Genomic DNA, 72,089 nt, shown 5'->3' with positions numbered 1-72,089 from the left:
GAGTGATATTTGAAGTAAAAGTTGTGTTTGAATTTACATTTCACTTAGAAAAAGGATAGTGGAGAAATTCTTTTAACTAGAAAAACTTGTTCGATCAAACTTGAAAAACTTTTTTAATGTTTGAACTGAAAGATTAACACAATGTACAACCGAACAAGTTTTTACCCAAAAAAAAAGGCAAATAATATGTATGACCAAACGTCAGTCGAATATCATATAAATTGAGACGCAAGGTATAGTTCATCGATACAAAACAAAAAAAAAGTCAATCTCTTTTCTCGCTCAGATATCATTAATCGTTTCGTTGTAGATGTTTTACAACACTTGGTAAACGATTTAACTAGGTAAATCAATCATTTTCTGTCCATTTAGTACTTAAAATGCTCAGTAAATATTTTGAATAAATGATTATAGAACGACTACCCACTTGCAGAAAGTTTTATAGGAATAATAGAGTTTATCAATAATAAAATTAACAATCACAAATTACCATATATATAGATAAAACAGGTCAATCATGAGTAGATATAAAATTGTCTTACTGTCTAAGATAATTGAACCAAAATCTTTGTGACTTGCGATCTTAGTCTCATCATTTTAACAAGATATGTTGACAAATACTGTAGTAGTCTAAAAGATGCAACACGACATATGCTGTGTATATACTATTTACTTACATAGAGTAGTTGATATTTGACCAAGAAAAAAGACATGCAGTGATAGCTGCTGGTTTGAATTGCTGTTACTGTTATCCGTTGTATGGATTTTTAAATATAATATTTATTTTAGGGAAATTTACTTATCATAGCTACTTCTAAGATCTATTTATGAATAGTAACTACCTTTTATTTTATTTATTGTTCAAAATTAAAATATTTTTTTAAATTACACATCATAACTATATTTCCGTGTATTTCACTATATTTCAAAAAAATGAAATACACGCGTTTTAACTGAAAAATACGCTTAGTAAATAACAATTTTATAGCTATTTCTTGTTACAAGCTACTAAAAGGTAGCTATTTATATAAGTTTCCCTTTATTTTAACTGTTATTTAGATTTTATTGCATTATATTATTATTATCGTTAGTAGCAATAGAAAGATCTATTTTATGTAATAACCGAGATTTGGTGTGGTAAGATCATCAATTTATTTCTCTAACCCGTTATTTGTCAATCTTAATTAACTCTTTACTCTATTTTCCAATTTAACTCCATCCTAAATTCTGCCGTAGGCATCTCTGCCACATCTTTCTCGTTGTAGAAATTACATGTATTTCTTTTCCGAATTTCTTAGGCAATCGTGATGTACCTAGCCAATACTTCTTCTTTTCACTTTGTCCATTAATTACTTATCATGATTACTTGTTCATGATTTTTGTAACCAAGTGTTGAGAAATATAATATTTTCAACAATTAGAAATAATTTAGTAAACGCATATATTATATATTATACAATACAATACGCTATGATCAAATCAAACGATAAGAATTTTATTAAACCACAACAAACATTCAAGTTATTCAAAAAGTTTATTCACATAACAATGCAATGCAATACAAGTTATCCAAACATTATCTTTGTATCAATGGAAATCTTTTGGCACCTCAATGTCGACTCTATCATTTTTTGGTTATAGAGTGAAGCTATAGTTCAAGGTTCGATTTAACTCTCATCTGTTCAATTAGTCAAGCAGAATTTGGACCAAACTCTTTAGATTCAATTTGGCCCAAACTCGAAACTCAAAAGATGATCCTGACATATATTTGGTGAGAATCCACATTTGCAATTGAGAGGGGAAAAAATGTTTGTAAGACCAAGTGATCGAGAGATGGTCATGTGGAGGATGGTACTAAGTCATGTTAATAATAAATTTGTTCCTATGATTATATGATAAATATAACCCAGATATGATTCCATCCATGTGGTAGTGAAAATGAAAGAGCAAGGCTGCGCTAGGTCCTGATTTTGACATTATAATGCATGACCGATTATAGTTGGGACTTAGGCATAAGCTAATAATGGGTGTGTAGAAAACTTGAAGAATGATTTTCAAAATATGTTAGAGGTACAATTAACCCCTGCTCATTCTGCTACTGTACCCAAAGTGCATTAACGGATCATGATGACAAGTTAGTTTCATGAATGGTTCTGTCACGACCCGACTAGGGGCCGTGACGAGTACCCGATACTTGTACCGAGCACCCCTTATCTATCGTTTTACCTTTACTTCTCAGCGGGCCGTAGGAACTGTGCCATATATTTTTTTTTTCGTTACTGAACATTAACATTAGTAGCATCATCGTAAACATAGACTAGTAAACTTTGCTATCACGTTATACGGCGACGTGAACATTCCAAAATACAACACATCTAACTGTACATATCTGTCTACGAGCCTCTAGACATAGTACACATATACATAGAAAGGGGCCGAGTACTGTCGTGCCCGAGTATATACACAAAATAGTACCAAGGAACTGGGGCTCCGGAACAACTGGAGCGCTGTCAAATGCCGCTGGTAGAACTCCTAAGAATCAAACCCGCTTGTCTGCTGACCTGCGCGGCATGAAACGCAGCGTCCACAAGAAGGAACGTCAGTACGAATAGTGTACTGAGTATGTAAGGCTTCACCCTTCCTTCTATGGCATGTCTTAGACGTAATAAGTTGGATACGAGCCTCGGGGACAACTCCATTCTCCGGAATCCGCACCTAAAGTTTCCCCTTTCTCAACTGTCACTTTATTACACTAAAACAGTATACGTATTCGCACATAATGTTTAAAAAAAAGAATGGACAGAGATAATAAAAATCCCGAGAATATATTGTCCTAAGTTCTTTCTAATTCTGTCCACATGTAAATATGAAACATATGTAGTTTTTGATACAAATAACTCGAACATATATATAGAACGTGATTCAAAACAAATAAATTTACGGAGTAAATTCCCTAAAAGGTCACCCACATTTTGAGAATCGCCCACTAATATCACTTTTGTTTCTTTTAAGACTAGAATATCACCTAACTGTCACTATTTTCCTCAAAATATACTACACGCACAAAATCCTCCTTCTTTCCTAGCTGGCATGTCATGTCACATTGTAATTCTATCTTGTTAATAACAAATTTATTTAACTCATTTAACTCAATGCAACCCAAAACCATTTAATGCCATCTATGTAGGTATGACAATTGACAGGGTACTTGAAGGATGAAAATTTTGTATACTGGAGAATTTCATATTAGAAACATTGTGAGCTTGGACTATCGCAATAGACTTATATTGATAAGATGCTCAGTAGATTTGAAATGCAAAATTGTGCACCAGGAGATACACCTGTGGCAAAGGGTGATAAATTTAGTTTGCGCCAATGTCCAAAGTTGGACATAGAAAAGAAAGAGATGGACAAAATCCCATATGCATCAGCAGTGGGAAGTCTCATGTATGCACAAATTTGTACGGGTCCAGATGTAGCGTATACAGTGGTAATGTTGGGCAGATATTTAAGTAAGCCCGGAATGGATCGTTGGAAAGCAGTGAAACGGGTTATGAGGTAGCTTCAAAGAACTAAAGATTACATGCTCACTTATAGGAAGTCGGATCACTTTGAGATCGTGGGGTATTCCGATTCAGATTTTGCTGGATGTCTTAATAGTAAGAGATCTACATCAGGCTATGTTTTCATGTTAGCTGGAGGAGTTATTTCTTGGAAGAGTGTCAAACAAACACTAATAGCTTCTTCTACTATGGAAGATGAATTTATAACCTGCTATGAAGCATCAAATCAGGGAATATGGCTACGAAATTTTATCACCGGAATGTAGATAGTCAGTGGCGTAGAAAGACCATTGAAAATTTATGGTGATAATAAATCTGCTGAGTTATATTCAAAGAACAACCGGAGTTCGTCAAAGTCAATGCACATAGACATCAAATTTCTGGTTGTGAAGGAAAGAGTTCAGAGTCGTCTTATGTCAATAGAGAATATCAGTACAAACTCAATGATTGCAGATCCGCTCACTAAGAGTTTGCCACCTAAAGTATTTCATGAGCATGTTGCTCGTAAGGGTGTTGTTAGACTCTCTGATGAGACAGTTTAGTGGGAGTTTGTTATTTTATTTATGTTTTTGACATGTTGAAGTTTATTTTCTGTACAGATTAAAGTTTTATGAAATTTATGAATTTTATATGTTAATTGATAACTCTGAAAATAAAGATATTAACTTTTGACTGCGTATTGCATGAGGTATAAGAAAGTGATATTGGACTATTCAAGTCATAAAGTAGGACCATTTGAAAATAGACATGATTTAGATCATTTTACATGTAATTTCCGTGTTTGATCTATGTCATTGATTTTGCTAATATATTTGACCATTGATTAGTTACGAATATATGTTACAAAAATCACTTTGATCCTGTATTGGTATTATCGATGGACCAGATTGTTTTGAGATATTTCAATTAAGATAGCAATAGTTGTGCACACTAAAGTTTTTATCTATGTATGATTGTTCAGAAATATATGTGGTTCAAGTGGGAGATTGTTAGTAATTTTTTATTTATGGACTCACATATTAATATATTTTACATAGATATTCTATCACTAAAGAAGCCCATTTTATGATCTAATAAAGAATTATTATATGGGCCTATCTAGAAAATATTTGTTATTTCTTTTCATTTTTTTTTATGAAAATATATAAAAAGGTACCTTAAATCTGAAAAGACACTTTATTACCTTTTAAATAGAGATGATCCCTAAATCAGGAAAGACACTTTATTACCTTTTAAATAGAGATGGTCCTTAAATCAGGAAAGACACTACTTTTTCTTTTCTCTCCATCTATAGGAACATTAAAAAGTGCACTCTTCATTTCTTCAAGGCTTGGAAGATCTTTTCTCCTTCAATCAATTCTAGCAATGGAACAAGGTGCACTTCTATCATAAGCTCCTTCAATGGAGGTTCTAAAATCACGTATTTTATCTTCTTTCCTCACCTTCATTGTTGTCACTATTCTTAAACCCAATTTCTTGCTCTCTCTCTCTCTTGATAAAAAGAAAAAGAAAATCAAATTAGCTCATCAAAACACAATTAATCGGTTCTTTAGAAAGCTTGAAGATTTAAAATGAGTTACTTTATTTGATAAAAAAATTGAGAAATTAATGTTGGGGTTGTCTTCAGGTCTTAGTGGGAAATCGTTAAATAGAGTTATAACAAATTTGGAGGAATTTTTCTTGAAATTTTGGATTGAAATCGTGGTTGGAACAAGAACACACAAGAAGATGGTAAAGAGCACTAAAAACATGATTTCCAATATTTTCTTTTGTTAGTAAATGTTTTTTATTTTTTTGTGTTAATAATGTGTTAGAAAATAGATTTTTTCTTTTCTTTTTTGAAACAATAGTTTTCATTCAAAATTTTATATTAAATAGATTTTTCTTTTCTTTTTGAAATATTAGTCTTCATTCAAAATTTTATATTAAATAGTTTTTTCTTTTATTTTTTCTTATAGTTTACTTTAAAATGATTATTTTGCACTAAATGCCACATGTCCTCTTTTAATTAGTCATTATGCCACGTCACCCGCAAGTGTATTACACACACTTTTTAATTTTAGCTGATTGTCAAAAAAGTGTCTAATTGGAACAAATTCAATGGTGTCTGAGTGCTCAATAGGTACAAGGCTTAGTTGAGATGTTTAAGTGAAGGATCTTGCCAAGCACAAGGCCCCGATGGATTTGGCCTTTAAAAATTGAAGAACCCTTACAACTCATGCCTGGTGTATTCTATGACTCACATTAAACAACATATATTGTCGCATCAAATCAAAATATCAGTAGACTATGAGCCTGTTTGGATGGGCTCTTTTTAAGCTCATCCAAACAGCCTAGTTTTTTTTTTTTTTTTTTGGCTTATTTTAAGCACAAAATGACTTATAAGCTGGTCAGTCAAACATTCAAAAAAACTGAAAACAACTTATAAACTGTTTTCAGCAACTTATAAGCTAAGCCAAACAGGCTCTATATAAAACACGAGATACCAAGTTTGTGTCACATCGTGCCAAAATAGTAATGCTAAATGTCTAAATCCTACTTCCTCTCAACAATTTATCGACACATTTTTCTTTTTAGTTACCAAGAAAATGTCATTGTTCTATAATTAGAAACAGGTTAATTTAAAAAAAAAATTATAGTCACATAAATGTCTAGGGTTAATTTTAGATCACAAATTTTAAAAGTCTTATTTTTTAAGAAAAACATTATGCCTCGTCAAACGATGTCTTATTAATTGAGACAGGAGGAGTACAAAGCAAGACACCATAAACAATTCTATTTTGATTTCCAGCCCAATATTTAATATCCGTTTTGGGGTTGAATAAGTTGAAGTCTCGCTAAAAATCCACTTTGAGAATAAAATACGTCATACCAATGGTAACTTAATTTTTGAGGGTCAAATTCAAAACCTTAATTTATTTTAAAAAAAAAATGACGGGGTAAGTATCACCTCATCCCAACCTTTAATTATAGAACACTTGTAACTAAGAAACGGGCTTTTAGAGAGGGTGTGGAGAGAGCTAGAAAACTATAGAGAAGGAAGGGTATATTTTAAGTTTAATATTAAATGTAAATGCATCGACAATCCAGCATATCATGCTTGAAAATGTCAATTTCATGCTAGTATTAACTTGTTTGTAATTGTTAAACTAGTGGAACTATCTGCGCTTAAATTTTTTATTGTTAATTTTTAAAAAAAAAAATCCTTTGTTAGTCTTCAAGTTCACATATTTTCAAGTTTTAACCCTAATATATTATTAACACTTAATTTTAAATATTCTTCTATGATTTTTCATCACTTGAGAGTTTTTTAATCTTCTAAAACTACTTGTTTTTGTATTAGTTATGAAAGTGACGCAATATTTTTGTGTACCACAAAAAAAAAAAAATCTTAGTGTAAAGACAAAAAAAAAGAATTTCAAGAAAAATCGATCTCTTTTCATATGGTCAACAATTTAAAACATGGTTATTTCTTTTACATTTAATATATTTATATAATTAAGTACTTAATTGTATGAATCTCTTATCTAAATTTTTGTCTTACTTTTCCTTTTCTTTTTCTCTTTTTAAATCTCTTTGTCTTCAATTTTTTTTCCCCTTTCTTACTTCCCTACCTGTTCATTTTCATTAAAAGGAAATTGTCAAATCCCATTTTGCTTTCTTTTCTTTAACTTCCTAATAGTAAAGATAAGTGACCAAAAGATAATATTATCAAGTCTAAAAAAAATGGAAAATAGTGCATAAAATTATTGTTGACTGTGATGATGTATAGATATTAATACTCATTAATTACTCATATTCATTAGAAAATATGAAAAGAATTAAAGAGGAATATGAAAAGATCAAACCATTTACTTTGCAAATAAATCATTAGGGAATATTGATCATCAATTCTAATACAAGTTCTTTAAATCTTTATATTAATTCGGACCCGTTTTTCAATTATTTTTTCCAAATGCTTTTGGTCCTTTTAATTGTTATGCGCATTGTGAATTATGTTTGGTTGATGATTATCGAGTGTCGTGATGAAGATAAATCTTTTAAAATGAGCAATATAAAACTTAAATAAAATATTTAATTTGGTGGAAGACAACATGTATATGGAATCTTCCATCAAAAATCAATATTTTTTTATAAGCCTCCAAAGAAATTTACTAATTAGTGAAGCAGTCCAATAAACAAAATAAAGAGAATGCGAGAGATGCAAAGCTTAAATTCATACATAATTTAACGTGAGATTCGATATTTGTCACTAAAAAAAGGAAGATAAGAAATAAACAAGAAAGGAGCTTTTCTTTGCAACGCAAACATTATTTTTGTTTCTTCTTACCGTAGAAATATGAACAAACAGTCCGTTAGCTACTAATGTAACTTACAAGTCCAATATACATATTGTTTTCATTTGCTAGACAAAAGATTAAACAGACTAAATAAGTTCAAATTTTTTATTAATGACAACTATAATTATAGTAAAAAATTAAATCCATCCACACAAGTCAAAAAAATGTCCTATTCTGCGACTTCGTTGTTAATTTCATAGTAAATGCTAGACAAATCATCACTACTTGTTAAAAAGTCAGGTTTTACCTATATTTTCAAATCATTAAATACCATAGGTAGCTCTCAAAGTGACAAAGTATCAAATCCCTGAACAGATTTAATCGAAAAAATTATAACTTGTAGAAAGAAAATTCAACAAATAAGAGTAGGAAAAATTTATGAATTTAGCGAGTAAATATAATTACCTTAGAATAAATACATCCAATGTCGAACTAAATATCATTGAGTGTGCCACGCGGCTCCATGCAAATGACATAGCACATATTACCGGAAATTAGCAAATAATACTGAGTAAGAAATAACTATGGGACCTAAAAATGTAAACTTTTTGACAAAAATACCGGCATACCTTTTGTCCATGAAAGAGGTCCATTTGAATATGCTTGAAGATGACACATACATAAATTGAACAAACAAAATTTTCGCAATATATACACACACACGGTATTGTAACTATATATGCAAAGTAAAAAATAAAAATAAAAATCTTGGTGAACTTGAATTGAACTTTTAGACCCTATATCCCTTTACATGCCAAGATGATACATATGCTGTAGAATTTCACAATGCATAGTTGAAGCTATACCTTAAGAATCTATATATATAATAAAGCTAGATATAGACAAGATGATGTGACACCTCTCTATGGCCTACAATACAATTTATCTTTTTTCTCCTTTTTTTCTTGGACTTTTTATATCATTTTTTCAACTTTTCCTCTTTCTTATTCATATGTGCTATATTAATTACACATTACTCTTGCTTAATCATTTCAGAAAAAAATGAAAACTGTCACGCTTTATACGTTCTCTTAATTGCACCTTTCTTTCTTCTTTAACCGTTTCTAAAGTAAATGCTTACCGTTTTGTGCTAAATTATACTATGGAGATCCTTTATATAATACTTCTAGCTTATCAAAAGGTCCAACCCCGCTCCTACGTTTTTCTTTTTATTTACTAATTTCATGAGATGAGAAGCATGATATTGGTAAGTTTTATTAGCTTTTTTTATATGCTGCTATACGCTATTTTTAGGTTGTTTTGAAATTGGCTTTAATGGGGAGTTTGTTATGCCTTCAGTGCCTGATTATTCTTGAAGTTGGTCTTAATCAGGACTCCGTGATGACTTCAATGCCGAGTTATTCTTGATGTTTTGCTGCCAATTTTTTATTAAATATTCAGTTACGCATTGAATTTAAGGGTGGCAATATGTGCTTAATTGGTTGGATTATTTATTTTGGGTCTGTAAATATGTGAATTCTTTGCTACAAGATTGGTGATTTTACTGACAAGAAAATGTATTTAGTCTTTTACTGGCATGGAAAAAGTATTTCGGGTGACTTAAGTTTCATATCTCTATCCTTTTTTTTTTTTTTTTGCTAAGTATATATCTAATTGAAGATGGTGATATGTGGATGAATGGAAGATTTTTCTTGAACGTATGGAAAGCACCGTCGAGAAAGACCTAAGCCAAAAAAGGTCACATGATTTAGAAGAAAAACTTTATTTTTGGGCTTAGAAGAGGAGTAATCTAGCAAGAGCTAGAATTCAAGTTTTTCATTGGCAAATTAAAGAAGTATATATAAGATTATGTTCACATGGGTAAAATATTTCAGCAGATATTTTAATACGATGTGGTATCTCTTTTCTGATGTATAGATTACTAAAATATTAATGACATGTCAATTGAAGATTGGGAAGACAGGTTTTAACATCTTTTGTTGTCAAAAATAATATACTTTCTTTCAGTTGATAATTGTAACAGAGAGAGAGAAAAGTAAAAGAAAGGAAACGGAATTTAAAGGCAAAAAATTGTAGAAGCAAAATGGTAGGGTGGGGAAGAAAAGATTGGTAGAGAAAGAAAAGAAAGAGGAAGGAAAGAATAAGAGAAAAAGGTTAAATTACTGCTATTAAGAAGCACAGGTTGATGCTCCTTTTTCGTCGTCCGTCGTGGACACCCCTCATAAAAAAAATAAAAATTTGGCCCCTATATTAAACAGGCCTATAAAAAAAAATGTAAAAAAAAAATTGTGAGTCTCATATATATTAAACAACAACTAATATTAGGGGAAAAAAAGTTGACCCCATATTAAAAAAATCAAGCAATATTGAAAAAAAAAAGTGAATCTCATATTCAAAAAACAAACAATGTTAAAAAAAAATGTGGGCCCCATATTAAACATCATGCGTATTCGTAGCAAACACTAATATAATAAAATTTTAAATACGGAGCACAAACTACAATGTTATATTAATCGTGTTTTGAACATAGTATCCCATATTGACAAAATCAAGCAATATATAAAAAAAAATGCAGACTTTGTATTCTTAGCAAACACTAATATAATAAACTTTTAGATACGGAGCACAAATTACAATGTTATATCAATCGTGTTTTGAACATAGTATATATATATAAAAAAAAAATATTGGGCCCCATATTAAACACCATCCAGTATTAAAAAAAAAAAAAGTGGAACCCACCACATCCAAACTCACGGGAAAAAAAAAGTGAATCCCATATTAACAAAATCAAGTAATATTTAAAAAAAAAAGTGAATCTCATATTAAAAAAACAAACAATATTAAAAAAACAATTGTGGGCCCCATATTAAACACCGTGCGTATTCGTTGCAAATACTAATATAATAAAGTTTTAAATACGGAGCACAAACTACAATGTTATATTAATCGTGTTTTGAACATAATATCTCATATTGACAAAATCAAGCAATATATAAAAAAAAAATAAAAAAAAATCCCATATTAAAAAAATAAACAATGTCAAAAAAAAAACAAAGTGCAGACTTTGTATTCTTAGCAAACACTAATATAATAAAGTTTTAGATACGGAGCACAAATTATAATGTTATATCAATCGTGTTTTGAACATAGTATATATAAAAAAAAAAAATTGGGCCCCATATTAAACAGGCCCATTAAAAAAATTGTAAAAAAAAAATTGTGGGCCCCATATATATTAAACAACAACTAATATTTAAAAAAATGTGGGCCCCATATTAAACACCATCCAGTATTAAAAAAAAAAAAGTGGAACCCACCACATTCAAACTCACGGGAAAAAAAAGTGAACCTCATATTAACAAAATTAAGCAATATTAAAAAAAAAAATGTGGGCCCCATATTAAACACCGTGCGTATTCGTAGCAAACACTAATATAATAAAGTTTTAAATACGGAGCACAAACTACAATGTTATATTAATCGTGTTTTGAACATAATATCCCATATTGACAAAATCAAGCAATATATATAAAAAAAATGAATCCCAAATTGTGGGCCCCATATTAAACACCATCCAGTATTTAAAAAAAATTAAAAAAAAAAAGTATAACCCATCACATCCAAACTCACGGGAAAAAAAAAGTGGACCCATTATTAACAAAATCAAGCAATATTAAAAAAAAAAAAGTGAATCCCATATTTAAAAAACAAACAATGTTTAAAAAAATGTGGGCCCCATATTAAACACCATGTGTATTCGTAACAAACACTAATATAATAAAGTTTTAATAACGGAGCACAAACTACAATGTTATATTAATCGTGTTTTGAACATAATATCTCATATTGACAAAATCAAGTTGTTATGTTCACTAAAATAAATATACTTAAAATATTTATATTTTAAAATAAGATAGAATTTAATGCAAAAGACAATATGACAAGTAAAATGAGCTAAACCGAGAATATTTACCAAAAATTAAAAAATAGTATTTCTTCGTTTAAATAGAAAATCAATTTCTACTTTGTTTCGTTTTAAACATGTAAAATTAATTTAAGAATTTGAATTAGAATTATCCAAATCAAAATTTGATAAAAAATAATAAATATTTTACACCTTTAAATTAATCGAATTAAAATTGAAAGTATGCTTAAATATTGCTATTGTTTTATCTCAAAGAGAGGAAAATAGTTTCCTTTTAAACAAATCTTCTCTTTTAAAAAATATTAATAAATTTGCCTATTTTGTATTCGTAGCAAACATTAATATAATAAAATTTTAGATACGGAGCACAAACTACAATGTTATATTAATCATGTTTTAAACATAATATATACTCTCTCTCTCTCTCTCTCTCTCTCTCTCTCTCTCTATATATATATATATATATATATATATATATATATAATCATTATTCAAAGACAACTACATACACATAGATGCACTATAATCTAAAGTGTTGGGCCCGTGCCGTCTAGTAAAATATACAAAAGCAGGAAAAGATATTTTAATGAAGGAAATAATAATCTAAAAAATAAAAAAGAATTGACCTTATTTTGACGTTTTGAACAAGGAAAGTTTTGTAAAGATTTATTTATTTATTTATCTAACAAATTGGATACTTAAAAGGAGAAATGTTAGATACTTATAATAAACATACGAAGAAAAACTATAATTTAAAAGTTGTTGCATATCTGCTCATAATGTGTTGTTCCATTTTCTGTTTAATCCTAGAAGACTAACCCACTTCACTTGTGGTTTTTTTTTATTAGATAAGTATATAATATTAAATTATAATAAAATGAACTGAAACTTGAAATCTAATCTATTTAATTTGAAGATTAAAATATTCGTATATTAAAAATATATTATTTAGGTTCATAATTCCGCGCGAAGCGCGGATATATTCACTAGTTATATATAATAAGGCTTAAGTTCTTTGTCTTTTTAGCTCCTATCATTGATACATGATTAATACTACACATTAATTAAAATTAATTACAGGGAGGGGAAATAAAACACCCACGATTATGTATTCATTCCTTAGTGATTGAATGAATGAGAAGAGTTAAGTTTGGATTGTAACCTACTGGTCCATTTTATTAATAATAAATCTTGTTTCTTTTAATTATTAATTGGAATGAGTGAATACAAAATGCAAAAAAATCATAAAAAAGATAAATAGAAATGGTGGTCATAGCGAGGTGCCACGTTATTTTATTTATGCCTAGTTTTATAATATATATAGATAGATATAGATGTCATAAATTTGCTCGTATGTTTAAGGTGTCATTAGGATTATCTGATATGTTTTAAAAACAAGTAAAAAAAAAAGTTAGTTTTAGTTATTAGAAAACGTATTAATCACTTCTCATCAAAGTAAATAAGATAGGTTCTAGCTTTAAAAGAAGATCTCAGTATAAACACCAATAGATGCATTAGAGTAATTTACAAGAAAATATAATTGTCCTTTTCTATAAACGTTCACATAGAATTCTCTGAACTTGTTGTCCTCTCACGTCTGTCATTTTCAAGTAGACAATTGTACCATAAGTCCTGCTATAGATAGACATTTCTTAACTTTCTCTCAATGTGCTTTCTAAGGTTTTGGTTTACTGTTATGTTAAACTACTAATAAATGACATGCTTCTGATTTGTGCTCACATTCATTATATTACTACTAATAAATATAAAACATTTTATTTAATTCATGAAAAATTTATCTAAAAGAAGGGACTACTTTAGTCATCCTCATCTTAAATAGTTTATTGGATGATATATTTTTTAAAATTTATTACTAATTCTTGAACTGCTGAACACATGTACTGCCTATATCAAGTGATATATCATTTCAAGTTCTCTCGTTATTGCTGTGATTTATTTTTGCCCTAACTCTCTTTTAGTCTTTGTTGCCTATGGTATATATAATATATTCAAAATGAGCTTTGATTTCGATAGTTGTAAGTTTCAAGATACTCATTGTAGCGTTTTCGAATTTGATATATAGAAAAACCTATAGATTAAGACAAAACAAAATTAGAAAACTTATGCAAATGATGCTAAATTACTGTTTGGAAAAGAAATATATAGAATCAACCAATTTTACCTTCAGTTATGTTTGTGAAATAATTCAAGTGGAGTCAATTGTCAAGTGGACATTCATTCTGTTTATCTAATATATTTTCCAATCATTTAATTTAGACCATCAACCAACTAACCTTTTATTTATGTTATTAATAATGAGACCATAGAAAATAACATATCACTATAATTGGTATTTTTATGAAAAATGTGCGTTATGTGGTTTCACCATAGAGGTGAATTGATAAAAAAAAAAAAATCCTCAAGTAACATTGTCTTCGAGAGAGATGCTTGATGCTCTCCAAGTAATGCTAGATGAAGTGATATTTCATTATAAGCTAAAAGAATCCCTTAGGGTCATTTTGTCTTCCAGGTGTAAATATTTATATGTTACAACTTTAATGGGTAGCAGTTTAGCACAATATTTCATTACAACCATTTCATTAGGAAAATTATGTCACTTTGTTTGCTTTTTGTTATTCAAGAAAACTATTAATATTAGTAACTATGATACCTACCTAGATAAATCTTCTTTCACTTTAAGAAAGTTCATAACTATTAGAGATCAAAATAGAAAGTTTCACTTCGAGATACTAAAACAAAATGAAACGAAAAAGAAGTGAATAACATCAGTTGAAAATGGTAATTACCAGCCAAAAGCAACACTTAAATGAATCAGCAAAAATCAAAATAGGGTAAATAAAATTATTACATCCAACAAATTAAATAAGATGAGAAATAGAAGAAAATAAACTACATCCAAAGACAATTATTATCAGGAAAGAAAAATACATCTTTGAGTTACCCAAAAAGGATATTAGACTAGATAAAATTACATCAAAGTAATGATATTCTAGACCACAAAATTACGAAAAGATAAACGATGTGAAAAAAAAAAAAAAAAAAGAGCTTCCAAACCTGGCATAGAAAATAAAAAGCATATTATAACGATCTGTAATGATTACCTCTCCTCTATTTGGATACATCCTCTTCTCTTCTTTCAGGTCCTCCATGTTTTTCCGAGAAGGGAAGAGAAAAAACAAAACAATCTAGAATCGCAATAATATAATAACTGTACAGAATGAACTATAATAAAACATATCAAAACAATATTACAAATAAAGTAACAATGTAGGGAAAAAAAGAACAATTCCAGCAGAAAATAAATAATATCACTCCCTTAAATCACTGAAAGAACAAAAGAACATAGTATTACTTTATCCTATGCAAAATTTAACTGGATGAAAAAAATGGAAGCAGAAGATCACCACAACCTTCTTCTTTCCAATTTATATAGCAGACGTATTATTTTGCTTTATTGATTAAGAAAACTAAACGTTATCAATGAATTTATTAGGGGAAGCAATCGGCCAAAAAAAAAAAAAAGGGGGGGGGGGGGGGGGGGGGGCTAGCATTATTAGCCTAATTAGGCGAAGCAAATGGAAAAACGGCTGCCAATAGATTAATTATGGGAAAAACGGCAAGGTTAAACATTATTTATTAAACAAAAATATTATGGGCCTTAAATAGAGTAAATTGATTTAAAAGAATTAAAAAGGGAAAAAATGCAAACAAAAGGAGAAAAAAGATAAATAGGAATGGAGGTAATATAGAGGGGTCACATTACCTTGTTTATGCCTAGCTTTTTAATATATACATATATTAGGCTTAATGCATATGCAGCCCCCTGAACTTGTCCCTTTTTTCCATTTTGGCATCTCAACTAAATGTTGTTCCCAGTGAACCCTTGAACTCGTCCTCAAATGTGTCTATCAAACACAATCTGACTTACATAGTATTCTATCTTCAATGTAGCAACATGCTAATATATATTCCAGTTTAATTATGTCATCTTTTAGCTAAGATTAACAACAATTGAGAAGGAAAAAAAAATAAGCTCTTAATTAAGCTGGCAGTGGAAGAGCAGAACCAGCAGAAATCGACACATCCATGACCTAAAGAATAACTTACCACACGTCTGAAATATTACTTCACCTTCGATACCACTAAACCCGTCAACCGGTTCAAACCGGACCGGACCGGTAACCGGTTACGGAACCGGCCGGTTTCCGGTTAAAAAATCGGAACCGGTTCCGGTTTACCAGTTTGAAACCCCAAACCAGAACCGGTCCGGTTCAAACAGTCCAAAACCCTTTTTTGTTTTTGTTTTTTGTATTATATATATATATATTATAGTATTTATTAGTATATTGTAGGTATATTTACATATGTTATATAAGTTTATAAGTAAAGTTTAAATATTTACTGACTAACAGGCTAACAGCAAGTCAGCAATACAGAATATACGTGTATATATATATATATATTAAGTTATATGCTTAAGTTATAGTGTTATACTACATATATCTATATGTTTAAGTTATATATAACTTAATATATATCTATATGTTTAAGTTATATATAATATAAGTTATATATATATATATATATATATGTGTGTGTGTGTGTGTGCGTGTTTAAGTTATATGTATACTATATATTATAAGTATATTTTTAGTATATTTTAGTTATTTTTCAAGTATATAACTTTCTAGTTTTTAATTTAAGTAGATGTATATCATAAGTATATTCTTAGTATATTTTAGGTATATTCCTAACTTAATATAAGTAAAAATATGAACACAAGTAAATAGAAGAAAGCTCAATGAGCCATATATTTTATTCATTCTTGGATAACATTTATTTGCAAGTTGTAATTTTTTTTTTAAACTTGCAAATAATACATGAGTTGTAAAGAAATAGTAGAATAATAAATTCACCAATTCTGAATCATTTCGTTAATTTCCCTCATATCATATTCGGCCATAGAGATATCTTCAAAGTCTTCCATTTGGTCCGGTCCACTTGCTATCAAATCTTCAATTTCTTCCTCTTCGCCTTACTCCACTTCTAAGTTTTGGTTGCGCCACTCCGATCTAATCCAATCGCGAATGCACACTAGTACTTGCAAGCTAAAGCCGGATAATGAATGTCTATGATCTCCAATTTGCTGTCTTCTTTGGCTAAATGCGCTCTCCGAAGCCACGGTTGATACTTGAACCGTAAGGATATCTCGAGCCATTTTTGAGAGTATCGGATGACTTGCCTTGTACTTCTTCCACCATGCTAAGACGTCCAATTCATCCAGTTCCTTGATATCCACATTTGGCTGCATCAAATAAAAGTTATATTCATCAAAGTTTGCATTAGAAGAAGAAGTTGGATGTGAATGTAAAACTTTTAAATGCGACAAGCCCTTTTTGCTACTTTGAGAAGTAGTAGGGCGTGGAACAACGGGTGTAGCACGTTTTTCCAAATTAGAATAATGAGTAAAAACTTTTCTAAACTCGTCATCAATAGCGAGTTCGGCTTCAGCTAAAGATGGTTGAACTCCCTCTTCAATTTCTAAAAATGTATAAATTTGACCAACTAATGCTTTAGTATAAGACACTTTTAAACAAGGATTTAAAAGAGAACCCAAAATAAATAAAGTTGAGATGGGAAAAAAATACTTCTTAAATTTGATTATCATTTCAAAAATAGCCGCTTGATAACCGGGTTTATATTTATACTCTTGTAAAACTCTAGCTATTTCTGCTAAGTAGGCTAAAATTCCGGTTACCGTGGGATAGAATTGTCTAGAAAAAGCAAGAGTTGCATTATAAAAAAATTCTAAGAGTTCAACACATTCTTTAACATCTTCCCAATGCGTAAAATTTAACCAATCATCACTATTAATATTATATTTGTTGTGAACTTGTTGTATGGGAATCTTATACTCACATGCTTGTTGTAGCATAATGTACGTGTAGTTCCATCTAGTCTCAATTTCTACTTGAATTTTCCTAGGTCTAAGGTTATTTTCCACACAAGCATTCTTAAAATCTCTAAGTCTTCCCGTATTAGCATTACAAAAAAGAAACGCAATCGCATCTCTAACTTTTTGAATAGAATCGTCAAAACACACAAGACCATCTTTAACAATTAAATTTAAAATATGACAACTACATCTTACATGAAAAATATTTCTTAGCGGAGGGTTTATTTCTCTTTTTAAAAGACCAACCGCCTTTGTATTATTAGAAGCATTATCTAAAGCAATACAAAGTGTTTTTCTATAAATATTAAAAAATCTCATAATAGTAGACATTGAATCCGCTAAAAATTTTGCATCGTGACGACCTTTTCCGTCATCATATAAAAAAGCTATAATTCTTTTTTGCATAACTCAATTGTCATCAACCCAATAACATGTAATAGCAAAAAAATCTAACTTGTTAAGACTAAGACCCAAATCAGCGGTAAGAGAAACATTACAATTTAAAGAATTAAATACATGGTGCAAATAAAATCTATATTTTTTATACAAATCTACAACATCCGCTCTACAAGTACTTCTAGGAATACCCTCAAATAACGGATTATAACAACGTTGAATGTAAGTAACAAACCCCAAACCCGAGAGAAAGGAAAATGGTAAACAATCATAAGCTACCATTTTAGCTATTTCTACACGCTCTTTTTTCTTGTCATACTTAAAATTTCTACCAGTTCGTGGGTCTATCGTCATTTGAATACCCCCACATTTGAACCCGTTTGCTCTCCCCAAACATCCATATGTTTTTTTCTCATATGACCATTTAGTGTACCCGTTCCACCATCCTTACTAGTTCCTTGCCTAAAAGCAAATACTTGTCCACATAGGGTACATGTAACTGATTGGTTTTCCCTATCCTTAGTCATAAATTTTCAAATTTTAGCGGTTGGCTTACGAGTTCTAAGCGGTTTGTCTTGTGTATGTGATTGTGCAGGACATGTATCTCCTATGGGATTTTCGCAGGGTTGTGTTTCATCATCATCATCAATTTCATTAAAAGTGTCGGTAAAATGTTGTTGCATTGCCTCATGACCATACCACCAACATCAATACCTAAATTAGGTGTTTCTTCCACAAATGTTTCCTCATTAAGCCCACCCCTAACAATACCACTACTACTACCGGCACCACTTCTAAATCTCTTTGTCATTATTAAATAGAATTAATTTAAATCACAATCAAATAAATCACAAGAAAATAAATTTCAACAAATTAAATTGCTAGAATTAAATTGCGAAAAATAAAGATAGAGTTGGAACGAAGGTACCAAATTGCCGGATTAATTTTCAACAAAGTGAAGGCGGCTAGAATTGCAAATCCACCAAAGCTACTTCGGATTGTTGTAAAATCACCAACTCCACCAACAATATTATAATTGCAAAATTAATAATTGAAACTATAATAAGACTTTATAATATTTATTTGAGAGAAATTTAAAGTGGCTAATTATTGCAAAGTAACTATAATTGAGAGATTGAGATTTGAGAGAAAGAGAAGAGTGAATTGGTGTGGATTAAAATGAAAATGAAGAAGGGTTTATATAGGGGTGGGGAATGGGTTAAAGTGTTAAAAAAAAAGTTGGGGGGGGGGGGGGGGGAATGAATTTATGGTGGTTTGGCAACGGCCATTTTTGCAAATGGACCGTTGTTGTAACACCCCGTAAACTTGAACTAGGTGTGAATGTGTAAAACTCTAGTATTAACATGATATTATATCTATATGAAACCATTCTTGATGAATTCAGGTGGAAGATGGTCGTTTTGAAGTCAAACCAACTAGTGAAGTTCTTAAGGACTCTTAAATTCGCCTAAGTTTTGGTAGGTCTGTCTTCTGGGAGATTTTCATAAAAATGTGTTGCGAATTTGGAAAAACTTCCTTGATTAAAGTTGTATATATTTGAAATATATTTCCAACGGTAGGTCGCCCAGCCCAAACAAAGCTTCGTACAAAGATTTATGCCTATTTTACCAAACACTGTGCAGAACCGACACCTGCCGCTTGTGAGGGCGCGTGCGACGCGTGCGATGGCCCCGCGCTTCACGCCGATCGCACAAAAACCCCTTCTCTGACTAATGATCTGAGTATGGTCGTGCACTGCATGTGCGTCGCGCGACCATCGCATAACAGGGCCGGTTTCAGGTCAAAAAGTCGGGTTTACGCATTTTAAGTTATATTTAAGAGTTGGGGTTTATTTTCCCAACACCCCATTCACGAAAAATTACCCTAAAGTCAGGAAGAACAAGTCCCAAACCTCAAGAACCCTACAAGGTAAGTTTTATCATGATTCTAGGTTGAATTCAGATTCCTAATCCCTTTCTAACATCAAACCCATGATTCTTAACATGATTTTTGTGACCAAAACCTAGGGTTTGCAACATAATTCTTCCCAAAGTGATTCAAGCTAGGGTTTGGGTGTTCTTCATTAGAAAAGTGATTTGTTAAACCTTGTTTAACAAATTAAGGTATGTCTCTTTTGAACATACTCTTTCTATAGGTTTTTACGAACTTTTTGGTTGTGGTTTGTATGTCTCTTTTAAAAATCATATTTTGGCTATAAGGATGATTTGTATGTCTCCCTTTTAAAAATAAATAAAAACCTTATTTTGGATGTATGTCTCTTTTGAACATACTCTTTCTATCGGCTTTTACGAACTCTTTAGTTGTGATTTGTATGTCTCTATTTTAAAAACCTTATTATGGATAGATGTCTTTTTCTCGAAAATTCTTTATTGAATAAAAAGGGTGAACTTCTCATACAAAACCCTAATGTATGTCTCTTAAAAAATAAAATCTTTTTTGAATATAAAGGTAATTTGTATGTCTGTTTTAAAGAAAATCCTTTTGACTATGAAGGTGTTTCGTATGTCTATATTTCAAAATTCGTCTTTTCATGTATGTCTAGATTTTCCCAAAAATCTTCCTTGAAGTATGTCTATATTCCAAAAATCATCTTTTCAACTATGTCTACTTGTGAAGTACGCTTATATTGTGAAAGCATGAATTGTATTTGAGAATCCTTCCTTGATTGTTTGTATAAGTTATAACTCTTGTTTGGTGGAATTTATTCTGGAATTAAAGATGATTTCTTTTAGACAAGGTCATGCGTGTGTAGGGTCAAGCCCGCATCGAACCTTATACGAACTATACTACTTTGTGAAACTCGCTTTTCCCATTATTGGATGATTGAACTTAATCTTCTAAAGGTTGGACCTTAAACTTGTTTTGTTGTTGAATGGGTTTCTTGAACTTGAAATTGAATAAGAGATTTGAATAAGATTCTAAATCGGTTATGACTTGAAATGCCTCCATTTTGAGATGATGACTTGAGAAGTGAGATTTGGCTCTAAGCCATGATTGATGATTTGGTAATATGCCATGATTTGTATTTTGTTGGTGTTTGGGCCTGTATGGGCAAGTTGTGTTAATCCAGAGGACGATTAGCCGTTATGGATCCTAACGTATCGATACGAGTATTGCTGTGTCAGTCCAGAGGACGATTGACCTCCGTTGCTTCCTAGCGCGGAGTATCTATTGTTGTGCTAGTCCAGAGGACGATTAGCCTCCGTTGCTTCCTAGCGCGGAGTATCTATTGCTGTGCTAGTCCAGAGGACGATTAGCCTCCGTTGCTTCCTAGCCCGGAGTATCTATTGCCGTGCTAGTCCAGAGGACGATTAGCCTCCGTTGCTTCCTAGCCCGGAGTATCTATTGTTGTGCTAGTCCAGAGGACGATTAGCCTCCGTTGCTTCCTAGCCCGGAGTATCTATTGTTGTGCTAGTCCAGAGGACGATTAGCCTCCGTGGTTTCCTAAACCGGAGTATCGATTGATTGATTAGTTTGCCTATGAGTGGCTTGTTTCGTATCTTGTTGCCTGTGAGTGGCTTGTGGTGATATTGAATTCTTAAGTGAAATGCTTGGCATGGTAAATGGTAAGGATTTAAGTTAATATGTCTTTCGTTGTTGGATTTTTTGATGATTCCTTAATGTTGCTGATTCACTTTATTCCTGGGTTTGAACTGTTATTTTCATTGATATCATTTTATTGATTTTATTCACTATATCTTGTTTTGTTAATTATTGCCCCTTAGACCCTCACTGAATACCCAGTACTCAGGCATACCATTGTTATTTTTGATGGTATGTTAGGTATCATTGAGGAGCAGGTTCGTGCTACCCTCGGCACTTAGGAGAACTTGCTGCTGCTGCTGATTTGGTGAGCCCACATCATTATTCGTGGGACACTTCCTGTTTCATTTATTATTCTAGATTTCCGGGCTGCGTCCCGAAGTTAGATTATGGTTGTGTCTCTTAGAAGCTCCCTAGATAGCTGTCATAATTGTGGGTAGATTGTCAAAGTCTCGTACGACTTAATGGGTGTTTGCCACGTTTATGACTAATTACTTATAAAGACTTCCGCTGATTTAATTTATATGTTCCTGATTTGTTACATTTACTTTATAAACTGTTGGAGGCGAATGTTGAACCTGGCGGGTTCAAGTGTCATTATTGTATCGTTTAGGTTCTTCCGATGTTGTTCATGACGTCGGATGCCGGTCACGTCTAGGGTAGGTTTTGGGGCTTGACAGTTGTCAACGGTCCAATAACGGACAGCTGAGCCCAACAACGGCTATATTAAAAATAAAAATAAAATTTCACCGGTTTAACCGGTTCCGGTTTCAAAAAAATCGAAACCGGACCGGTAAGAAATAGACGGTTAACCGGTTCTACCGGTTTCGATTTTACCGGTCTGGTTACCAGTTTGAACCAGTTAAACCGGACCGGTTGACGGGCTTAGTTACCACAATTTAATTTTTGCTTCTAATAAAAATCAGATTTAGAGGGTTTGATAAACACACTTGAGGTCGAGTTCAGGGGTTTAATAGGAACAACACTTAGTTGAGGTGTCAAAAAGGAAAAAAAAGACAAGTTTAAGCGGCTGCATTTGCATTAAGCCTTAATATTATATAAAATACCAATCAATCAAGATTTTTTTTTTTTCAGTAATCAATCAAGAGTCAGCTGATGAAAACACCTGTTAAAGTTGCTTGGTGCCACATTTCCGTTGCCACTTTGAAGAAAGATTTTTGGAATAAACATATGAGTAAATCCAGATCTTTATTTCTGTCTTATTATTTTAATTTATAGTCATTTTATTTATTCATAAAAATATACCATATTTATTTAGAAATAATTTACTTTATATTTTTATTTTATTCTTAATAAAATGATCTATAATCACACAAATATTTATAATTTATGTTATACCATAATTTCAAAAGTATATAGGCGTTTGGACAATGATATTTGAAGTAAAAGTTGTGATTGAATTTATATTTCACTTGAAAAAAGGATAGTGGAGAAATTCTTTTTAACTAGAAAAACTTGTTCGATCAAACTTGAAAAACTTTTTTTAAAGTTTGAACTGAAGGATTAACACAATGTACAACCAAACAAGTTTTTGCCCAAAAAAAAAAAAAAAAACGAGGCAAATAATATGTATGGCCAAACGTCATTCGAATATTATATAAATTGAGACGCAAGGTATAGTTTATCGATACAAAAAAAAAAAAAAAAAAAAAAACTCTTTTCTCGCTCGGATATCAATAATCGTTTCGTTTCAGATGTTTTACAATACTTGGTAAATGATTTAACTAGGTAAGTCAATTATTTACTGTCCATGTAGTACTTAAAATGCTCAGTAAATATTTTGAATAAATGATTATACAACAACTACCCCTTATACAACAACTACCCCCTTGCAGAAAGTTTTATAGGAGTAATAGAGTTTATCAATCACAAATTACCATATATATAGATAAAACAGGTCAATCATGAGTAGATATAAAGTTGTCTTACTGTCTAGGATAATTGAACCAAAATCTTTGTGACCTGCGATCTTAGTCTCATCATTTTAACAAGATATGTTGGCAAATACTTTAGTAGTCTAAAAGATGCAACACGACATATGCTGTGTATATACTATTTACATAGAGTAGTTGATATTTGACCGAGAAAAAAGACATACAGCGATTGCTGTTACTGTCATCCATTGTATGGATTTTTAAATATAATATTTATTTTAACTGTTATTTAGATTTTTTTGCATTATATTATTATTATTATTATGAGATTTGATGTGGTAAGATCATCAATTTATTTCTCTAACCCGTTATTTGTCAATCTTAATTAACTCTTTACTCTATTTTCCAATTTAACTCCATCCTATATACATTCTTGCTTCTCATCTGCCGTAGACATCAACACATCTTTCTCGTTGTAGAAATTACATGTATTTCTTTTCCTAATTTCTTATGCAATCGTGATGTACTTAGCCAATACTTTTTTTTTTCTTTTTTCACTTTGTGCATTAATTACTTATCATGATTACTTGTTCACGATTTCCGTGACCAAGTGTTGAGAAACATAATATTTTAAACAACTAGAAATATTTTAGTAAACGTATTTATTATATATTATACAATACGATACGATCAAATCAAACTATAAGAATTTTATTAAACCACAACAAACATTCAATTTATTCAAAAAGTTTATTCACATAACAATGCAATGCAATACAAGTTATCCAAACATTATTACTGTCTCAATGGAAATCTTTTGGCACCTCAATGTCGACTCTATCATTTTTTGGTTATAGAGTGAAGCTATAGTTCAGGGTTCGATTTAGCTGTCATCTGTTCAATTAGTCAAGCTGAATTTGGGCTAAACTCGAAACTCAAAAGATGATCCTGACATATGTTCGGTGAGAATCCTCATTTGCAATTGAGTAGGAAAAAAATGTTTGTAAGACCAAGTGATAGAGAGATGGTCATGTGGAGGATGGTACTCAGTGACGGAGCCAGGATTTTCACTAGGGGGTTCAAAATATGAAAGAGTAAATGCATGAAGAAGCTAAAGGGGGTTCAACGCCTACTATATATATATATAAAATAATTTTAATCATGTATAAACAGTGTAATTTTCCACCGAAAGGAGTTTGGATGAACCCCTTGGCCCTTCCTCCTTCCGCCCCTGATGGTACTATGTCATGTTAATAAATTTTTTCCTATGATAAATATAACCCAGATATGATTCCATCCACGTGGTAGTGAAAATGAAAGAGCAAGGCTGCGCTAGGTCCTAATTTTGACGTTATAACGCATGACCGATTATAGTTAGGACTTAGGCATAAGCTAATAAGGGGTGTGTGCAGAAAACTAGTGAATGATTTTAAAAATATGTTGAGGTACAATTAACCCTGCTCATTCTGCTACTGTACCCAAATTGCATTAACGGATCATGATGACGAGTTAGTTTCATGAATGGCCACTCAGCTGTCACTTTATTACACTAAAATTACTGCATCAACTCAAACAAAATATAACTGTGATATTAGTATTATCTATGACACAACTAACAACCTGCAAAAAGACCATCTCAACCCCACTTCTGGGATTATCCCTCGAAGATTATTTTAGGTGTAAAACAAGATCCTTAAATGGGAAACTCATGCAATCAACCTCATTTTGGATATATCTCAGTTCCTTCTTTTGGTGGTGGTTGTCTTTGGAGATTCTCAGTCTACCCATTGTTAATGAGTATTACTATCCAAAAGCTAATAGTGTTGAATAGTAGATACTTTTAAACTTTAATACGATTAATTTAATGTTTTGTCAGTAACATGTTCCTTCATTTGCTAGTTTTGATAAGTGATGATTAGACTTGTAGTACGTCCTATGACTACTTTTATACTAAGTTGAATCATATAAAACATGTCGTCTAATTAAGTGAAAATTAATTGTGCGTCGGTCAAAAAGCTATAAAGCAAAGAGATCAGTGGCAAGCATTGATTTCGGTAAAGTTTACGGCGGATATGCCGTATAGGGGCAAAAGGAAAAAAGCAAAGATATTTTAATTTCCTCAAAAACAGAATGGATAACGGCTGCTTTCCTTTGATTCTTCTGTTGCTGATTGTGTAATGTTCCACTTACAAGGCAAACCAAATCAACATTACTGCCTTCTTTCTCAAATTTTGTGCCCTTCTGCTGAGGTAGTTTGGCTTATCCCTTCAATTATGTGACATAATTTGCTTTGGTACGGAGTTTTAAGTATTAAATAAAGACTTTCGAAAGTATGTAGTTAAACATGTCATAACATTATGGCTCTAAAAACTTCTAAAATGGAAGTTTAAGATTTGAGTATTTTCAAATATAAGATTATGTCATTCTTTAAGGAACAGATTAATAAGGAAATAACGTCACATAACCTAGAATGGAGAGAGTACTATAAATAGTACTATCCATGAGTAGTTCTTAACAGTTCATATTAATATGTAGCGAGCAGAACAATTGAAAGCTATTTACATGGATATTGTGCTTCAAGCTCATTCACCTGATATAGATTAAAATCTTGAAGTCATCATACATCAAGGATACCTTATATTTTGCACATATTGGTTTTCTTATTTTTCCATTCAATGCGATACTCGCTTTGCGGCCTAACTAATCTAGATTCGTGCCAAAAAGTTCACTTTGGGAGGTAAAGCGCCACTTACCAAAGGCGGCTCCATACCCAGGACTTAAACATAAAACCTATTGTTAAAGATAGAGGAATATTTACCACTCCACCATAGCTTTAATTTGATGGTCCATATTGTTTGAATATTGACATGGGGATCTCTTGATAATAAGTTAACTAGGGGATAAAGCTGACGGCAGTTACTTCCATCAGAGGGAAGTTAAAGATTCAAGACAAGGTATTTCCACCTAAGATAGTCGAGTAAAAAAGAAGACCTGAAAAGGGAATAATTCAGTTGCTTCCAATCAAGAACTATAGATCAAAAGGAGAATCTTGAAAAGGCATACATCTTACATACTCTTGAAGCAACCCATATACTACCATTATACATATAAATAAAGAAAATATTGATAAACAAACAAGTGTGACTAAAGAGGCAGAGGGGGTTTCCCGGCCATGGAAGAAATGGTGGTGGAAGCTCTCCTCTTTGGTGATAGACAAGCACAGCTCCTTGCTGCAAGACAACTTGCTCAATTTTCCACCAAGCAAAGGCACAACATCGCCCAAAAAGGCATAATTCCTCCATTGATTTTGATGCTGAGTACTAGTGATTATGAAGCCATTGAAGCTGCACTTTTTGCTCTGCTTAGTATAGCATTTCGCAGTGAAAGGTTGGCCCCATGCGCATACTTCATTCAAGCGTTTGTTTGGTATGACAGAAGTCATTTTCAAGAAAATTAGTTTTCGTGGATAACATTTTCCAATAAAAATGACTTTCATTATACCAAACATGCCATGAAATTATGTTCACAGTTTTTAACAAATACATGTGCATCTTGCAGGAACAAGATACTCATAGCAAAATCAGGGGCTATAGCAGTGTTACTAGATGTGCTTCAATGCGAAAACAGATTGTTAGTAGAGCTAGGAGTAGCATCTCTCTTGACCCTCTCTTCTTGTGCTTCAAATAAGCTGGCAATTGCTGCATCTGGGGCTATCTCACTTCTACTTGAATTGTTGAATTCACAGTCCAACAACAGCATGAGCTTGCAGGCTAATTTGGACATCTTGTCAACACTTCACAATCTTTCAACTTGCCATCAGGTCATCCCTTCCATTGTTTCATATGGTGGGGTAGCTACCTCGCTCGGGCTAATCAACCTCGCCCCAGAGTCGGTGACGGAAAAAGCTGTGGCGTTGTTAGAGAATCTTGTTTCGTCATCAAGAATTGCACTAGAGGAAGCTGCAGGAACAGTGGGAGCAATCCAGTGTTTGGTGGAGGCCATGGAGGAAGGTTAATTGCTTGACCATATCATTTAAAAAAATTTAATTGATTGTATCATGTCTCAACACGTCCCTTCACCTATAGGTCTGATTTTTTTTTTTTTTTTGTAAAGATATCAAACACATGAAAATATTTTATGAATTTTTAAGTGGCATTATTATTTGAACCTACGACCTCTTGTCTGCCCTGATACCATGTTCAATTGTGTGACCCAATCAACAGGTTCAAGACAATGTAAAGAACATGCAGTGGCTATTCTACTCCAAGTATGTGATAGCTGCAGAGACAGATACAGAGGGATGATCTTAAGGGAAGGGGCGATGGCAGCGCTGCTTCAGTTGAGCGTTGATGGGACAAAGAGAGCCAGAGACAATGCTAAAAGACTGGTTTTGCTTCTAAGAGACTGTTCAAATTGCAGCCAAACGACTAAACAGCCGAAGAATATTGTGTTGTTGGAACAGACTATGAGACAGATTGAGCAAGGAGTAGGAGAGACAGCAGGGATGTCAGTAGCTCTTTTGGAGGAAATGATTTCAAAACTTAGAACATGACATTGAACATGACATTTTCATGTGATTGATGTTCTAGTCGTGTTGATAGTTGCAGTAAAACTCATCTTCTTTCTGAGTTTTGGAAGGGGGGACCATGACCAATCTTGTATGATTATTATATCATAAAATTTGTACATAAACTTGGGCTTTAGATTAGTTTCTTAGCATGGTATGATTTTATCCGACACTAGGGAGAAATAATTATTTGGCCCTTTACAAACTTTTTTTAGTTTTATGGCTTTTTACAAGAAATTTTCATTTTTTAAAACATAAGAGATCTAAAAAAAACACATAAGAAATCTGAAAAAATCATTTTCTTCTATTCAAATTGTAAGAGGCCAAGAGATCTTACTTCCTCATACTATGACATAGGAAACTCCATTTCCTATCTTTTCAGCTCATTATTTTTCATTTCCTTTTCTTTTTAGCTAAAAAATGTTAGGTTTGGGCGAAAAGAGGAAAATAGGAGAAAAAGTAGAACAGAGAAGTGGGTTATTTTCCATACTTGGTAAGTGAGAACACCCCCTCCATAATTATTTCAAAACTTCTTAAAGGACAGAAATGAAGAGAAAAATATATTCTAGTTATACTGAATAACAAATACTCCGTAGTTAATTTAAAAAAAAAAAAAAAAAAAAAAAAAAACACACACACACACACACACATCTAGAGACTATTATTTGGAGAAACTAGGACTCTCGAGTGCCATGTAATCTCGAAACAGAGCTGTTATGCACTTGCATTTACAAATCCCCCAGATGACAATAATTCTCTTTCACAGGAGAAGGTAAACATTGCCCCATTACTAGCCTACGGCCAGCCCAACTGTTTCAAGCTGTAAAAGTTTGTTTTGAATATAAAATAATATTTTAATATCTGCAAATATTGAAGTTTAGTGTTGAAATATTAGTTTGAGGAGCATGTCAAATGACAAGTAATAGTCAAGTGAAATTCATGTCTAAAGCAACTTCAACTTCCACAAACTTTTCAACAAGTCATGCAACATCCCCAGAGCATATATGACATGCAAAAACCCACGCTGATCTTATTATTCATCTTTAACCAAAACCACCAGGAAGCAAGATCGGCACACCTGGAATTTAAACATCTTTGTAAAGTATAGACTAAACTTGCAGGTATCTATAGTAAGTAACAGCTGTGTAACTAAGTGGCCTTCTTAGGGTACTCACTTGAAGAGAACAAGAGGAGCTCATCTCCACAGTCGGACATGTTTTGTTACGTTTTGCTCCCTTATAAAAATTCACACCTAACACGTAGCAAATGTCATGGTTTAGAGTTACATCATTACTCTTTAAAACAGACGATGTCTGGAACCTCTGGATGCATACACTTTTGTGACGACATTTCAGTGTGACTTCTTGTAAAATCCATAAGCAACAGCAACAAAAGCCACTGCTCCTACCACGCCGATGGCTGTCAAAACTTCAGGCTTATCCCATTTTCTGAAGCAGCTTGGAAGTCTTCCATGCCCCTTCTTCTCTACCTCTTTTTCCTCAGGAGTTGCGTCTCTACAACAAGAAACTCCTGTAGCACCTTGACAACATCCCTGACTAGCAGTTTCTGCAGGCGCTTTTTCTTTTTGGTCCACAGTGGTTCCATTGGGAACTTGCTCATTCACCTTATCAGTTATCTCAGCACGAAGTCCCATTTGGCCCCTATAGTTAATCAGCTAATAGTGTATCACAACTGTACTCCCAATAATATGACAAAAAGAGCAAACATGTATAACTTCATAACTGCTAAACAAATTGCCTCCAACTGAAACTTAGAGAGATATCAAATTAGAAGTTTTAGAATGCCAGAAATTCACTATTCTGTAATTGGAAATACATCACGTTTCACACTCTATCACACAGCTAGCAGAAAAACTAATCTAACTTTTCTAAACCATATACAAACACATCCATGCCCGTCTTCAAAATGAATGCTGAGAATAGGCATCCATCAACAGCAAAAAAACAACCGAGAAAAGACAATATATCCAAATAACAAGAACAAAGATCCATACAACCATTAAAGCTTTATACAAGCAAAGCTCACGATCAACAGATCAAGCATGAAAAAACAAAATGGACTAAATTTTATTCTGATTACCTTTTATGCAAAATTTGGCAACAGGAGCAAACGAGGCAATTGTACAACCAAAAATTGTAATCACTTACAAAGTTTCTATTAGAGATGCCAAATATTGAGCTATTTTTGACTTTGGTGCAGATAACGCAATTGAGTTCGGCTAAGTTCAAGATTACGTGCCAGTGAGTGGTGACTGATTTTGTTAAGGAAACTGCAAAAACATAATCTGGAATAGGTAGGTCTTATATATGGTTTCAAAAAACATGATGAATCTGTGTATATGCATATGCATTTATGCATCCTTTATTTTAACAGGTGGTGTCTGAACAAACTTGTGTGCATATCTATTAATCGACAAGGTTGCTTGTGCAGCCTACGGGCGCATTTCATTCAACATACATGATATTAATAATGAGATAAATTTCCTAATAAGAGTAAGAGTGATAAAATTATTTCTTTTTCTTTTATAAGGATCATAACCATAGTATAAGAGGACACTACTATTGTTACCACGCCAACCAACACCTGAGAAAAGCATCCACTGCTCACTCAGAAAGAAAAATGGACTGAACCAAATTTGTCACATCTACAATTAATAGAAATTCAATTACATCTAAAAAAGTACCATGTTAACACATAGTCTATATTCTCTATTTCATGCTTTGAGGGTCGTTTGATTGGAGGGATTAGGAAAAATGATTCCAAGATTTGGTTTGAGGATTAAGAAAAGTAATCATTGTACAACCAATACCCCTAAATGTCTAAACCAGGTTACCCGAACGAGTTTGCATGTGTGAGATGATCGATGATTAAAAGTAATGTCCAGATCAGACTCTTTTGGCAAAAGCCCACTTGATTCCTGATCATAGTTACATCGAGAAACCCAAAGAAGAAGAGTAAAATCTACATCTTCTTAGCACTTTGCCATGTACGACATTGGCGAGTTGGCTAAACGAAGAAATTATAACAAATATAAGAACAACTCCCAAATCATGCAAATGAGAAACATAAGTAAAGCACACAGAATACAAACCTCCAAAGTCGTTCAATGACTTTTCCCTCTCCAATATGCTCGTCAAGCAAAAGAGGTACATCATTTGGGGTAACGTAGCCATACCTGTATTATGACAATGGACCACATATAAGATATCTGTAATACAGAGTCTAATGAGGAGCTTCTCTACTTTGATCCATTTAAAATGCCACATACTAATGAGCTGGTCAAGAAACTAATGAAAACTAAAAGAACACCTTTCTATAAGTATAAAATTAGGTCTTACCAATGCCCAGCAATTTTCCCATCTTTATCAGTACTGAATATTATCACATTACCAGAATACTTGTGGCCTCCAACATGTGAACAAGCTGTCACGTAAACTTCATTTTTCAAGTCCTTGGACTCAATCGCCTTTCCGAATTCTTCAATCAGAATTGGTCCACAGACACCACACCTTCGATCTCGATTATTGTGGGAACAGACAAATACATAAGAACCACTTAGTGGCTCCTGTGGTCCAGAAGTCCAAGCCTTGCCATTCACAAGCACATCCTCAACAAAAGCATCAACATCTGACTCCTTCAAATTCCTTGATTAAAAGAACCAGCAATAAAGTCAAGCTCAAAGGTAAGGTAATGATTGGAGATGCATACAATGGTTAGGTCAAATGCCTTGCAAAAAATTCAAGAGGTAACAAAAAAGTAACCCTTAGTCCCAACTTATTAGGAACTTTTTGCTATACGAGAATCAATTTGACTAACTTTTTGCAAATAAATTAAGTCAAACTATATTACTTAATTTATGTTAAGTTAAAAAAATATATTCAAAAACTATTCGGAAAATACTACACATTACAGTTCTCATATGAAAAATTATGTTCTTAAATATTGGCCAAAGTTCACTTGGCCTGAATCTCGGGATGCAGAAAGTACCAAAAATATTTTGATATAGAACAGTAAATTAGTGTGGTATTGACATTTTAATCATATAAGACTAATTGCTTCTGAAATAACATAAGGTTGTGAAGAAAAAGAATCAAGTCAGATTCACGATGTTTATTTTATCACTACTACACACAGAATACTGAAGCGGGAAGAGGTTTCTGCAAGCTTAATGTTTTTCGATAGGTAGTTTTCTGCAGCTTAATACAAAGGCATAAAACAAAACAAAAAAACAAAAAAAAAAAAAAAAAACCTATAGAAGAATGTTGAAATCTACCTGTATTTGATCATTTCAGGGAAAATCAAAACATCTCCATCTGATAGTCCAATGTCTTCGCGTACTTCGCAAATGGTCAAAACAGTCTACCACAAATAATCACCAAGCCAATAAACGCATTAAACTCAATAACACACTTGCAGTGCTATAATCATAAAACTAGTTACAGCATTCCAATAGATCATCGAAGTAGAATTCTTATATTATGTACTGAATTTTTCCAATACACGTTAGAAAAGCTAACAACACCAAGCCAATAAACGCATTAAACTCAATAACACACTTGCAGTGCTATAATCATAAAACTAGTTACAGCATTCTAATAGATCATCGAAGTAGAATTCTTATATTATGTACTGAATTTTTCCAATACACGTTAGAAAAGCTAACAACGTAAACCTACTAATTGCTTTCTAATTGACCAGCTAGAATCCTTGTATTTTGTTTAAGTTGGCATGATACATAGATAGACACCTTAACTTGGCCCCAACCGGTAACTAAACACTCCAACTTGAGAATGCACATCTAGACACCTCAACTTGTCCAGACTGTGTCTCGTGGACACCCGACGTTGATGTGGCACATAAATTTTGGACGTGCCTAGATGATCATTTTGTAAGTTGGAGTGTTCAACTAACTCAGTAGAGATAGTTGAGGTATCTAGATTATCATGTTGTTAGTTGGAGTGTCATCTGACAGTAGAGGCCAAATTTAGGTGTGTATCTATGTATTATGCCTATTAAGTTTTGAGCATTTCGTGTTTTAAATCCTACAAATATATAACACATATTTCATTATTTTATACACCTTTTCAAGAGCTCAAAAACGTGTATAGTTTCCGTAATAGACAAATTTTCACTAATGTTCTCTTTACTAGATCACAACATATCAAAACTACTCGAGTCAATGGTCAAAAACACACCTGAGCTATGGCTTTTTCATGAGTTTCCTACCTGAACAACCAGGCATGCGAATTCCCTACCTAAACTATCACCAACTATTTATCAAAACACACATCAACTATTAGTTGTTCCATTTTTCCTACCTAAATGGTTGAGGTAGGAAAAGGAAACAACTAATCGTTGAGATGTGTCTGGATAAATAGTTGGTGATAGTTCAGGTAGGAAACTCGCACACGTAATAGCTGATAGAGAGTTGGTAATAGTTCAGGTAGGAAACTCGCACACTTGATAGTTCAAGTAGGAAACTCACGAAGAAGTGCTAGTTCAGATGTGTGTTGACTATTATGTCAATCTACTACAGTTCACCGTTGTGTTTTTAACATCTCTGAACTACTATCCATACTAGGATCCAAAAGAAATAATGATAGGCTAATTTCTGAATAAGAAACTAAATCCAACAGAAACAAAGTTGTTAACTAATACAGTTGACTTAAGCAATAATCAGTCGAAAAAAACCACTAACCTTGAGTTTAATATCATCTTTGCGTGCTTTAAGCGTAGCAGCGAATAGTTTGGGAAATGGATCGGAATCGGAAGATTCAACATGAGAAGGCCATGTTTCATGTGATTTGTAGCAAAGGAACACGTGTCGATCGTAGACAGTAGCAGTACCAGAAAGCTTAAGTTCGTACATCTCTGGACGTTGAAATCCAAACTTAACGTCGTCAGAGACGATTTCTTCTGAGTTTCCGGCCATAGCTGTTTGTTAGGATTTTGCAAAGAGAGAAAGAGAGTAAAATGGGAACGTGGAGAGAATGAGCCAATTGGAGTATTAAATAGGAAATTTTTACGAGTAATGGCCAATGGGCTAATGATTTGGTCTTAGGTTAAAGCACTCAAAAGGGAACAATTTCTTTTTGGACTAATTGGACAAAAGGTAGCGGATTCGCTTGGAACTTTGCTGGGTCAGTGTCATTTGCACTTTTCCCCCATTTTGTGCTAGTTGATTTTTACCTTTGAAGATCAAACTTATCTACAGAGGGGAATAACTTACTCAATATAACACTCCCTCCGTCTCATAGTAAGTGTCATTTTAATCAAATTTTTTTATCCCATAATAATTGTCATCTTAGCAATTCAAGACATAAAATGGCTAATTTTTTTCAATTCTACTCTTGGATAATAAAGTAACATCTAAATGATGATTGAAAAAGTCACATAGCAACTTGGTATTATTGGATTCTCAGTCAAAAGGTTTACTTCTTATGCATGTTCTAATCAATTGGTAAAAGTAATTTGTTTTTATTATATAGGAGTAATTTGGTAAACTTCAAATTGCATTATTGATTGCTTCATATGCGTGGTTTTGGTTAAAGTGACACTTATTATAGGAAAGAGGGAGTATTCACAGACTATGTCAACATCCTTAAAGAATTTATGCTTTGCTAGGCACAAATTCGATTTTAAAGGAAAACTAAAGACCAATCTAATTGAAGGAATCGGGCAATTACTTGCTTATTTGTAATTTTTGTCCCTCATAATAGATGTTTTTTCTGTCCAATTTATATGACACTTTTCGCTTTTCCTGATTCAAAATATATGAACTTTAATCAATACTTTAAGATGTATTTTTTCACCCAATTGATATGAGAAATGCAACTTATATTAATTTTCATGTAATTTTCAAATATATAAATTTTAGTCTTAAAATATTCCTTCAGTTTAATCAATTCAGCTTTAAAGTTAAGTCAAAATGATTCTCGAAAAGCGAAAAGTATTACATAAATTAGGACGGAAGGAATAATTTTTTTCGCAGCATAACTTTATATTTTTTTATCATAATATTTCATTATTATGGTCCACGTGACTTTTGTTCTTGAAGAACAATGCCTGCTAGATATAAGTTTGATTGCTAAAGGACAAAAAATTAAGACCAGCCCATTTAAAGGGCAAAAATTAAAGACGTAACTCATTCGAAGGGGCAAAACTTGCAATTTCTTCAACTTCGCACATGACGTTAGTGGGCCGTGGAGGAGAAAATGAAAAGTCTACCTGTATTAAATTCCAGTTTTTCAGTTAACCGATTTATAGAAAAAAAAAAAGTTGAAATTAATAATTGAAATCTCAAAATATCAAAATTCTCCACAAAAAGAAAATATTTAAATTTCTAACCCGATCAAAAAATTGAAAATCGAAACTAGAAAAGATAAAAAGTTTTGTTCATAAAGTCCTGGGCCCTAGTCCCTTGAGAATAAAGAGCCAATCAGCAGGAATACAAATAAAAAATTAAGGTGCGTGTTGCGAGGCTAAATTCCAGCTTCTGAATGGCGGGTGTGAAATACCCCACTTTCTAAATCTGAATGGTGGGTGTGAGCGAAATAGGAGGACTATTTTCTCCTCTTGGGATTAGAAGTCCAGTTGTTAAACGGTAGTTCAGGGTTACACAACTCTCTACTTAATGGATAGTACATTTATTTTCACTTGTATAGGACACTTTAGGTGGAGGACAATTTGATATTCTGAAAACTCAGTATTTTAGTAGAAAGAATTCTAACTACTTATATTACAGGAAATTTACACGCTGTTCTTTCAATGGTGTTAATAGTAACAAACTTATACAACTTTGGTGGTGGTGATAGTTATGACGGTGGAGGTGGTTGATGTTGTAGTGACTAGGGGTGGTTGGCGGTGGCGATGGTTGGGTAGTGGTGGTTGCTATTGGAGTGGTGATGAAGAGTCTATCTTCCTAAAATCTTTGAACAACCTCTTAATAACATTAAACAGTTATTAAACGGTTAAGTCTTTAAAAAATGTACTTAATTGGTCTGAGTTAGGCTCAATGCCTAATTTGACAACTAAGTAGCATTTAAAAAAAAAAAAAAAAAAAAGGCCACCAGCAAAACTCGCCTTTATAAGCCGCATGCTTCACACGTTTCACTCCTTCAAGATTATCATACTTAGGCATTCACACCCAAAAGAAAAATAACTTCATGGATCAGACTCAAGAGAAGTAGGCAACAACTAGAAGTCATTTCGTCGAGTTGGATCAGCTTAAACATTGACAAATGAAGAAGATATGAGAAAATGTGGCCTTCAGTAATCCAATTCCTATGCATTTGCATTTCAGGACAGCATGCTGTATGCACTTTACATTTTCACATAAAAGGGACAATGAATTGATGTTCTTCCTATGGGATCTTCATATAAAGTGATATGGACTTAAACAGACAAGAAACGAGTTTACTCAGAAAAAATCAATCTCAAAATAATTATCATTTGGTTTCACATCAACACCTGGACCCGCTGTTGCTGGTGGTGCTCTAGGGACATCCTGTAGCACAAACGGCTTTGGTACATCTGGAGGACTAGCACATCGGATAAGTGCCCAATTCACGCTCTGAAAGAAAGGGTGCTGTTTTATTTCTGTAGCCCCCCGCCTATATGCAAGGCGATGCTGTGGCTCTTTCACAAGTAAACCTCTTATCAAGTCCCTTGCAGCAAAACTAACACTAGGCGATGAAGGAAATCTCAGGGGCTGGCCCACAACATTAAACAAGGTGGCTCTGTTGCCTGCTCCTTTAAAAGGTGTTTGCCCAAACAAGAGCTCATAGAGAAAGATCCCGAAAGTCCACCAGTCAACTGCACTACCATGTCCCTCGCCTTTAATGATTTCTGGAGCAAGGTACTCATGTGTCCCCACGAAAGACATGGATCGAGCATTTGTCGGTTCAGCCATGAGCTCTGGAAGGGGGCTCACTTGATTGTGCATCTCAGACTTCTGTTTCGCCTTCTTTCCTTTCTTGGGCTTTAGGAAACGCGGTGAAAAACATGCAGGCTGGATGATACAGGATGGCTCAATACAGGCAGGCTGGACACAGTATGATGAAGTCTTCGACTCTAAGGTTGAATTTGAGGATTTAACCATTGTTGGACTCACAGCACACCTCAAGGAGAGGTCAAAGTCGGACAGCATTATATGACCATCTTCTCGAACCAAAACATTCTCTGGTTTAAGGTCTCTATAAATGATTCCAAGCATGTGCAGGTATTCTAGAGCAAGGAGAATTTCTGCTACATAGAACCTATACTCCAAAACAGAAGATAACAAGTGCAAGTTAACATCACTGATCACGACGGACAGGCATCCTTGTAAATTTTGTCCATGATATGTAAAACAACAAACACTGACCACATTTTACAAAAATGATCAAAGACTGGATTTCTGAATCTTCAATGAATAAACTAATCTTGAGTTGAGAAAATACTCCATTATCTATGATACTCTAGCAGAGCTAATAACAAAGATTACAAACCCTACGCCAGTCAGTTTTCATTTCTTAACCGAATGATTTACTGATGAAAATTAACATGTACATTGGAAATAATATAATCTAGATGTAGTAAGTGCATAATGGATAATAGACAAGGATTATTTGAGCTCAATGTCGAGTAAAAGAGAAGAAAGCTACATAAAATAAGCAATCTGTTTTAACTCAATTCACGTTAAAGCAAACAAGCAGAATGGAATCTAAAATGCAAGTGGACTAAAAACAAATGAATGGTGATAAGCATAGTGGCATGAACAGAAAGACCACTGGATGTGAAAGAAGTAGCTAAAAAATAATATTCTAGACTTACTACTATTTATCAAGGACCTCCCTTATGCAATAGATGAAAACGAATTCATATTTTACAGGGTTACTTGAGACACTTACATCATGATGCAATTTCCAATAGAGAGATATTTTAACATTGCTAAAAACTATCAAATATGATAGAGATGAAATCAATGTAATGTGCTTTGATCCTTAAGATTGCAGCAAGAACTAACATATTGTCCGTGAAACCTGATCATCACATCAAGGATGTCCTAAATATATATATGGGCAAATAAAACAATTCCAGTTGAAAGGAGATTTAAGTAAAATAGTTACAACATCAACAACTATGCATTTCAGACACTAGCCTAACCTGGCAGCATGCTCAGGAAAAAACTTTCCTGGCTGTCTTTGCCGAAGTGCATGCAAATCTCCTCCAGGACAGAATTCCATCACCAAGCAAGAAAATTTGTCTGTTTCAAAGTGCGAATATAGTGTTGGTAGAAAAGGATGATCCAGAGACTGCAATATCTCTCTTTCTGTCTGAGCTCTTACAGTTTTCTTTCGACTCTCTAGAGCTGCATTGTCCATCACTTTCATGGCGAAAAAATCTCTCGTCCCAATCAACTCAGCTAGAAAAACATTTCCTATGTCGCCGCCTCCCAATCTCTTCAGAAGTCTGAAGTGGTTGAAGCCCAGTGTTCCATCAAGAGATCTAACAGCTTGTATCGCATCCCACTTTGTATCATTTGCCTGATGTGGTTTATATATTGCACTGCTGAAACTAGTAGAGCTGCTTTCGTCACTAATATCACTACCTGTGCTGCCTCTGTAGAAGCTCGTTTTCCTGCTCTCAGTGATATCGCAGTTGCTAACATCACCACTTTCACCAGACTTGTTATCCATACTGCTAGCACATTCACTGATGACTTCTGTAGTTGTGAAACTTTGTTTGGCTTCTGTATACTGCGTGGCAGTATAAAAGCTGTTTTGAGGACTAGGACAATTTAAAAGGTCAGCATCTGCTCTGGCAACAGCATGTGACATAAAATCCCTGCTGTTCTTGTTATCGTGAAGTGGATCCTTGATAGATGATTTGGTTTCAAAGGCTAAAACCCGATCCAATAATGATTCCTCCGATGGTTGATCAAGAGTGATTTCTAATCCCTGAAACTCCTTTCCTTTAGTCGATTCAGAATAGTGTCTATTCGAGCCAGAGACATCATCCCTTTTCATACGATGACTGGATGTTTTATATGAACACTTAGAAGCAGTCACCGAACCAGTTGGGGTATCAGTTGGCTTTGGACCAAGGCCAATAGCTACTGGATCGAAGGACAACTCTTTACATCTAGATTGTCTCATTGATGTAGGATGGGGAGGACGACTTGTCCGGGAACCCGAAGATGTGTTACCCTTAATAGGAGTGAAGGAAGTGTGACTGCCTGGCAAGGAACTGATTCCTTCAACAAGTGACTCCATTATGTTCTTTGACCTAAACAATAAACGCTGCCAATTTACAACAAAAAAATGAGAGTATTAGCCATTTTGATCAAAGTTTCTCTTTTAAGTAATAATTCTAGAATTGGCTCCATGACCTCAAAATGCAGCACCAAATCCTCAAACAAATCGGGAGGAATCTTTGGCGGAGAAATAAGAGGTACAATATCATCAACAGCTCCTCAACTAACAAACAAAACCTACTTAACTTTTAACTAATCAATCAATCAACTACGTCTCGATACAAAACTAGTTGGATTTAGTTGTATCTGTATGAACACTACACTTTAACTATTACACTCTATTCAGGTCCATTTCATTTTCATTCCAATCAATAGAGAAGTAAATCAATGCTTTAAAATCAGAGATAACTTAAGAATTAAAGAGATTTCATCATAACAACCCAATTGCATGATAGCAGTAATCAAAGATCTTTCGCAAGAACGATTACATTATCAATTAAGTTACACAAGACAGAATCAATTGACTAAAAAATAAACGAAAATGCATTTACTTCTTAAATCCAAGAAAGAACATACACCAAAAAAGGAAAAAACTTTACAACTTCTTGCATGGTTCTAAAGTTCCCTTCTTTAACTTCTTCCACATTAACTCCACAAAAATCAAAACAGATACAAAGAAACAAACAAATAATATGAAAGAAAAAAAGGGGTTCTTGATAATTACCTGATTAAAGAACTGAGACTAATCTTTCATTACTGATTGAAACAGAGACCCTTTCAAGAACTGCTTTTTCTGTATTGTTTTCTGAGTTCTTTTTACAGATCCGATCGAAAAACAAGAAAGATTATAAGTAATATAACTCTACTGAATTTTGTGAGTTGAGTTGAACAGTAAATTACAATGGAGAAGAAAAGTAAAGAAACAAGAAAAGAAGAGAAAGTTGTATGAATGAAATAAAAGAAAACTCAGAAGCAAAGCAAAAGACAGAGAAACAAAGCAAAGGTAAAGCCAAATTATTAGAGAAAAGCTGTCTTCACCTTTAAGAGAAATTTATATATAAAAAAAAGAAGAATGAAAAATCTATAATTCTTGTACTGTTTTTGTGCTTTACCTTTAAACTTTTCTTGTTTCTGTAAACGCTTATGCCGAACAGGGAGTAGAATACAGAGCCTTCTTTCTTTATCCAAAAGTACAAAAAAATATGTATAGTGTAACTTATCACAGTGAAGAGAGGTGAGAGAGAAGACTGGAACTTATATCGACACACTATATGAATATTTTTATTAAAACTCCATTTTATTCAAACTCCATTTAATTTTTATTTTATTTTTAATTAGCGTATAGAGAACTATATTCATGTTGTTGTTAATCTTGCAGGACTTTCCAATTTAAGTTGGAATAGAGGGTTGATTTAAAATTCTTTTTTTAGGTCATCATTTAAATTTTATTTAGATTTTTAAAAATTGTATAAATATAATTTTTGAAAATTACCTTCCCAGACAATGTTAGTTTCGAGTATAATGTTTGATATATTGCTCAACTTTACATATAAAATATTAGATTATCTTCTAATATTAATTTTCAAAAATTTAGACTGTGGTCTAACGTTTTTCCATACTAACATTTTCCATTTGCTCAACAAGAATTTTTAGTAAATAGTAATTGTCCCAAAAAAGGACAACCGACGAAAATTTCACAAAATTCATTATATTACCCACGAACCAATATTAGTTGTTTCATAAAGAGAAAAGGTACTCCTCCTGATCAAAAAGAGTGTCTACGTAGCCTTTTTTTCTTCGGTCAAAAAAAGTGCACTTATCAAATCAAGAAATAATTAACTTTGTTATTTCAAATTTGCCCATATTAAGTGTTATGTGATCAAATCTCAATATGTATTTAATTAGCGACAGTTTAGTCAAATTACTTATTTTTGTCTAGGAGTTAGTATTTTATTAAATGGTGTGCAAATGGCTAATTGGACACTATTTTTTATCCGGAGAGAGTATTAATTAGTCGTTTGGCCAATTTGTTTTAAAATATTTGAAATTTTTAGAAAATGTGAATCATTTATTACCTTTTTCAAGATATTGTCTTATTCCTATGATTATAGTGTCAATTAAGTGAAACATTTAAATAAGAGATAACTGATACTTCCTTCGTCTCAAAATATTTGTCGTCCTTACTAAAAATATTTGTCGTTTTATTTACCTAAGATAAAATTAAGTAGTTTTTTTTTTCATTTTACCCTTGTATTAATTACATTAATGGGCTGATTTTGTGAGTTCACAATCCAACATTTAAGAGGTTTCATCATTAATGGAATAAATATTTATTGAGGAGAGAACATGATGAAATATGTTAAGAGGGTAAAATTGTTAAAATGTTACACTTATAAATGTTTTCTTAATGAGCGTGTAAATGAAAAAAGCGATAAATATTTTGAGACGGAGAGAGTAGTGTACTATTAAATATCTTTTAGAAGATGTGTATATAATTTTTTATTTTTTTAAAAAAAAAAGACAAAATAAACCATATATAATTATTTTACTAAATTCACACAGACGAAATCATTTAGTGTGAAAGAGTTCGAACTTTGACGTGGATACTACTGAATTTGATGCAATTTTATAATTTCAGTTGGAACTTGGAAGTAAGAAATGCCGATTTTATTTTCAATTTAAAGCAAAAACTATTTTTATGGTGTAACACGTCCCATTTGGAATAAACATGGCATTACTAAGTAGGCGTTTGGCCATAAAAACAAAAAATTATTCACTTTATTTGAAATTTTGAAGTTAGAGTTGAAAATGGAGTTGCGTCTGGTTATAGTTTTTGCAAAGGATATTTGGTTGTTTGAATGTAATGAAAGTAAAAAAAGTGAAAATAAATTTTTTGTTGTTTATCAAATTCCAAATACAATTTCATGTTGTATTTGGAATTTTCATGACCAAATCAAACACTGATTTTCAAATAAAATAAAATAAAATCTGGAAAAAAATGAATAATTCTCGGGACCAAATGGGCCCTAAGAAAATTTATCTGCATTCGCTATGGCTATCACATCAATATATTATTCTTGTTTATTATATATATATATATATATATATTTTAATCACATTAAACTAACACAATATGGTTGTATTAGGTTACCGTAAATTTTTACTGCACTAGATGTAATTACAGAATTGAGCGGCACCATTAATTAAGTTGAAATATTAACTACTATTGCGGAGGTGTCACATGCACGCACGTGAATTACTAGAACCGTCGCATGTGCACCGCCGGTCAATATTATCCGGTCATTAAACTAATCTCTGATTACGGCAAATTAATCCTGTTGTACATAACTATTCGTACACATGTAGAAAAACAAAATAAAAACCAAGTAATTGATCTACCTAGACATATATTCATTCTATAAGAACATAAGTCAACGGAAAAGCATCACGCCTATATATATGCATCATTGTGGAATAATTATTGAATATTTACCTTAATGTCTTCTTGTCCATCATGACCTCAAGAATGGAGTATCATTTCTACAGTTTCTTTTGCTTTTTTCGCCACCTAATAATGAGATTATGGCACGATTAAACGTGATATCGGAGTATATACAAGTCTTGACTTATCAAATTTTATCGTCACTTATTTATATTTTGATGTACTTAGTCCAAATAGAAAACTAAGAGCACATAAAAGGACACATTACAAACCTAAAATATATCTGCATGTTAATAAAAGTTGGGTTAATAATATGATTGGTCCCTCAACTATTGATAAATCTTGATATTAATTTTTGTAATACCTGACTAGTTATATTAAAATTTTAATAAACTCAATTGTGCACTTTTGATCCCTTTACTAATGAATATTCACATATTTATCATAATTATTAATCATTCCACTATCTAATTACTTTGTGTTACGTTATGTTTGTATTTTACTTCATGTTTGGCAATAATATAATTCTATAAATAATTAAATATAACAAAGAGACCAAAATATTTTTTTCAATTAATTGAAAATTAAATATGACAATTATATATATTAGAACAAGCAAAAATAAAATTTACAAATAACTTAGATACGGATTACTATCCTATAAAAGTATTTTTTCCATAACAGTTCAAAATTTAATTAGGCAATTGATGGTTCAGTAGGAAATCTAAAGACATGGTGCATGCCCTGTCACCGTTGGAAAAGAGGAGAGACAGTGTGTGCTACGCTAACGGACCCCTGTCTGCAATCAACCTTACATGTTTATTATGTCAAATTGTCAATCAACATCAGTATCCTGGCATTAATCCTGCTGGAATTTCCCTTTGCCATAAAAAAAAACATGTACATATACTCCCCATTATCTTCTTTCATAAATATGGAAATACACACAAATTTCGCTTTTCTGCTTCTACTGTAGGATTTGATATACTCCCACTAGCTTGTTGCTAGGCATGATTAGGATTTAGAGCGTGTTCGGTACGAAGAGGAATGTTCTCCGAGAAAATAAGTAGATTTCTTATTTAATTTTTCGTGTTCGGTATGCAAGCAAAATAATGTTATCCTAAAAACATTTGTATTTAATCTAAACAAATGAGAAAAAACATGTTTTAGCCCCTGAACTTGGCACGAAAACTCAGTTTGGAAACTAAATTTAACTTCTATTTATTTACCCCCCTTAACAACTTACGTTTTAATTATTTTCCCCCTCTAGTGGCCCAGACCAGTTGAGGGCTGGGTAGTGTTAGACACGCGCGAGCTAATTGGCCCACGTATTTATTTAATTCCCCAACTTATTTTTACCCCTCCCCGCATAAAAACCCCGACCCAGCCCCAATTAACCCGACCCATCACAAACAAAAGACCCAACTCGGTTCCCAATCGACACTTTTTCCCCTTTTCACTCCTCAACCAAACCTTCACTCTACACAAACCGATCATTGCAAAGTTAAAAATCCAAAAACTACGTAAATCTTGTCGTTTCTCAGTGATATTGAAGATTAGTTAGCCACAAAGGTACACGATTGTTGTTGTTCTCGTTAGGGTTTGTCTATATTTCGATAGATTTCGATTTTACTGTTTTTCAGTTGCAAAAAATTTATCTTTAACTTCGTTTTTTTTTTTTTTTTGTGTAAATGGTAACTGAATCTTGTAATTTTTCATTTGTTTTTAATTTTAGGTTTTGTGAAGAAAATGGACGATATGTTTGTGACTTTGAGGTTTAACCACGGAGGTAATTTAGAAAAAACCCCTCGTTTTAAGTATGTTGGAGGTAGTGTGACAGATTATTTTGATGTTGATCTTGATAAATTCTCTTATTTTGAGCTTGTTTACTATGTTAAAGAAATCGATTATAATGTTTCATCTTGTTGTGTATATATTAGACCACCTAAGTGTCGATTTGTAGTAGAAGTTAAAAGCGATAGGGACATTATTGGTATTGCACCTCAATTAAAAAACGGAGATATTGTTGTAATTTTTGTGACTCATCTTGTTGAGGAACCTATTGTGGTCCCCCCTGCTCTTCCACCTATTACCCCTGTGGGTGGGGAATCTTTTATTACTTTTGATAACCCCACATGTGAAGATATAAATGAAAAGGTTGGGGCAGGTGGGGGTAGTCAAACATTTGGGGGGTAGTGAAGGCTTAGGGTTTGAAGAGGCTGCTAGTCTTGATGAACCCTTGGGTGGGACTTCAGCTGCTACTGCAGCTACTGCAGCTGATGATGATAATGATTCTGACTTAGAAAGTGAGAGTGAATCTGAGGAGTCTGACAATGTAGTGGTAGAGGAAGGTGAAGAAGAAGAATTTGATAGTGATGTCAATGAGGATGATAGGAATCTAAGGAAAGATAGGGTGGCTCTAAAATCAAAAAAGAAGAAAGAAAAGGCTAAGAGATCTGAAGGGATAGATTTAGGGCCAAAGGGTGTAGATATGGGACATGATGAATATTTATCTAGGAGTAAGAGTACATTTGAAGGAAATTGGGTGGGGATGAGCCATTTTATGACTCATATGAACCTGTTAGCTTTGAAATAGAGACTAATGATGAAGCTGATGACGAAGATATGGTTGAAAATCCTACCAAAAAGTCAAGGAAACCAAAAAGAATTAGAAATAGGGTTATTTTTTATCCTAAGTGTAAAAAAATAGTTTGGGAGACTGGTCTTGCATTTGAAAGTGCTAAATAGTTTAGGAAAGCACTTACTAGGTATGCAGTTCAAGAACACGTAGAGTTGGATAAATATGTCAATGAACCAACTAGGGTGAGGGTAAAGTGTACTGCTGGCTGTCCATGGTTATTGTTTGCCAGTTTTGATTGTAGAACAAATGATTTTGTTGTGAAGAATTATAATCCTGTTCATAAGTGCAATGGCACAACAAAGAACAAGTTGGTAAATTCTGTGTATATTTCAGAAAGGTACAGGGACAGAATTATTTCTGAACCTGGCATTAGAATTTTTGAGCTTCAAAATTTGGTAAGAAAGGAATTAGAGGTGTATATTGGTAGGACTGTGGCAAGGAAAGCCAGAAGCATTGTTTTGCAACAAATCATGGGTGACAATGTAGAGGAGTTCAAAAGAATTTTAGATTATAGGGATGAGCTTTTAAGGACTAATCCAGGTAGCACATGTGTGGTTAGGCTGAGTGAAAAAACTTTTGAAGGTGGAGTCAAAAGGTTTCAGTCCTTTTATATATGTTTTGATGCCATGAAGAAGGCATTCAAGGCTGGTTGTAGGAGGGCAATTGGGTTGGATGGGTGTTTTTTAAAAGGTGTTAGTAAAGGGCAAATGCTTGTGGCTGTTTGTAAAGATGGGAACAACCAGATGCTACCACTAGCTTGGGCAGTGGTTGAAGTTGAGAATGCTTTTACTTGGAGATGGTTTGTCAACATTCTAAGGCATGATCTTGAGCTTGGAGATGGGACTGGTTTGACAACTCTTTCAGATATGCAAAAGGTAATGTATTCTTGGTTATTGATTTCTGAATTTTTTTCATTCTCTTTAACTTATGCTGCTCTACTGTCACCTATTTTTTTTTTTTACATGTTATTGTAGGGTCTGGATATAGCCATTAAGGATCTGCTGCCAAATGCAGAACAAAAAATGTGTGCAAGACATGTGCTTGCCAATTTTTCCAAAAAATAGAAAGACATAGAGATTAGAAACTGCTTCTGGAGATGTGCTAAGTCCACATATGAGCAGGAGTTGCAAAAAAATTTGGATCATATGGAGAAGTTAGGTGATGGAATAAATGGAGATTTGTTGTATTACAACATAGATAGGTGGTCCAAGGTCTACTTTAAATACCTCAGCTGTTGTGATAGTGTTGACAACAACATGGCAGAGAGTTTTAATTCCTGGATTTTGGGGCCAAGGCACAAGACCATTATCACAATGCTTGAGGAAATTAGAGTCAAAATGATGAGAAGGGTAGGACAACTAAGAGAGTTTTCTGAGACTTGGATAACAAACATCAGCCCAATGGCTTTGAAGGTATTGCAGGAGAACACATCAAAGTCAATGAAGTGTACTCTTGAATGGAATGGTGAATATGACTTTGAGGTCAAGGACAGCTGGGGTAATAAATTCATAGTAAATCTGAATAGCAATACCTACACTTGTAGATCTTGGATGCTGAAAGGTATTCCCTGCTGTCATGCCATAGCTGCACTTCATTTCAGAAAATTGGAACCTATTCACTATGTTGCACATTGGTACACTAAGGACACTTACCTTAAAACATACAACTCTTTCATTCAACCTGTTACTAATATGGCAATGTGGCCAAAGTCAACCAATCCTCCTGTCCTCCCACCTGAGATTAAAAAGCTGCCATGTAGGCCAAGGAAGTGTAGAAGAAAGGAGCAGACAGAAAACAAGACAGGGAAGTTGTCAAAAAGAGGTGTTGAGATGACCTGCAGCTTGTGCCATGCAAAGGGTCACAATAAGAAGGGTTGTCCTATGAATCCACAATCTGTCAGAGGCAGAGGAAGGGCAAGGGGGAGGGGGACAAGTACTAGTTCAACAAGGTCAAGTGTTGGTTCTTCTACAGTACCAAGTAATTCCCAACCAAGTAGAGGAAGGGGAAGACCAAGAGGTTCTGCCAAACAGGTAAAAACTTTCCTTGCTATTTACTACTTGATTAAATATTACAGTCTTATATTTAGTCTAACTACTTAAATATGAATTAGGCCATGGCTGCTGCATTTCAATCTGGAAGGGGTACAGGACAGTCGTCTACATCACAGGTATTACTTAGCTTGTTAAATTACCACTTAATCTATTTTACAACTCTAAGTGTTTGACACCTTAAATGTGACTTAGGCTTCTGATGCAAGTGCATCAGTTACTGGAAGAGGGGCACCTTTTAAGAGGCCAAGAGTTGTGGGAATGAGAGTGTTTCAGACCCAAAGTGGTTTCAAAATTGTCAATGTAAGTCTGCAACCTCATTAACCATTTAATGCAAACAATCTAGCCTAATGGAGATCTATTTTATTAATGCAACCTGGAATGGCAAATCAGTCTGCAACCATGCCTATGAATTCAGCAGTAGTCACTGGTAGTCTTGGACATCACAAACCAAGACCAGGAGGACTAAAATGGAAAAGGAGTCCAGTTATAACACAACAAGGTCTTCAACAAATGAGTGGACAAAAGAGAATGAAAACAAGGGCCAAAGCTGCTGAGTTGAACTCTTTAAGTCAAACAAGTTCATCAACTGCCTAGAAATGAAATGGAAAAATGAAGTTGAATTAGTTTAGTCCTGTATGTGTATGTCTTTGGTACTGACTGTTATGCAGCAGTGACTGCATGTTTTAATGTTGTTTTTGTGAAACAATTATGGTACATTTGTCAATTATGTTTTTGTGAAACATATTAAGCAGCTGTGACTGCAATTTTGCCTTGTATTGACATTCTATTCTTGCAATATTAAGCAGCTGTGACTGCAATTTTGCCCTGTATTGACATTCTATTCTTGCAATATTAAGCAGCTGTGACTGTAATTTTGCTGTACATTTCCTGGTCTTGCTATTTACTACTTGATTAAATATTACAGTCTTATAAAAAAATAAATTTTTATCAAATCTTTGCTAGTGCCAATCAAGTGCATCTGATGACTTTTGCACTGGAACAAGAAAGCACATAGCTTATTGTAATTAGTTGTTCAACTCTAATCTAAAAGTGCCAATCAAGTGCATAACCATGCCATAGTACTAGACTAATGGAAATTGGTTCCTTTGAACTCAAAAATTACCTTCTAATTTATGACCCCTTTTTCTCCCCCTTTCACCTCGTCTTGTTCCCTGTTTAATTTTTCTTCTTGTATATCAATAAATCTAGAGTTTAAGTTTGGTGCACCGTCAGTGTATCAAATATTTTACACCATCAAGTAATCTTAAAGGTAAATACAGTAACTTTCTAAAGTAATATGTTTACCTTGCAATTTACTGAGGAGTAAATAACATTAAGGAAAGTTGAATCCTACTTTTACTCTAACCAAAACTATTCCCTAATTTTTTTACTGATAATAATTAACCAAATTATTTTGTTCTCCAACATTGTTTACAGTTTTGGTTTTTTATCATTTTTCTCAAGATCAGTGCTTTGGTGAAGTAATTAGTTAACTCTTCAGACATTATGAACCGTGTAACAAGTGATTCGTCAACACCTCATATTTTATGAACCTTGGGGAGCTTCTTTCTTGTCTAATGTTAAATTCTCTTTAACAAATTTTGGAATTTTTTCACCTACGAGCATCTTAACAAGTTATTGTATCTTTAGATTGTTTCAGAAGAAACTTTAATAATTGAAATTTGGTTAATATTGAATATTTTAACAATGGAAAGCTTTGAATAACTCTATTACTAAATCAATAAGTGTTTGTGATTATTTTAGTTGTGAATCAATCTTTAGAACAATTTTTTTTACACAGTTAGAACAAATCAGAGGTGGGTTTCAAGGAGAGAGCCAAAGAGACAAAATGCGGATCCTATTATTTGGGGGTGATGATAACGGAGGATTTGAAGGCAAGAGAGAAATGGGATAAAGAAAATACCAAAGCCTAAATAGTAAAAAATTAAGAAAAAAATTAAGGAAAAATTAGTAACCTAGTATAGCAGGTTAATGTTACCTGATGGTGTAAAAAAATGATACAGTGACAATGCACCAAACTTAAACTTATAAATCTAATGAGTACATTAAGGAGAGAAAGAAAGTGTATCGTATTCATACATCCTATTAGAATATCGGTTCCCAATAACGTTTAAGACAGTTTGACAGTTCAAATATTTCATTTCTCATCGTCAACTCAAATATTATTCAAATTAGTAGTGGCAAATAAGTGGGTCAAATTGAATATGGACCGGGTGAAAAAACGAATTAGACAAAAATGGATAAAACACACACCTTGTCCATATTTCATATGGTTGAAAATTTTGGGTTGAGTTATGGATAGTACGAATATCCATATATTCTTTGCAAAATAGAAACTCGCTTACAAATTATGTCAAACATTTGAATAGTATAGCAAAATACCAATGTTTTTAGATAATAATAAACATAAAAAACTCTTATTTGAAAGGAAAAAAACCTGAAAATAAAGAACTAAGCTAGAACTGATATTAAATCAAGAAAGAATAAAACTGACCTTAGCTTTAGCCTCTTTGGATCTGATTAAGAAAGGGGAAGAAATAGGTAAATAGCGATTTTTGGACCTTTAATCATAGTTAGTGCTTAAAAAATAATTATATTTTAGCCATTTCTTAATGCGAAAATATCATTTGAATATCGTGTCTGGTGAAAACAAAAACGGCTCACAGGAAACTGGCTTAAACAAGGACAAAAGCACGAGAAAAAAAGAAAGAAAGAGAATTACTCCCTCGGTCCCAATTTTATGTGGTACTATCGTAGTTGGAATTTTGAGATTCAAATTTTTAAATTTTGATCGTAAATTTGGATGCAGAAGCTTTAAGTTTTTTGAAATAAAATTTATATATTTAAAAATTACATTAAAAATACTATATATCACAGTAATTAACGATTTAAAATATTTAAAAGACATATAAAAAAGCTCTGTTCCAATCAATGAAAAATTTGATTGACTCTCGAAATCTAATAAAATGGAAGAAATCCGAGTGATAATAGGGACAAAATAAAGAATAAATTTCATAAGTGTCACATAAATTAGAACGGAGTGAATAAAGGATAAATTTCATTAAGTGCCACATAAATTGAGACGGAATGAATAAAGATTAGCATCACCCAAAAAAAATAATCAAAAGATTAGGAACCCGTTTGGATTGGCTTATAAGTTGGTCAAACCAGCTTATAAGTCATTTTTAACTAATTTGGGTATTTGACAAAAATAGGAAACAACTTAAATTAAGTTAAAAAGTGCTTAAAATAAGCTAAAACCAAAAAGTTGCTCAACCCAACTTATTTTTTTTAGTTTAAAAATCATTTTAGTTTGACCAACAACTTTACCCTTTTATCCCTTATATTTTCTGTTAATTTTAATATTACCCTTACTTCTAAAAATTCTTCAAACACTTTTATCCAAACACATAAATGACTATTTATAAAATAACTTTCAACACTTAAAAAGTACTTGAAACATACGTGCTTAAAAGTCATTTTTTTTAAGCTAATCCAAACGGGCTTGAGGAGCACAAATAGGAAGGCAAAGAAGAAATAGGAAGTAGATTGAGCTTGGGGGTGTAATTAAAACCCAAGATCCGAAGTGATACGACGTCGTTTGGGGTGTAATGAAGAGAGGGAGAGTGTAGAGATCCGAATTGGAAGTGAGAGAAAGTATTGAGGGCGATGGAGACGATGGCGGATGCTGAGACAGCAAAGCCCAAGCCTCGACCAATCATCCGTCTTGGTCTCTTCCTTATCTCCCACAGTTTCCTCGTTAGGTAAAAATACTCATTCTCTAACTCTAAATTAATACTCCATAGTAGTAGTAGTAAAAGTAAGCATATGAATGAGGGTATGGAATTGTTCCCTGATTGCATTTTGGTATGTCTTCAGTGTGGTTTGTTGCGCAGCTGCGGTTTTTGCTCTCTTGCTCTTGCCTCTTCTCGCCAAAAACACCTACATTTCCGAAAATGCCCTCATGCCTGGTTAGTTACCCTGCTATTCCTCTTTTTTTTTCGTTATGGCATTGAGTGAGTTGATGTTCATGCAAGGTTCTTTTATTTGCTGCTTTGGGATAAACTTAATTATTCAGAATGGGCTTGAACAAACTTTATAACCGACCCCAACTAATGTAGGATTGATGTCTAGTTGACTTGGATATTGTTTCTTGGGTCAGTTGGGTAAAGTGATTCAGTTTAAGAATGAATAAGCTTGAATAAAGTAGCATTGCAGAGCCGACCCCAACTAATGTAGGATTGATGTATAGTTGATAGATTGACTTATTCCATTTGCAAAAAAAATTGTTTTAGATCATTAATAATCCCAAATCTGATAGAGTAGGGACCAATCATTCTCGAAAGAATATTTTAATGATGGCTTAGAATTTCCAACTCTAGTGCTCGCTGCTTCAAAAAGTCTCCCCCTTAACCGTGGTTTGGACCATCGTTTTGCAGGTTCTGCTAGTCCCATGCTGTCGAATGATGATGTTTCACGGGCTAGAGCGTTTGTGAACAAGGTCGTTAGCTTTGGTTCCAAATCTGATAGCTCAAGAATGTATGTACTTGCCTCAACATTATTTATGCCAAATATCCATTACTCCATGTTGCTTTCTTCTAATGTAGACTAGGTCCTTAGAAGAAACCAGTTGACAATTGATTATTGAACATTGTTTCCTGTGCTCGCTGAGATTTTCTAATTAAAAATACAGATGTCCTTAATTCGGTGAAAACTGTACACTCTCATTATCTCACACAGGAGTACTTTTTCGAGATGATCACATAATAGGGGAATTTCCTTTTCTATTTATACTGTGTTGCCAGGGAAAGCTAGATATAGCCAAGAGTCTACGTGGTTTTCTTTACATGTTTTGTGCCCTGAATAGCATTGTGCAATTAAGGTTCTGACAATTCACACCCCTTGTTTCTTCTTTCTTCTTCTCCTATTTGATGATGGAGCAAGACACAAACTTCAGACAATAACTTAATAGGGATGCTACCTATCAAAAAACTTAATAGGGAAGTTAGAAACTAAATGACTTCGCTGATATCTGGAAACTTTTCACCAGCATAAACCATTGTACTTATAATGAGGTGTTCAAGGGGAGTAGGAAGAGTTTATTTGAGATCACTAGTACCTTTGTAAGTCCTTGTTTCTTAATCTGTACTTTTGACAGCCTAATTCTATTCTGTATCTATAACTAAATCATTCCTTTGTTTCATCGATGTAGAGGAATTCAAGAATTGGTAGCGCAACATATTACAGATTTGGGCGGTGAAGTGAATTTTCACAATTTCCTACCTCAAGTGAATAAGTTTAACCCCCTGCATTTTTTCTCCAGTCCTGATCAAGGAATAGTCCAGGAGAATTATACTTGTTCATCATATGGTATCAATACAGTTGGATTTATAAGAGCTCCACGTGGTGACGGGAAGGAGGCTATTGTGTTGGTGACCCCTTATAATTCTGTAAAGACCAGCACGGGTGAGGCTTTATCACTAGGCATTGCATACTCAATTTTCTCCCTGCTCACTCGAGTGACGTGGTTAGCTAAAGATATCATATGGCTTGCTGCGGATTCACAGCACGGGGAATATGCTGCAGTTGCTGCATGGCTAAGAGAGTATCATACACCATCATTTGATGGTTCTGGGAGAAGTCCATTTGAATCAAGTGCGAGTCCAATAACAGGAAGAAAGAGACACAATGATTTTCTACGTGCTGGCACAATGGCTGCTGCCCTTGTCATAAAGGTTACAGATGGCAGTGAGAAACCAGAGAGAGATGTTCTCAATTTATATGCTGAAGCTTCCAATGGACAGATGCCAAACCTTGATCTGATCAATGTTGTGAACTATTTGGCTGTAAACGGACAGGGATTACGGGTGAAGGTTGAGAAATTAGGGTCATTGCTTGACTCTGGGTGGTTGAGAAGTCTCGCTGAACTGTTTCACAAACTGGGCAGAGTGGTTAGAAGTTTGAATCCCCAATGGAACTTCGGTATTTCTGTTGCAGAATATATTGAAGGCACTGCTACACTTGCTAGCTCATTATATAACCAGGTACTGTATATACTTCAGTATGACACTTTTTTGTTAACACCTATGGTGTAACACTTTTACTGGTAAGTTAGGTATATTACTCTGTTCAAGTTGGATTTCTGATCATATGTTGCAAATGTTACTCTATTTTAGGCACTGGGTGTTCCCACAGGTCCTCATGGTGTTTTTCGAGATTATCAAGTTGATGCCATTACTATGGAAATCTCATCAAAACGTTTAGCAAACTACAAAAACAGACCAAGCGAGTTACTTTTGCAAGGTGGCAGGTCAGTATTCAATGCCCTTCCATCCCCCAGTGTTATTGAAAGCTACCTCTTAGTGACAAAAAGCATGCAAAGCACGGGATTATTGCTTCATGGGTGAAGCCATGCACACTTCAGAGAAGTATGCGTTTTAGTCAGTAGAAATCCTTATAAGAAGTTGGTCAATTCTTCAAATCTCACTTTCAAAGATTAAAAAGTATAGAGAAAATATCATTTTCCTATTTGAGTAGCAGGACTCGTCTCTAATGTGTGATCCATGTTTTCTTTGTTCCTCTTATTCATCTTGAGTTTGTGACGTCTATACTTTTACTACTTATGTTCTCTACTTCTTTTGATTTACTTTTTTTTTTTGGGGTTGGGGGGTGAATTTGATTTAGTTATTTTTTTTCCTTCAAATAAATGACTTTCTTTTTCATCCAGTGTGCAAGTCCTCCTCTTCTGCTACTTTGAATTCAGGGCTTCTCTTTTTTTTTTTTTCCTACTCTTTTAGTAGATTGCTAAAGTAATCTCAGATGAAATTGAGCTTAGCAAATTAATTCCTGTTGTGGTTGATTAGGTGTGCTTGAAGTTATCGTTTGACTCCCATTTGAGATCACATGCAAATGATGTTTCTTTGAGGAGTAGATAAATGATGTCATTCTTGTATGTTGGAGGCTTAAGTTAATAACTTCAATTTCAGCTTAATTATTATAAATACTAAATATGTTTGGTAATCTTTGTAGATCGTGTGCATCACTCTGAAGAAGCGCGTTCTTCACTTCTTGCCATTTTTAATCTTAACCCTCAAATTATCTTACTTTCTGGAGTTAAACCTTTTTTTTTTTGAGGTTTATTTTGAAGTCTTTTTAAAGGGACAAAAATGGACTCATCAAGTTTTTTATTTTTTTATTTAAAAAAGGACAAAATGGGATAAGAAATGCTACTGGAGAGGGATGGTCATTTTAAAGTCATCCCCTAAAACAGAAAAGGGAGGGCCAATTTGGAACTCTGGAAGTGGTTTTTGGTTTGCTAATGACACAACTGATATGTCTTTCAAAATTTCTATTGCAGATTGGTTGAAGGAGTGATCCGGTCCGTAAATAATCTGCTTGAGAAGTTTCACCAGTCATTTTTTCTTTATCTTTTGACGTCTCCGAATAAATTTGTGTCGGTTGGAGTCTACATGATACCGTTTGCCTTGCTTGTTGCTCCTCTTCCTATGGTCGCAGCTTCTCTTTTCACTGATTCTAGCAGAAGTAATTCTGGGATGGAAAACAAGGTCACATCTTCTCCAGCTTCTTCTGATATCCCAGCCATCACATTTGGATCCTGGAGATGGCTTCACGCGGCCAAGACCGTGTTTATTGTCCACTTTTGGGGTGCTATTGTCACATTACTTCCGCATTTTCTGTCCCTATTACGAGATTCACCACCTCTGACCAACCTCTCAATCTGGATCGTCCTTTCAGCGTTCACCCTCTTGATCCTGCAAGCGATTCTGGGTTCCTCCTTTTCTCTTCCACGCAAGAACCAAACCCAAGGAATGGAATGGACTCTCTTGAAATCAGTCACAATTGCTGCTGCATGTACTGGACTTTGCATAATGTCAGTCATAAACTTTGCAACTGCAGAAATCGGAGCACTTATGCTGGTCCCTTTGTGTTTAATAGCTAGACCCTTGAGGCTCGATGCAAAAGCTAAAACCTTGAAGTCATTTATTAGGGCAGCTTGCAATATAGTCTTGATATTTCTAGTTTTTCCTCCTGTCACTTATTATTTGTGGAAGGGAGCATTAGTAGGTCTTGACAATGCAAGAATTGGTGACTTCTGGAACTGGGTTGAGTCTCTTTGGACATGGAACAGTGCCACATACATATACATGTGTATGGTTCATCTTCCATGCTGGGTTTTGTGTGTTCATACACTAGTGTATCCTGGTTGATGCACTGTAGTTTTCCTTTTTTTTCTTTCTGTATTTGTATACTAGAAAAATGGAATTGGGAGTGCATTTATGGTTACATCATCTTCCTTTCTTTCCAAGTGCTAGTTTGTTATAATTCTCCATATTTGTCAGATAAGCTTTTGGCTTCTCAAACAGTTAACTGAATACATGACCATCAACTGATCTAATGATCAAGGTACTAAGGCTTGCTGCCTAGGTTTCTGCAAGATACATGTGAAAGAATCGTTTATTTGAAAAAAAAAAACAGAGTAATGGTGTGTAGTAGGACAAAAGTCCAAATTCATCTAGTGTTGGTCGAAAGTCAATTTCTGTAGTAATAATTAAACTTTTGAATAATAAGGTAACTTTACAAGATACATCCATTTCAATATTAATCAAGTTACTCATACATTTCAATACTAATCAAGTTGACCCACTTAGTTCCGGCGAACTAATCATAATTAGGCCAAAAGTTTAGCTACAAATTGAGTAGTACAGTATAAAGAGATCAACGACAGTGTAGGGCTTATTCCTTTGGCGCAAATCTGAAAATTTATCTTTTCAAGTTCCCGCCAAATCAAAATGAGTTGTCGGGCAGCAGCCATAATATAATAAAATAAATATTCTAAAGAAAAAAGAGAAATGAATGTGGGAGATGATTGAGTTGTTCTGCTTTTTGAAAATTGGGAAGGGTGTTATTCTGTTCACTGTTCACTGTTCACTCTTAGACATATCGACGAAAAACATATTCTAATCCATCGGTCCCAAATTATCTGTTGCGCTTTTGAAAAGTAGTTGCCTTACGTTATTTGCCATTTTAAATGTTCAAGATGAAATTTATTATTCTTTTCTCATTTTGCTCTTAGTAATAATTGTTTTTGAAGGCTAAAACATCTCAATTATGGGAGATGACACACAAAGTAAAATTAAATGAAGAGAGATTATATCTTAAGACAAATAAATATGAAATAGTCAAAACCTTTCCTAATAGTAATATTTTTTTTAGGATTAACAAAATTTCGAGTCTTCTTTTTCATCTCCGATTACTCGATAATTTTCACAAGAGCAAAATCCGCTTTTTATAGGACCAAAAATGCTTTCACAAAATAATTCATCTTTTTCTGATTTATTAATTTTGTAATGAAAAGTAAGGATTTTGTTACCTAATGTGTAAAAGAGAAACTTACAAGAAAGTACATTTTAATGCAGTAAAAATGACCATCAGTTTCTGAGTAAGTGATTGTTCCATAGGATTCCTCGAAGGCCCATATGTACACGTAACATGTCAAGTCCATAATTAACAGTCTACCCATCCTTATTCTTTCTACACACTTCCCCTTGTCCAATGTTTATACAATTGCATTGGATTCCTCTTTCTTTCTTTCTTCTGCACCCTCAATTCACAAATTGCTGTAATTTCTTTGTGATTGTGTTTATGTGAATATTTTGGTTTATTAAAAAAGTAATTGAATTCAACTTAATTTAAACCTTTTATTGTATCTTTAGTGATAAAATTTTATAGTCATACTAATCTTATAATAAGTTTAATACCACAAATTATAAGTCTATAATTCCGTATCCAGTCATATAAGGTTACATAACATGAAACGAAATGATTAAATAGGACTTCCCTCATTTTAAATTAGGTATCTTCCTTATCTTTTTAGTATAATAACAACTGTTTACCCCGAATTTGGATAATCAATTGAATTTGTAAGTGGGTATAGGATATGTGTTTAAATCTCAATATATACCATAGGGAATAGAGTGTATGGACGTTATGTAGCAATGCAATTGATGAAGAGTATTAATGCTTGTTAAATGACATGCAACACTTATTTGAGGAAATACAATGAAAATGCAAATGGCCACTGTGGACCGAATCAGATCTTGGAGAGAGAGAGATTGTATATATGCTTTGATGTTACAAGTGTTATATCCTGCATTTTTGAACGTCGAATTAATTGTAAGCAGAGGTGGGGCCCACACGTCAAGATTTTTTTTGGGACATGTGACAAGTTATATGAGTCGCATATGTAAAGTTAAACACAACTCGTGAAGGGCCCTGGGGCCAAATCAAAATGGAAACCCTCCAAACGAATATTTTTAAGAAAACGTTTTCGGATGACCTGACTTGGAGGGGCAAAAACGGCATTATACGTTTGGAATTTGGGAAAACGCCCAGAAATAAAAGTTGTAGATAATTGAAATAGCTTTTCAACCATAGGCCGTGGGCTCCCAGGCTACGTCGGTACAAGGAGATATGGACGTTTTAAGGTCGAAAGGTCAGTGGGCTAGGCCCAACTCGTGACCAACCGGGTTGGCCCAAAAATTTTTTTTATTACAAATTAGAGGCCCAATTGGGGTGTCCGGCCAACTAAAGGCCCAAGCCCATAAATTGGTCATGTGATTTATCATGTGATCAAGAATTATAATAAGGGGCTAAGGTTCAAGAAAGTTCAAGAAACAAACAAAAAAAAGAAGAAGAGAATTGAGAGCAAAAGGGCCAAGGGTTTCGGCCAAGAGAGAAAAAATTGTGTTCATCAATCTTTGGTCCAAAAATCTTGTTCTTCTTGTATTTATAGTAAGCTCAAGACGTTCTCCGACGTGATATAATTGGTTTAGCGAGAAAGCGGCATTTGCGGAAGATTGAAGTTGGAAGAAAGGTAAGAATTTTTCTCTTGTTATATTGGAAGAATTCTACATATATGTTGTAGCATGTGAAAATGAACAAAAGTATGAAATTTTGTGTGTTGGGGATATGTGTGTGTTGGCCGTATGCCTCTAGTTGGAGGGAGGAATATGCATTAAATTATTTAGTATGTTAATCGAGTTGTTGAAGTCTTGTGATGAAAATGGAAGGTTAATGGTTCTTGTTGTTATGGAAAATATGTTGTAAGGTTGATGTAGGAAAATATGTAACCTTGTAGTAGGTTATGTAATTATAAGAATTGAAGTTGTAGGGTGCAAATAGTGATGGTTGTAAGTGAAATGATAACATAAAAATGTGTTGTGAACATTTATGTTGAAAGTTGGAGGTTTTGAGTGAATTATGATTTTGAAGGAAAACTTGTATATTTTGTGTATCTTGTGTATATTGTGTAAAATGATATGAAATGCCTCCAAATCGTATTGTAATGGTCGTGATTAGTAAGGGATGTGAAATTAATAAGATTAGTTTGGAGGTATGAAGTTTGGGTAGAAGTTGTCGCTTTATGTAGAAAAGAAGACTATTTATACTATGTTGCATTTTGTGGTGATTGTCATTTGTTGTTGGTATTGTTGTTGGGTTGGTTGTTGATGTTTGGAGCCGAGTTAAATCTCGGGGATGTCGTATATATAGGGGAGATGCTGCCCAAATTTTTGTAGAAAAGTATGAGTTAAAGTTCAAGTTCTAAAGGCTTGAAGTTTCTAATTGGTAAACATGACCATTTGGAGATTTTGGGCGAAACGGGAATCGAGTTTGAGCGAGCGTAGGACGCAACCAAGGTATGTAAAGTCTTTCCCTTCTTTCTTAGGCATGTTCTATATATAATAGGCTCAGATGCGAGCCTTAGAAACGACCCTGTTCCTCGGAATTCGAGATTGAAATTGGCTCCAAATCATTCAGTAAGATTGAACCAGTTTCTTCTAAATTGACCTATAAGTAGGCAACTTTTACAAATGGAGCCGGAATGCCTTAAGACTCTCATGAATGACTCCATATTACCTATGATCCATAATTTCATGTACGTCCACTCGGCTCGGCCCAAGGTGGGCCCACGTAATTCTGATATTTTCTGTAAGGCTCTAATTAACCCATTTCTGTCCGAACTCACAGGTAACTTTTGGTTATTATTCTGTCTGCTATATGACAAGCGTTATGACTATAGTTATGAGTCTCATAATATATTCTGACGTCTGGAGCGGTTCTAGACATTTTATTCTGACATAATCTGTCGTGCCATCCCAAATGACGTTTATGCGTATCTACTATGAATTTTGTCCGATTATTCGATTTGATCTATCGTCTAGACTATTTCTGTTTCATTGAGTCTGTATGAATATGGTTTCTCATTAATCTGTTCGTGGATGCCTCAATGCTTCCTTCACTGCGCCCGGGCCAGGTTCTGTTACTCGTGCACATTCCACTGCATTGTTCACCGCGTCCCTCGGTGTGCGAGCCGGGTTCTGTTTACATCTGTATATGATTTGATGATGTGTTTGTATGGGGATGGCGGCCAGGATGGCATATGATCTGATCTGTCTGTCCACCGCGTCCCGTACTAAGAGGGCCGGGATCTGTTACCGCGTCCCTTACTAAAGGGCCGGGATCTGATATGTATGTATTTGCTATCTGCATCTGTATATGCTTATGACTCTGCATGCATGATTTTGTCTGTTACAGCTCTGTATGTCTGATCTGGAATATGATTCTGTCTGTCACACTTCTGGAAATCTGATCTGGATCATGACTCTGTCTGTTGCACTTCTGTACGTCTGATTTGAATTATGGGTCGGTCTGACATATTTTTGTACCTCTGACTCAGATTACGATTTTGTCAGCTACACTTTGTACCCCTGATCTAGATTATGATTATTGTTGTTACATTTCCGCTTTACATACTCGGTACATTTTCCGTAATGACCCCCTGTTCTTCGGGGGCTGCGCTACATGCCCGCATGTACAGACGCACAGCGTGATACGCCACCAGTATAGGATCTCTGTTCTGCGATTTGGAGTGCTCCCTCTTGATCCGGAGCTCATACTTTTGGTATACACTTTTTGCTGTTGTATATTCTGTACATGTGCTTATTTGGGGTACGACGGGGCCCTGTCCCGTCATCTGATTCTGTTATGTCTGTTAGAGGCCTGTAGACATGTTTGTGGGTTGTGGGTTGTCACTGTTCTGATGGGTATGTGTGAGATTGCGACATAAGGGACCCTGCTTGCTGTGATAGCCTTAACGGCTTATGTCTAAGTCTATGTATAAACATATTTTGTGCGATGTATTCTATATCAGTATGAATCTGTGTATGTCTAATTTGATTAGTTGGTTAGTACGCTAACTCCGTCCGGTAGGTACGTATGGGTGTCCAGTTAGGACACCAGTCGCGGCCCACGGGGTTGGGTCGTGACAGAAGTGGTATCAGAGCGGTTTGTCCTCGGAATGTCTACATGCCGTGTGTAGTAGAGTCTTGTTTATCGGTGTGTCGTGCACCACATCTATAAACAGGAGGCTACAGAACATTCAGGATGTTACCCTTTCTTTGGATCTTAGATCGTGCGTTAGAGCTGTACTATCAGGATGTTTTCTTTTCTAACAAAATGTCATGTTTTTAGCGATGCCTCCGAGGAAGGCAACGGCCGCCCAGAAGGGCAAAGCAGTGCCAGAGACAGGGGAGACTAGCCGGGCCTAGAGGGTTACCAGAGCCCACCCCCAGACCATGCCCGATGTTGTGCCCCAGTCAGAAGGTTCTACTGTACCATTACCGGAGGGGCCGGAAGCAGCCCCACCCTTAGCCCCGGAGGCCCCAGCTCCCCAGCCAGAGACTGAGAACAGGACTTTGAGGGAGGCCGTGCAGCTGCTGACGACGATAGTGGCCGGACAGGCTCGCGGACGCGGGCGGAGAGGTGATGATGACGATGACAGGCGCGATAGCCTGATAGTCCGTGATTTTCTGACGTGCGGCCCCCCAGAGTTTTTCGGGTCCAAGCCCGAGGAGGACCCTCATGACTTCATTAGGGGGATGAGGCACTCATTAAGACTGGTCAGGGCTACGGAGACCGAGTCCGTGGAGCTAGCCTCACACAGATTACATGATGTGGCGGCTAATTGGTATGAGTCCTGGGAGCTGTCCAGGGGTGAGGGTGCTCCCCCAGCTACCTGGGATGAATTTGTGGCCTCTTTCCTTCGCCACTTTCTCCCTCCGGAGCTGCGACGGGCGAGAGTTGACAGGTTTTTGCAGCTAAAGCAAAGAGGCAGGAGTATCCAGGAGTATAATCTAGAGTTTGATTCCCTAGCCCGATATGCCCCTACTATCGTGGCCGATATGGAGGACAAAATGCACCGGTATGTGATGGGGCTGGATGATTACCTAGTTGATTCCTGTATGGCGATGGCGGCGCAGACAGATATGGATATCGCTCGATTGCAGGCTTATGCCCAAGGGATGGAGGACCGCTATCGAGCAGATCAGCCCAACAGAGATCGCGAGAGGAGGCCGCCCAAGAGGGCCAGATCCGCGGGATATTCCGGAGATTTCCGAGGCGGATGGTCTTAGCAGCCGTTCGGTAGGTCTCTTCCTCCGTCAGGCCGGGGTACGCAGTTCGCCGGCAGACGTTTTGATGGCGCAGGTTCGTCTGGGGCCGGCCAGAGTTCCAGAGCATCCGGTCCGCAGGTGAGTAGAGGTTCTGGTCAGTCTAGGCCACCGATGCCCCGGTGTACTTATTGTGGGAAGCCTCACCCGGGGGAGTTTTATCGCGCGACGGGCGCCTGCTATTTTTGTGGCAGTCCAGATCATATGGTGAGGGAGTGCCCGTACAAGGGCGGTTTAGGTTCAGCCCAACCTACTGGGTCAGTTGCCGGCTCATCTTCTCCTTCAGTAGCTATGCGCCCCACGGGGCGAGATATGCCGGCACCAGCGAGTCGTGGCAGAGGTCGTGGAGGAGCTTCCAGTTCTGGCGGTCCCTTGAACCGCGTGTATGCTTTGACCGGCCGGCAGGACCCAGGAGCGTCCCCGAGTGCAGACCCAGGTATACTGTTAATCTTTTTCTTGAGAAATATGTGTATTGATAGATCTGTACTCTGTTGTATTACGCGATTTTCTCCTTCTGGGTGTTGGCAAAAGTAAGATAAAATCCAAACCAATAGAACCGTCTAAGATGGTTATACGTATAGATGAAAATGAATATTAAGAATTTAGAAGGGCGATATGGTCATTGCGCGGGTTAAACAGGGGTGGGACCCGCTACGGAAATTTTTCGAAAATTTATTAAGACTCCGATCTGCTCTAAACTACGTGACAAAGGTCGTGTGGAGTAGTCGACGCAATTATATTAGCAATAACGCACCAAAACATGTGAAAGTTTCGAAGTTAAGCATGCTGGAACTAGAGCAATTCTGGGATGGGTGACCCCCCTGGGAAGTATACCCAATTTTCGTAAATGTTGCTATAAAAGATAAATGGGAACTTTGGGGGTAACCCAACGGAAGAGAGAGTAGGTGGAATAGCCAGTACCCTTATAGGGGTCGCGCAGAGCGAAGCAGACCTATGGGTGAAACGCAATATCGCCCGGGAATCAGAGCGAGTTTGAATAACGGTTGGAAACGTTTGCAAGTAGGATAGTAGTAAACGTATATGTATGTGTATGATTTTTATCTGGTGACCATATTAATTAAGAAGTGGGTTCCAGTAACAAATGTTGTAATACATGGAAGGCATTAATGAAGGTGATTTAACTCTGACCATTATTCTGTATGCCATACTTCTACGCCTCTGATTTTGATGAAACTCTGTCTGTTATGCTTCTGTACTTCTGGATCTGATTATGTTTCCGTCTGATACGCCTCTGTACGTCTGACTCTGATTATGCCTCTGTACGTCCGACTCTGATCACAAATCTGTCTGATACATCTCTGTATGTCTGACTCTGACCACGGATCTGTCTGATATACTTCCATACGTCTAACTCTGACCACGGATCTGTCTGATATACTTCCATACGTCTAACTCTGACCACGGATCTGTCTGACATAATTCCATACGTCGGCCAAGAGAGAAAAAATTGTGTTCATCAATCTTTGGTCCAAAAATCTTGTTCTTCTTGTATTTATAGTAAGCTCAAGACGCTCTCCGACGTGATATAATTGGTTTAGCGAGAAAGCGGCATTTGCGGAAGATTGAAGTTGGAAAGGTAAGAATTTTTCTCTTGTTATATTGGAAGAATTCTACATATATGTTGTAGCATGTGAAAATGAACAAAAGTATGAAATTTTGTGTGTTGGGGATATGTGTGTGTTGGCCGTATGCCTCTAGTTGGAGGGAGGAATATGCATTAAATTATTTAGTATGTTAATCGAGTTGTTGAAGTCTTGTGATGAAAATGGAAGGTTAATGGTTCTTGTTGTTATGGAAAATATGTTGTAAGGTTGATGTAGGAAAATATGTAACCTTGTAGTAGGTTATGTAATTATAAGAATTGAAGTTGTAGGGTGCAAATAGTGATGGTTGTAAGTGAAATGATAACATAAAAATGTGTTGTGAACATTTATGTTGAAAGTTGGAGGTTTTGAGTGAATTATGATTTTGAAGGAAAACTTGTATATTTTGTGCATCTTGTGTATATTGTGTAAAATGATATGAAATGCCTCCAAATCGTATTGTAATGGTCGTGATTAGTAAGGGATGTGAAATTAATAAGATTAGTTTGGAGGTATGAAGTTTGGGTAGAAGTTGTCGCTTTATGTAGAAAAGAAGACTATTTATACTATGTTGTATTTTGTGGTGATTGTCATTTGTTGTTGGTATTGTTGTTGGGTTGGTTGTTGATGTTTGGAGCCGAGTTAAATCTCGGGGATGTCGTATATATAGGGGAGATGCTGCCCAAATTTTTTGTAGAAAAGTATGAGTTAAAGTTCAAGTTCTAAAGGCTTGAAGTTTCTAATTGGTAAACATGACCATTTGGAGATTTTGGGCGAAACGGGAATCGAGTTTGAGCGAGCGTAGGACGCAACCAAGGTATGTAAAGTCTTTCCCTTCTTTCTTAGGCATGTTCTAAATATAATAGGCTCAGATGCGAGCCTTAGAAACGACCCTGTTCCTCGGAATTCGAGATTGAAATTGGCTCCAAATCATTCAGTAAGATTGAACCAGTTTCTTCTAAATTGACCTATAAGTAGGCAACTTTTACAAATGGAGCCGGAATGCCTTAAGACTCTCATGAATGACTCCATATTACCTATGATCCATAATTTCATGTACGTCCACTCGGCTCGGCCCAAGGTGGGCCCACGTAATTCTGATATTTTCTGTAAGGCTCTAATTAACCCATTTCTGTCCGAACTCACAGGTAACTTTTGGTTATTATTCTGTCTGCTATATGACAAGCGTTATGACCATAGTTATGAGTCTCACAATATATTCTGACGTCTGGAGCGGTTCTAGATATTTTATTCTGACATAATCTGTCGTGCCATCCCAAATGACGTTTATGCGTATCTACTATGAATTTTGTCCGATTATTCGATTTGATCTATCATCTAGACTATTTCTGTTTCATTGAGTCTGTATGAATATGGTTTCTCATTAATCTGTTCGTGGATGCCTCAATGCTTCCTTCACTGCGCCCGGGCCAGGTTCTGTTACTCGTGCACATTCCACTGCATTGTTCACCGCGTCTCTCGGTGTGCGGGCCGGGTTCTGTTTACATCTGTATATGATTTGATGATGTGTTTGTATGGGTATGGCGGCCAGGATGGCATATGATCTGATCTGTCTGTCCACGGCATCCCGTACTAAGAGGGCCGGGATCTGTTACCGCGTCCCTTACTAAAGGGCCGGGATCTGATATGTATGTATATGCTATCTGCATCTGTATATGCTTATGACTCTGCATGCATGATTTTATCTGTTACAGCTCTGTATGTCTGATCTGGAATATGATTCTGTCTGTCACACTTCTGGAAATCTGATCTGGATCATGACTCTGTCTGTTGCACTTCTGTACGTCTGATTTGAATTATGGGTCGGTCTGACATATTTTTGTACCTCTGACTCAGATTACGATTTTGTCAGCTACACTTTGTACCCCTGATCTAGATTATGATTATTGTTGTTACATTTCCGCTTTACATACTCGGTACATTTTCCGTACTGACCCCCTGTTCTTCGGGGGCTGCGCTACATGCCCGCAGGTACAGACGCACAGCGTGATACGCCACCAGTATAGGATCTCTGTTCTGCGATTTGGAGTGCTCCCTCTTGATCCGGAGCTCATACTTTTGGTATACACTTTTTGCTGTTGTATATTCTGTACATGTGCTTATTTGGGGTACGACGGGTTTAATCACTTCGCCCCTATATTTTTTCGGCCTACCTCTTAGCATCCTCATTTCCACAACTTGCACTTCCTTATCTTTTTAGTATGTTACAAAAATAATGTTTGTTTTTATATTTGGTAACTCTTTAAGTTTAATATTCTTGATTGTACGTTTAAGGTCTTTAGATTCAGAAGGTATTTCGATAAATTGCACACATAAATATTTAGTTTAAGATCATAAAATTAAAATACTTCTCATATTTTTTTAAAAAAATCGATGTCTAGTCCAACTAAAATACTCAAATTGAAAGGGGGTAAAAAGTGGAGTAATAAATTTCTAGTACGAGCAATAATCCCCACCCAAAACTGTTTCATCTCCATGAGAAGGAAAGATGAGGCCCCATGGTGATGAATTATCAATGTGCATGTTTTCTTTGTCTACTTGAGCACTGTTGATTTATAACTCTCTTAGACCAATCAGTACCATCTTAATCCTTGTATGTCTACTGTAGTTTACAGAATAGGATGGATTGCTGTTTGACCAAGATGCAAATGAACTCTATACGTCTTTCTTCTTTGGCTAAATTCACCTTTGTGAACGTCCCCACACGGAAACAGATAGTCATTGATGAAACCCTACTGTTCCACTTAAACCAAACGTATTGAATGAGATGAATGAAACTCCTATCTTTAGTGTTGATTTAGCTAAGTTAAAGTTCCTGATCAATTAAGTGCATGTATAAAAGTAAGTTGTTACTAAATAGTTACCTCAAAAACTGTTTTCTTTCAAGAATCCAATACTATAATGTAAATGGTGAGGCCTAACAGTATATAATAAATGTAAGTTGCGTAATTGCTTGAACGACTTTCTGTCTATGACGAGGTTCATAACGTAGAAAAAGGGTGTGTATAATTCCGTCAAATTTCCTTAAATCGTCCTAATATTTCTGCTCTTTCTAGAAGATTAGCGACAAATTACAAAGATAGAGAGAAGGTTTTCTGAAATAACCTTGAGGCTTGAGATACAAAAATGTTACTATTGGCCACTCAAATTGGGCCCTAAATTATAAGGTGGTGGAGTAAGTAGTAGACTCATTATTGGAGAGGGTAAAGAAACAACGTAACCAAAGTTTAAGTACATTAATATCTCTTTTATGAACACTACTAGTATACTAGCTATCCTCTTGATGAACATTTTTCTGTTGAAGATAAAATTAAAGAAGAGCGGCACAGAGAGTTTCTTTTGGCTGCATCTGGTGCTCCCCACGAGGTAACACTTCACACTTATCCTAAAGTTCCATTTTTATTCATCCATTGAAAATCATCAACGTCATGCGTACTGAATTCAACTTGCACTTTTTTGGATTTAGTAATCAGGGTAACGATTTTTTTTTCTATTAGCGTAATCTAGTTTTAATTTTATCTACAAATATTATTCGTAATTCCCTTTTGGGTGATCGGTGGGGAATTAATGTTTATTGAAAAGGTTCAGTTAATTCCATTGCCAAAAAATTATACTGTGTATATAAGTAAAATAAGTTCTTCATGTGTATATATGTCTAGTATTGAATTTTCTAGCTAGATACAAAACAAATACATATTTTAATCTCTTTGATAAAACTCTGCCTCCGCAAAAATTTTGTAATGTCACCATATAAAAGTTTAACTCTGAGAAATTAAACAATGTTTTAGTCAATCGAAAACACTAACAAGAATCTGACAAAGTAAGGTACCAACTTTTGTTACTATTGCAGATTATAAATTTACTTTGCTAAGCTTTTCTGATCCCTAGGATAGTACTTTCTTTAATCTTTATTTTAGGCTGAATTAAGGAGAACCTTACATTCGGAGAAGTTCTTTCTTTATTTACTTTAATAGACTAAGAATCTGTTTGAATTGGCTTATTTTAGGTGCTTTTACGCACTTTTATAGTGATTGAATAAAATAAAAAAATGTTTTTAAACTTTTATTTTTAAGTCAAATAAAAATAAGCTAAATATCATAAGTTAATCCAAACAGGCCTTAATCACTTTAATTGGCTGGTCATGCACACAAATAAAATAGTGTCTAACTCACTTTAATTGGGTAATTTGGCATGTTAAGTCAATCCTCTAATGAGCGTTGATGTGACAATATATTAGGAGTACACAATAAAGGTAAAACTTAACCAATAATCGAACTAAAGGCAAACTTTTCTTTGTCATTAAAGTGGTGTGCATTAATTTCAATGTGTACCAATAACAATAAATTATTCTTACCAGTTACCCCACATAGGATTCTCTTACACTACATCTCCATTATGCATCTGTTTGTCTTTTAATTACCAGTGACGCATTTTTACGAGGAGAAATTGGAGTTGCCAATTTAGATTTGAGGTTTCGTGGGGACATGTTAAAGTGGGACATAGAAAGACTAAAGAGGCTATTTTTCGAAGAAGAAAGCTAGTGAAGGTACTTGAGAGTAGGGTGTTCATGGTTCGGTTTGAATCGGTTATTGATTAAAATTATAATTAAATCAATTTAGTCGGTTTTTAAACGTCTAAAACCATAATCAAACCAAATAAAATAATAACCACCGGTTTGGTTATTGTCGATTTGGTTAAATTTTTCGGTTTATGACTAACAGCCATGAGACTTATCAGTAAAACATTAAAAAGTTGAAAAAGACATGTCTTTTTTTTTATTCAAACGATAACTTTTATTTATCGTTTAAGGTGGAACATACATCATAGAAACATTTTCACTATTAGTGATAGTGTCGTATTCAAGTTACCCAAAGTTGCTAAACTATTACATATAGAGCTAAAAACTAAGTGGTGACTGCACCATTTTTGTCATCTTAATACACATACCTGGAAAAAAAGTAGAGCATAGGAGCTTTTAGTTGTTATTATAAACATACATATTAATTAAATATAAAGATTACCTAAAATTAAAATGAAAATGAAAATATATGAAATAAAAAAACTTTGAGTAATGATCTCAAACTTTGGGGCAGTACTTGCATTTTGCCCTCAATTCTCCCATTTTATTAAAAAAAACTTTGTATAATGATCCAAAATGTCACGACCCAGCTAGGGGCCGCGACGGGTACCCGGGGCTAACCACCGAGCACCACTCGTTCTATGTCTCATCATACTCATTTCATGCTCTTTTATTACTTTTATACTCAAATCGTAGGAAAATCATATTTCATATAAAACATAAATACTTATATATATGCCTCTTGGCTATCAAAATAACATTTATACTAAATAGCATCTCGTGAGACCATCTAACCCACACTGCGTATCTACGAGCCTCTACTGGAGTGCTAAACATAAGGACGGGACAAGACCCCGTCATGCCCAAAATATATATACATATATATATACACAAAAGTATAAACCCGATTAGCACCTCCGGAATAATGGAGTGCTCCTGAAATTTTGCTGATAGCTCCTATAAGTCTGCACCGTCTCCCTGTCTACCTGTGGGCATGAACACAGCGTCCAAAGAAAACGGACGTCAGTACGAATATTGTACTGAGTATGTAAGGCATAACAGTGAAAATACGTCAATGAGATAAATGAAGCATCAATAAGGAGCAACTGTATATGACTGTCACTTATAAAAGAAATAGCACATGCTGACTTACTTCATATCCATCATTATAGCATTTATTGCAATAGTGTATAAGCTGCCCATCCATATAGGTACGGTGTGATAATGTATAAGTTGCCCGTCCATGTAGGAGCGGTGTGATAATCATAGCCTGCGTCCAGGCCTCCCGCGTCCGGGGTATAAGCTGCCCACTATAGTGGTGTGTATGTCTGCCCGCCCATATAGGAGCGGTGTAATATCATCATCATAATATGCTCATCATTATATACTCATCATAATACATGCGTAAGAACTCAAGGACAACTATACTTTCTAGGGGTGACGTAGGGTCGTGATCCCCCGACTTTATTATGGACATCTATAAGTATTCTGCCTCACCATGAAGGAAGTAGTGTATAAGGTGAGTGTATGCCATAACGGACATCTGTAACTTAATAATGTTCTACCTCACCTTGAAGGGACAATACATAAGGTGAGTGTATACAATAGAAGACATACTTAACTTAATGGTATTCTGCCTCACCTCGGAGGGAACAATGCATGAGGTGAGTGTATACAACATACGACATCATTAGCGTTATAGGAACGTCATAGCATGAACTCTAGAATCTTTAGACTCAAGCTTATCATTATTGTACTCATAGCATATCTCTTATCTCATATAGCTATTCATGATCATAGACTCTTGACTTTCTGGGGTATATATAAAGAATTCATGTGAAGAAAGGAGAATCATACCATCGGATTCATGCCATAGAAAGAAAGGACTAGCCTCACATACCTTTTACGTTTAACTATTCTATCGCTTGCTTGTTCTCCTTTGATGCACTCATGTATACCTTCAAGAGAATTCATGTCGTCGTTAGCTAAGCAATTATAAGAACGGACTACTATTTTTAGGGGAAATTGGGCAGCATTTCCTTTGTTTCTACTACTTTTCCCATGTCATATTTCAACTCCCAACACTCACAATACTACTCACAATATCACAATCCACAATCGTCATTTATGTACATTTAGCAAAATCCACCATTTTCTTCCAATTAACTCACATTTATGGTTTATGGTTCATCATCGCGTTTTCGCATATCTAATTCTTATTTCGTGGTCTAAATATCATTTATAACGTGTTTGTAATCTCAACATATCCATTTTCATGATTTTCATGTAATCTCATCCATTCAAGACCCACTTCCCATGCTTTTCTACAATACAAGCATCTTAGCTTTACAATACCTTAAATAGCACAATAAAACCATGAAACATACCTTAGAGGATGGTGGAACAAGCTTAGAGTTGAATCTCCCTTTATCACCAAAACCCTTTTTCACCTTCCTTAGGATTTTCTTGAAGAAGATGAATCCTACTTGAGTTTCACACACTTGGGTTCATGAATTTGATGTTGTTAATCTTGGTTCCCTTTGATTTTTCTTGTGGATGAAATGTTAAGAGGGTTCTAGAGGGTTTTCGGACCAAAAATGGTGAAAAAATGAGTTAAAAACGAAGTTGGGTCTATATATAATTGCCCAGAAGATTCTGGACTGACACAACATGCGACACTCTATGCGAGTCGCATGTCGAACATGCGAGTCGCATGTTGTGCCAGAACGATATTCTGCCCCCGAACTATCTATCGTAAAATGGCCATAACCTTTGATCCTGATATGTTGTGAGGGTCCACGACCTATGGTTAGACAGCTATTTCAATTATCTACAACTTTCATCCTGTGGTGTTTTTCCCAAATTCCAACTTTATAATAGCGTTTAGGCCCCTCCAAACCAGATCATCCGAAAATGTTTTCCTTAACTCGCCCTTTTGGATGGCTTATGCCCATATTTGGCTTATGGGTCCTTCTTGACACTTACTTAGCACTTCATTACCAATATAAGGGACATTATAACTCTTCTCCAAAATGTCATTAAGCCATCATTAATTCGATACTCGAAATTCTTTCCCGATACACAACATATACCTTGCTTTCTTTAACAACTTTCGTCTCCTACCTCCAATGTCTTTGAAATCTCATTTAGAATCATTAAATATTATTTCTTACTTATCAAAACATCATATGCATCATGCCCTTCGTCAGTCAATTCACTGTGCATGAACGGAAAATTTTCCGAGGTATAACACAAAACTTCAGATGTTTTTCTATCATTATCCCAAAGGCTAAGGTCTCAACTACAAGGAGTTGTTCTTTTCTGCTTTTTAGGAGGATTACCCACGGAAGAAGTATTAGGGCATTACCATGTGCTTGAGTTGCAGCAAATGCTGATGTTACTGAAGTATCTTCTATAGGAACCTCCAAATCTATAACCTCTGTCCTTTTCATATGAAAAATATTAGAAGTTTAGGACCCATTCAGACAAAAAAAAAGGTATAAATTCGAAAAAAAAAAGGTATAAATTCGAAAAAAAAAAAAAACCTAAAATCAAATGGCTGACAAAGAAAGGCTAAGAATTTAAGTTAAAGACATTAGACTGTAACGTGAGCTTCTGTTAGTAGGTTTACACTTAACACTTTAAAGAGTTAAAAGACTTAACATGGGCTTAGACATATTCTTAAAAATATGGGCCTTAAACAATCATGTGAAATAAGTAGATCAAAAATAAAATTAATGATTAAAAGGTATAA

The 72,089-nt window shown here is 34.6% G+C and overlaps 4 protein-coding genes across 8 annotated transcripts; 2 read left to right on the top strand and 2 right to left on the bottom strand.

Annotated features, from left to right (window-relative positions):
* Positions 1–26,537: 26,537 nt before the first annotated feature.
* Positions 26,538–28,974, top strand: LOC132625224 (U-box domain-containing protein 4). 2 transcript variants are annotated; one of them, XM_060340064.1, is made up of 3 exons: positions 26,538–27,050; positions 27,183–27,634; positions 27,848–28,974. In XM_060340064.1, the coding sequence occupies exons 1-3, from the start codon at positions 26,797–26,799 to the stop codon at positions 28,174–28,176; spliced, it is 1,035 nt and encodes a 344-aa protein (XP_060196047.1). In that variant the 5' UTR covers positions 26,538–26,796; the 3' UTR covers positions 28,177–28,974. The 2 variants fall into 2 exon arrangements, with proteins under 2 accessions (XP_060196047.1, XP_060196048.1); XM_060340065.1 differs by having other exon boundaries at positions 26,541–27,011.
* A 222-nt stretch (positions 28,975–29,196) lies between these two features.
* LOC132625225 (altered inheritance of mitochondria protein 32-like) lies at positions 29,197–34,328 on the bottom strand. Its single transcript, XM_060340066.1, has 5 exons — positions 33,911–34,328; positions 32,486–32,571; positions 31,551–31,856; positions 31,304–31,387; positions 29,197–29,852 (listed from the first exon to the last, which is right to left on the bottom strand). The coding sequence occupies exons 1-5, from the start codon at positions 34,142–34,144 to the stop codon at positions 29,543–29,545; spliced, it is 1,020 nt and encodes a 339-aa protein (XP_060196049.1). The 5' UTR covers positions 34,145–34,328; the 3' UTR covers positions 29,197–29,542.
* Positions 34,329–36,396: 2,068 nt separating this feature from the next.
* LOC132622196 (serine/threonine-protein kinase D6PK-like) lies at positions 36,397–40,720 on the bottom strand. Of its 3 annotated transcripts, XM_060336755.1 has the most exons (4): positions 40,561–40,701; positions 40,173–40,260; positions 38,359–39,494; positions 36,397–37,469 (listed from the first exon to the last, which is right to left on the bottom strand). In XM_060336755.1, the coding sequence occupies exons 3-4, from the start codon at positions 39,465–39,467 to the stop codon at positions 36,632–36,634; spliced, it is 1,947 nt and encodes a 648-aa protein (XP_060192738.1). In that variant the 5' UTR covers positions 39,468–39,494; positions 40,173–40,260; positions 40,561–40,701; the 3' UTR covers positions 36,397–36,631. The 3 variants fall into 3 exon arrangements, with proteins under 3 accessions (XP_060192738.1, XP_060192737.1, XP_060192736.1); XM_060336754.1 differs by lacking the exon at positions 40,173–40,260 and having other exon boundaries at positions 40,561–40,720; XM_060336753.1 differs by lacking the exon at positions 40,561–40,701 and having other exon boundaries at positions 40,173–40,538.
* Positions 40,721–51,115: 10,395 nt separating this feature from the next.
* LOC132621629 (uncharacterized) lies at positions 51,116–55,929 on the top strand. Of its 2 annotated transcripts, XM_060335965.1 has the most exons (6): positions 51,116–51,367; positions 51,483–51,574; positions 52,043–52,142; positions 52,816–53,647; positions 53,780–53,913; positions 54,961–55,929. In XM_060335965.1, exons 1-6 carry the CDS (start codon positions 51,273–51,275, stop codon positions 55,829–55,831), a joined length of 2,124 nt encoding a protein of 707 aa, XP_060191948.1. In that variant the 5' UTR covers positions 51,116–51,272; the 3' UTR covers positions 55,832–55,929. The 2 variants fall into 2 exon arrangements, with proteins under 2 accessions (XP_060191948.1, XP_060191949.1); XM_060335966.1 differs by lacking the exons at positions 51,116–51,367; positions 51,483–51,574; positions 52,043–52,142 and adding an exon at positions 52,573–52,726.
* Positions 55,930–72,089: the final 16,160 nt, after the last annotated feature.

The sequence above is a fragment of the Lycium barbarum genome, chromosome 12 (genome assembly GCF_019175385.1).
Source record: "Lycium barbarum isolate Lr01 chromosome 12, ASM1917538v2, whole genome shotgun sequence".
Classification (NCBI taxonomy): Eukaryota; Viridiplantae; Streptophyta; class Magnoliopsida; order Solanales; family Solanaceae; genus Lycium; species Lycium barbarum.
This window is presented reverse-complemented; position numbering and strand designations above follow the sequence as displayed.

What these genes read in the sequence shown, in the direction of transcription:
- LOC132625224 (XM_060340064.1), top strand. Translation starts at nt 26,797, where the DNA reads ATGGAAGAAATGGTGGTGGAAGCTCTCCTCTTTGGTGATAGACAAGCA. An exon ending in TTCATTCAAGCGTTTGTTTG is followed by an intron (nt 27,051 to 27,182) that starts GTATGACAGAAG and finishes TGCATCTTGCAG; the next exon opens with GAACAAGATACTCATAGCAA. An exon ending in GGTGGAGGCCATGGAGGAAG is followed by an intron (nt 27,635 to 27,847) that starts GTTAATTGCTTG and finishes CCCAATCAACAG; the next exon opens with GTTCAAGACAATGTAAAGAA.
- LOC132622196 (XM_060336754.1), bottom strand. Translation starts at nt 39,467, where the DNA reads ATGGAGTCACTTGTTGAAGGAATCAGTTCCTTGCCAGGCAGTCACACT. An exon ending in TTTCCTGAGCATGCTGCCAG is followed by an intron (nt 37,470 to 38,358) that starts GTTAGGCTAGTG and finishes TTTGGAGTATAG; the next exon opens with GTTCTATGTAGCAGAAATTC.
- LOC132621629 (XM_060335965.1), top strand. Translation starts at nt 51,273, where the DNA reads ATGGAGACGATGGCGGATGCTGAGACAGCAAAGCCCAAGCCTCGACCA. An exon ending in TCCCACAGTTTCCTCGTTAG is followed by an intron (nt 51,368 to 51,482) that starts GTAAAAATACTC and finishes GTATGTCTTCAG; the next exon opens with TGTGGTTTGTTGCGCAGCTG. An exon ending in CTAGCTCATTATATAACCAG is followed by an intron (nt 53,648 to 53,779) that starts GTACTGTATATA and finishes ACTCTATTTTAG; the next exon opens with GCACTGGGTGTTCCCACAGG.
- LOC132625225 (XM_060340066.1), bottom strand. Translation starts at nt 34,144, where the DNA reads ATGGCCGGAAACTCAGAAGAAATCGTCTCTGACGACGTTAAGTTTGGA. An exon ending in AAGATGATATTAAACTCAAG is followed by an intron (nt 32,572 to 33,910) that starts GTTAGTGGTTTT and finishes TATTTGTGGTAG; the next exon opens with ACTGTTTTGACCATTTGCGA. An exon ending in GGGAAAATTGCTGGGCATTG is followed by an intron (nt 31,388 to 31,550) that starts GTAAGACCTAAT and finishes GTCATAATACAG; the next exon opens with GTATGGCTACGTTACCCCAA.